Below are 72,089 nucleotides of genomic sequence, written 5' to 3'. Positions count from 1 at the left end.
TTTCCAAATACAAATTATGAGAAATATTTTTAAGTCCTGCTTTGCTGCAATCAGCTAAGCACTGCTAAGCACAGCTAAGCCTTCCCAAACTCTGCTTAAACAAGGATGTTTTAGCACTGCTTAGCTGGTTTGTGCATTGCTAATTGGTGCGAAGCACTGCTAAACATTTGACAGTCTAAGCATTGCTCAGCTCAGCTAAGCTGGTTTGTACGGTGCCCAGCGATGCACCGCATTTTTTAAAATGGCCCAATGGTGTGTAAGAGCAGGAAAACAGGGTTACATAAGTGCAACAGGTGAGAATATAGCATAACCTGTTAGATTTTGAACCATGCAGTTACTGTGGCAGTAGTTGGAGAGAGGGTGCGTGTTTCCGGGTGGAGCGGTGCGGCATTCTGGAGTCCATGGTCACGGTTGGACTCCTAGTGAAATACCATGGCATCTGGCTGCTGCAGGGCCAGTACCAGGGATTGGAATGCAAGTCAGAGGCCTGAGACCAGCTGGCACGCGATCTCACCAGTGCAGCTGGTATCCCCCATACAGGTAAACAGGTCCATCACCATTACCATGATCGGAAGTGGTGGAAGGGGGGACTTCTGGAAACTTGGGTCCAGGATGCTTGGGATGGGAATGTCCCACAAGTTTGTAAGTACTGTTAGCATTGTTTTACCAATACCTAATCTGAATGTGTGATAGATAGTTATGCATAATGGTGTGTTTCTCTCCCTACTGCTGCAGACAGAGGAGAGGGCTCACAACCTAGAGGTCCATGCAGGGTGTCTAGCCAGGTTGCACCGTGAGTGTGGTGAGTACAGATTAATTTGCAATCTATAGTCAAATACACAAAATAGAGTAATTCAGTCATTGCCAACAGGTAAATACTGTAGAGATTTGTGTAATGCAATGAATGTGGTCATAGGCTGTACTTCAATAATGGTTTACTGCAAAGTGTAGTCTAATAAAGATTAAAGCATTAAACCTGATAATGTTCCTGAAATAAAGTTTCTACTGCAATAGTTGTGGAATTACAGATGTATTGCAACACCTGCATTATTATCCTAAATGTTGTTTAATAAAGACTCGAAAATATGACAATAACTGTATGAAGGTACCCCTAATAAAGCTGTGTTGTGCAATATGTGTGTAAGTAGGGCTGTTGTTCATGAAATGAAGTATGGCATCTGCTCTGAAATAAAAACACAAAGAATACCACTAAGTGACTCAAGATTAGCTAAGAAAGAGTGCTATGCTAAACTGTAGATTTAGAGCTGTACTACAAGATATATGCATTATGAAAGTTTGCTAAACCAACATCAGAAGCAATATCAGGGGCACCCAAGATATATTGTGTATATCAGGATTGTCTTATGTTAACTATTACAGTTTAGGTATATGCATTCCTGCTCTGAGGTACAGTGCTGCAAGCAAGTATGAAACTGTAATAGCTGTAGACTGCAAATATGCTATCTGCAACTGTATATGAGTCAAGTAACCAATCCAATAGTCCGATATGGTTTGTACATGTCACAGATATTTCCACCCACTAAGAGTTTATTGTGTACACCTGCACTCTATGTATTAATGTACAGTTTACCTAGTATCTCTGTCAAGAATGAATCTCATGCCTGTGTGTTCAACTGTCACTGCAGTCTTGTATAAAACTGTACTGCTATTACCAGGTCATATTTTGCTTCCAGGTGAGCTCTAGACAAATACCAGGCAGTCAATAGTCAGCAGTGGCTCAGTAGCTCAGTTTGTTAAATGCTGTGTCTGATGTACATTTTGTCACACACAGACCAGGGTTCAAATCCAGTGACAAGTAATAATAAATATTACTGAATCAGTTGTGTATTGTTAACAAATGTTCTCCCCACAGGAATTACAAATAAATGGGTGCAGTAGCCCTTATTAAGGGTTAATAATTTGTGTGTTCAGAAGCAACAGACTGTTAACAGCATTGATCAGGAATGTGATAAGATGTCAGACAATAAAAGCAACAAGTACAATACTAATAAAACATAATACAATAAATAAAATGTGTAATCTTGGTATGACTGTATGCCTGGTGTGTCTGTATATGTTTGCTGATGGTCTAACCCCATGCCTGCCAAGGATGGTATAATAGTTGTTTACTCTCTGTAATGTACACAATACATGTCTCTCAAGTGTCATGCTGTCACGGACTGCAATCACTGTCACCTCATCCCTCTATCACAGATCTGTCACCTACATGATTATGTCAATAGCACAGTCACACTACATCAGTCTACAGTACACCTTGGTAGTCATATAGGTCCACCTGACATGTAATAGTCCTCTGTAATTGTGTACCTGTAGGTGTTACAGCTTGGCCTGTACTGTCCCATGGAGATAGCTTGAGATGTATGTATGTGCTACAGCAGCCATAGGACACTGTTATACATAAAGGAAGGGCAGACCTGTGGAGTATTTAACAGCACTGTTGCAAACTATATAGCCTATATTGGTACTAATGGACTGCATTTCTCTCTCCTCCCACCCCTTATCTTCATAATAATTTATTATTGTTATGCATCGATTATGGTTTACTATTAACAAATGTTGTTCTCAAAACATTATATTGGCCTTGTGTTTTATTATTGTTATGTAATACAATGGTTGCATACTAACATAACTTGTTAAATTACCTATGTTGTTAGCCTTATGCTGTAACTGTTACTAGCATGCTGTTACTATACTGACTGGGTTATTTGCAATGTTCTGGCATGCTGTTATAACTAACTAAATGTTATGTTCATTACTAACCTATACACATTGAAATACCTCAACACCACAGCTCAGCTGGGTAGGCCGGTTCATGGTGATCTGCCTACCCTATGTCAGCTGGCTGTGGCACTGGGTCCCAGCACGTCTGGGCCCAAGTTGATGGTGCCCCCTCCATTGACCCTGCTATGGGTGGAATCAGCTCAGGGGATGGAGCCTGTCCCCACCTAGGAGCTGGGGTGGAGGCAGGGTTGTCACCCAGGATCATCTACCAGTGATGGTGCACAGGATAGTGGATCGTGGTTATGAGAATCACCTGTGCCAGATTGAGGTCAAACTGGCCTACATGGAGGGCAAGGTGGCCACGGCACCCAGCCTCTAGTATGGCCACCTTTGGGGCAGTGATGTAGCAGTGTTGATTGCCAATGGGATTGGGAGCTCAGTCAAACTGCTTTCATCTGGGGGGACATGGATCTCTGATTCCTCAACACCCTCCCAGTGCAAGGTGTTTACTCCCCTCATGTGTCACACACCACCATTGTATACTGTCTTGTCTGTCTGCAAATGCAACCTCACCTGTCCAACTTACCTCCCCACATGTGTATATATCCCTTCCCCAACATTCCACTCTCCTTAAAAAAGGCACTTGTCCCACAAAAATAATATCACCCCATACATAACTTTCTATTTCGCACCCACATCCACTGGACGCAATTAATTATTACATGACTTAATGAACACAGTTATGTTGCCCTCACTCCTCTCTCTGGAGTGTGAGGCTCCAAATTCCATATTCTGTACAACCTGCACACCTGTTGCTGTACAAGAAATGGAGAGGTATGGTCCTTTCCTACACCTATCCTTCACATCCTTATCTGCCTTTCAGTATGTTTTTCCCCCTGCTTGCCCCCATTTCACCACTTTCCTATCACCCATTTTTTCTTTTCTTTTTTTATAATTAGCGCGGGTTTAAGTGGAGCTAAGTGGTGTGGCATGCCATGCAAACCTGCACAAACCCACTTAAAACTGCTTAAAAGTGCCTTAATCATGTTATGTATTTATAACAGTGTTAGGTACATCTGCAATATAATCACCCTTGCCACATCAGTGCATTAGCCCACTAGGCCACTAAGCACTGAAATAAAACAGGTGTTTCCACCAACATATCCTGATTGATGCTGACACACTGCAATTACGTATAATGGGGAAACTGGCAGTGTACACAGGACTGTGATGCAGACACTGCACCAGTACACAGTCAAATAAATAATAATGGATGTACATGAAGCCTGGGATAGCAGGTATAGCTGTCAACTGTATAGACTATTGCAGAATGTCCACAGCTGTACCTTTTAGTTTTGGCTTGGTTTTCTCAAAAATGTATGTGTCTACTAAACTACAGGCAAGTCATTAAAGACTGAGGTTAGAAGATCATGACAGACATTTCAGTGTCACACATCATACCTATCAGAAAATGCATGCTAATGCAATTCCGGTGTCACAGACTGTATGCATGGCCATATATCTTGCAAATATGCCTGCTGCAGCAGTGACTCAGTAGCTCTGTCTGTTAAATGTCGTGCATGCAGTACAGTTTGCCACCCACAGTCCTGGGTTTGAATCCAGTGAGTTGCAGTTCAGCTACATTCTTGTGAATACAGCAGATAATGACTGAGTAATGCAGTTTTCACCAAAACAAGTTGCTACTACTGAATTAACTACTATCTATGTTAGTAAGTCAAAGGCCTGTAGGTAGGGACACACTGCACATATTCGTACAGCCTACCTATATCTCGCCTACTACTCTCTGACTGGTACTGTAACATAACAAATGTACCTTAACCACACACCTTGACTGGACTGTTATGGGTACCCTCACCCTGGCTCTGCCATAACAACAGAGCTGACACTGCTCCTTCAGTGACACATAAAGCCTAAAGTCCTCTAAAGTGTTCACACTCCCCACTTTGACTCCTAAGCAAAATGTAGCAGCTGCAGCCTGCAACATATGCAGCTGTATATTAAACTACCTGTTACAGACCTACCATACCTCACAACCCCCTAGAACAAGGGATCTACACAACACCCATGCATAAATGGGTGGGGGGCAAAGGTCATGCAACAGGGACATGTGTCACAGTCTGCCCCTACAAACATTCAGTGTTGATAGACCAGCAGCTACTGCAGCAGTATGCATATTCTGATGGGCATGATGTCTGACACTCACATGTCTCTTAACCCTTACTGACCTCAACCCACAATGTTTGACAATGAACTGCTAGATAATCACAAAGTCATTTGATAATGGCCAAACATAATATGCAAAACTGTGGACATACCTCATAAATCTCAACAGTGGACAGTATTTGTACCTACCCTTTGTGATGCTGTAGTTTCCACACCTCACTAATGTCCGTCTCACAGAGTAATAAAGGTGCCAAGGCATACATGAAGGCTTTAAATATTACACTGTTGTGCCATGTCATTGGCTAATGAAGATGCTAACCAGCTGTTCTGGATTCAATTAGCAAGTCTGAGCCATGGATTGTTGCACAGGCAATCACCTGTTATTGAACATTACCTACGAAACACAAGCAGCTGCCTATGGAAAACAGGTCTGTAACTTGCTTTACCAAGACATACTGTGATTTTGGAAGCATTTTTCTTGAGGATTTGTACACAAAAGGATTACATCAGTCTACCGGGTATTTAATACAAGTCCCCATATAATGGGATGCAGATGGGAGGATGCAGTTATGGGGAATAGGAATTACAACAGTAGGCCTGTAGTACATCTCTGGGAATGACATGTTGGTGATAGTCTGCTGTGCAACAACTACAGGCATGCCTCTCATCTTTGCCTGCTATGACTTAAATCACAGCTCTGGCCCTCTCACTCCCTCCTACAATGGTCGGCACCTGTATGAATGCTACTGGATTATGTGTTAGACATAGTGACAGTAGGTAAGGATGCACACAGCTGTCATATCACATGATGTACTGTCATTCAGCTCCTCTCAGTTTGTGAATGTCACACAGGAATAGTTCAGACATTGTAAAGGTGTCCCTGACTGTCTCTGATGTACTGTGGCTAGGTTCCCATACAGAAGGAATTCAGGTCATAGCCATTATTAGTGGGGGGGGGAACAAGCCATTAGTGACAGGGTGTACATATTTGTCATATAAAGTAAGGGTATGAATACAGTAACATATATTACTGTAGCATAACTGTTTTCTGAGAGTTGTGGTGTATGACAGCCTGGTTGTCTACATTCTGAGAACAACCATTGATTATTGTCCAGCTGTGTGCCACACATCCACATGTTTCTGCCAAAGAGAACACATATGTCTGGCACATGTACACATTCCACAAACACCTGTGTACTGGAGAAGTAAGACACCTACGGGAAAGATACTCTACAGCACATTTGCATTGCTGTCTGTCATAATGGCACATGGATATTTCTGGACTGCCCCCATATACTTTTAAGAATGCACATCTATTGGTTTGACAGTGGCTGTATGACATGGTACTGGGACATTGCCCATAGGGGACACACCACAGTAGATGGCATTGACAGGTGTGGAGACATATAGCATACTCTATCACTGCACACAGGGACATAACTGGTATTGCTACTATGTTGCTGATAGCCACATAGATACTGTATTGATAGATGATGGGGTATGACATGGGAGGTAGCAGTGGATAGTGCAGGCCAATGTGGATGTGCAGGGTCTGTACATAGTGGATAGCAATGTATTTGGTCCTGTGATGTGTTCCCCTCTTCTTGTCTTTCAGAAAAGATGTATAGATGGAGGCATCCACCTTTTTCAGACACTGAAAATAATGTTATCCTGGATGGCCTCAGAATGCATCACAACATTCTGCTGTCCAGGAGTCACCGTCATCATATACAACGTGCAGCACTGTGGGCTGCCCTTATCACAGAAGTCAACCAAGTAGGGCTATAGGACAGAAGCTATGAGCAGGTCCAACACCTGGCAACAGATATGGTAAATGCTACACGGCAAAGGACCACTACTGTGGCCAGGGACCATGCTGCCACTGGTGGAGGACCTGCAACAGAAAAAACACTGTTGACCACAGAGGAATTCCTGGCAAACCTTGGATCAACCACCAGCTCCCAAACATCCATCACACCATACATCGTGGAGGTGGTTGCCACAGCATCCACAGCACAGAAGTGTCCAGGTAAATCTCCAGTGTTCATCACTGTAATACTGTATCAGTCATTGTGGCAGACTCTGCATACCAGTTCATGGATGTCAGGTCTATCTGCATGGGGGGTATTTTAATGTACATTTGTGCACACATACTCAGAATGTCAGCAATGTAGGCAGTATCACAATACCTACTGTACATGTTGATATATGCACATATTACCCTGTGACAATGTCACGTTTGGAATTGCTGACAATACCTCTCCCTCACATTTCCATAGGTATGTCAGGTGTGACTAGAGTCCAACGTCCTGTACCCAGTGAGTGTGATACTGTTTTTTTATGGATCATATATACCCTAAGAACGTTAAGAGGTGCCATTTTGCTGTAGATACAACTGATATATTTAGCCAGAGTACAATACTTGTATGCTCAGTTTTTGAGGGGTTAACTGAAGTGCACTGAATCAGTAATCACAGCTTTGTATTTGCAGGAGCAGTAACACATTTGCACTTATTTTTGTGAAGGTCTATGGAGTCTGCTATACAGAGGTAATACTATGCTCAAGACGGGTGCACTGTGTTTTAGGTGTAGGTCTATCAGATACACTGACATATCGCTTATCTCACTGGTGTATAGTACTGGCATCATTAACTGGATGCAGCTGCATTGCATGTTATAAAGGGCCTAATTTGTCTGTGTATGTTGTAGTCATCGTGTGTGTTGTGCATGGGATCAGAAATAAGGTGTGGTATGTGTAATGTAGCTGTGGCATCTCACCTGTGTGTGTGTGTGTGTGTGTGTGTGTGTGTGTGTGTGTGTGTGTGTGTGTGTGTGTGTGTGTGTGTGTGTGTGAGTGTGTGTGTGTGTGTGTGTGTGTGTGTGTGTGTGTGTGTGTGTGTGTGTGTGTGTGTGTGTGTGTGTGTGTGGTTCACCATACATAATAGTGCAGGTAGTAATGTACTTATTTTGTGTTCCTCCTCACAGGTGACCATGGGGGATGGAGTTTGTCCCCTTCACAACCTGATGTCAGTGTTTCATTGGACTCTGATGATGATGGTGGCCGTAGTGAGGCACAGGTGGGGTTGCTGGGGGCTGAATCTGTCCCATGGGTTGACATTCTACTTTCTCCCCCATTGTCCCCACACACAGTCAGTATGCCCACACATACCAAGTCCCGTGTGGCCACAGATATTTGACAATCAGAGCATGGTGGCATCAAACAGCAGAATGTGGCATCAATGGCATCAGTGAGTGTAGACACTAGTCATAGCCAGAGAGCTGGCAAGGTCCCACACAGGCAGACTGACAGGGGTGCTGGAAGTAGGACTACTGCCCATCCACCACCTGTCACAGGTGTCACATCACTGGTCACTCAATGCATGTTTCAGTCTGTCATGGAGGCAAAGGCATGTCCTGAATGCAATACCAGTCAGATGCTCAGGATCATGGGTGCATCACTGTCTGACAGGATCATAGGAAGTTACTAGGCTATTGGCCCTGAGGCCCTTATAAGCCTAGCCAAGAGTTCAGCCCATGTTTAAACAAGTCAGCATCCAAGGCCCCTGTCCAGCAGGGACACAGGTGGAATCCCAGGGGTGTATTTTCTGTTTCCCATCCGGTTATCCAGGTTGTGCTTAAAAAGAGATAATGAGGTACTCTGCTTGACATGGAGAGGGGGTCTATTCAACAGATAGGGGAGTCTCTGGGACACAAATCTATCCCAACAAGTCCTATTGATGTCACAGACCAGGTTGAGGTCGCACATGCGGGTTACTCAAGTGGAGCTTCACTTGCGGATATGTGGCAATCCCATCAAGGTGAGGTCTGAGATTGCTTTGTATGCCAGACAGAGATCACCTCTAAGGAGCCTGTATGAAACTGAGTAGCAGGACAGGGCTTTTGGCCTATCTGTGCAGGGTAAATGTTTGAGGCCCTGGATTCTTCTGGTGAGGAACCTCTGTGGTCTCGACAGCAGATGCATGTGTTTTGCGAGGTACATGCCGAATGGGGCATTGCACTCAATAATTGGCCTTATAAGGGAAGAATACAGGGATGTTATGACCTCCTTGTCCCTGGATGAGATACCCTTACTTATAAGGTGCACCATATAGAAAGCTTTCCATACAACGGAAGCAACATGGTGGTCAAAAGTCAGGTTGCTATTAACCTGGGTACCCAAATCCCTCATGACTGATTGTGTGCTTAGGACATTGTTATTAATGTGATAATGTGTGTGGACATCACTCTCCCAAAAGGGGATGATGATGCATTTTTTGCATTTAGCTTAAGGCCATGTTTCTGGCACCAGTCATTTGCTTGGGTGAGACTCTCTTGGAGGATATCCACATCACTTGGGTAATTGATGACCATGCCTAGCAGTCATCTGCAAACTTGGTCAGCCATAGCCCACTGGTTTTGGCCTGCACCTTAGAAAAGTATATCGCAAATAACAGAAGCCCCAAGACCAATCCCTGGGGTACGCTGCTCGTTACGGGTCTACTTCCGTGACTACATCCATGACTTTCTCCACCACATTGGTGATGCCATGCATCGTTTCACTGATTTAGTCATCAGACAGTGGGGTGAGACATTTTCAGTGCTTGACACCGCACATTGTATGCACTTGATGATGTGGTGGGAGTAGGGAGTCAGACATACTGACGTAGGTTAGCAACAACATATGCTGAGAGTTCATGTGGCTGTGCACACTCATGCTCCCATACTAGCAGTACCTCCAGCACTACAGAAGGGAGGGTGCTGTCCACACCATGAGGTGGCAGGCCATGGGCATGTGGTTCTGGGTGGTCCTGTGGGACACGGGCCCAGCAGACACCAGTCACCATCAGCAACTAGTACCGCATCTGACCCTGGGTATGGTAGTGCCAGTGCCACTCCTGACAGAGCCAGTTCCCATGTTCATGGCCAGAGACAGTGAACTGTCCATTCTGCTGCTTATGGTCCACATCTGTCCAACATACCCATTTGTAGGGCTAACACATAGCTTTACTGTGTATGCACACACACTCAAACATCACTGTCACATGCAAGTCACCAACAGACATACAAGACTGCTCCATGGCTCAGCTGACCAGCACCCCTTCCTGAAACACACACATGATGTCAACTGTTTGGCACAGCCTAGGCCTCTGTCACCCCCACACCACACCCTTTACATGGAATAATACCTCTGCCACATCCCCACCATCCATATCATCAATCCAGGGACACACAAATATGTGTCTGATGCACAGGGTTACTACATTACATTACATGACATGTTGTAGTGCAGTAGTGTTATGCTATGACAGGTGCTGTATGCTGGTGTGTGTCATGAGTACACATCAAAGTGTTTGTACCTTTGTTGCATGATGTTAGATTGGCCACAGTGTTTCAGACTGATAGGTGTCTTTTAGAACTGTTTATATTTCTGTTCTAGGGGTCTGAGTGGCTACGCTGTGGAGACTTGGCGGTAATAGAGTGGCTTAGGATAGCATGGCAGGACAGCACAAATATGACATCAGCAAGGTACGGCTGGATATGTGCATGGCTACCTCAATGCGTATGTGTAGAATAGCGTGTCAAAGACAATGGGGGCAGACAGCATAATCCTGCATGCATATCCAATGACAAGGCATGCTACCCTTGATACGTGTCACCTGGGTATTCTGTACCTTCAAATGTATGTGGTGACGGATAGCATTTGTGCCTAGGTAGATGTGGGCTATTTAGGGCCAGCAGCTACTCACAGGGCCTTAAAATGTATAACCATTGTACAGAGATAGGCAAGAGAGGCACACTGCTGCAATAGGGTTTATTTACACACACACAGTTGCTGTTATTGAGAGTTATTGGAGATTATCTGTTTTGAGAATATCTGGCAGTACTATTAAGGTGAATGATACTAGAACACCTTGTAAAGGAGGCCAATGGGGAGGTTGACAGGTAAGCACAGGGCCTTAAAATGTATAAGCATTCCACACAGGTAGGTACACTACTGCAAGGGAATGTATTTACACACACAGAGTTGACCTTATTGAGAGTAGAACCTCTACCTATTAGTAGTATATATTATAGCACTAAGTACTTATCACATGTGCCACAGAGTTTATCTGTCCTTGAGAGTGTCTGCCAGTGCTGTTAAGATGGATGACATTAGCAGGCCTTGTAAATGAAGCCAATGAGACAGTTAACTGGTATGCACAGGGCCTTAAAATGTACAACCATTGTGTACAGATAGGAGAGAAAGGCACACTGCTGCAAGGGGATGTATTTACACACACAGAGAGTTGCCCTTATTGACAGTAGAATGCCTACCTATCTAGTAGTATACACTAGAGCACTAAGTATTTATTGTATGTGCCATGGAGCTTATCTGTTTTGAGGGTGTCTGACAGTGCTATTAAGGTGGATGAAATCAGCAGCTGTTGACAGGGAGGCCAATGCTGTGGAGGACACTAGTCACAGGGCCATAAAATGCTTGACCATTGCACAGACATTGGCCTGATGGGCATCTCTGCACTGCTAAATGGGAAATATCTACACACACACACACACACACACACACACACACACACACACACACACACACGCACACACACACGCACACACACACACAAAGTGGCTGATGTGAGATTAGAACCCATAACTGCCTACTACTACACATTACAGCTCATAGTACTAATTGCACGTGCCACTGGTCATATCTGGTGAACCTGCAGCTGCAGCCACAGTACAAAGTGGTCTTGTGTTACATAGCCTGTTTGGCCTGCAGAATGAATCTTCTTTATGCTGATATTGTCTCTAGTGTTGTAGCAGTGGGGTACCTGTTAATACCCCTACTATGTGTGTACAGGTACCAGTATCACCATTTCTGGCCAGTTGCAGTTTGCTAGGTGGACAATTGCCTTGTGACAATATGGCCTATCCAAGTCCTGCATTGCAGCCATTGCACAGAACACCACCTGCTCACCATTGTCTGTCTACAGTGTGATATTCCACAGGCACAGGGTTCTGTCGTTGGGTGGATTATGTCATTATGCAGCTGTGGTGCTTTACCATCAGACAGCAGTTGTGTGTGTAGGTGCAGTTAACCACAGCATTCTGCATGTAGGTGTGGACATTCATGCATCCCCACACACATATACACATTTATATATATATATATATATATATATATATATATATATATATATATAGATATATAGATATATATATATATATATATATATATATGTACATATAGTATATATATATATATATATATATATATATATATATATAGATATGTATATACACACACACACACACACACACACACACATATATATATATATATATATATATATATATATATATATATATATATATATATATATATATATATATATCATAGGTTCATAGGTAAGTACTAGGCTATCTGCCCAAGGGCATTTATAAGCCTAGCCAAAATGTGTTGGCTTTCGCCACCCCTTAGATTAGTTATTGTGCCTCTGTCTAGCAGAGCCATTGCAGTGATCCCCAGGGTAAATTTTCTTTTTCCCATCCACCCGTCAAGGTTTCTCTTGAAGAGTGTTAGTGAGGGGCTCTGCCTGATGTATATTGGAATCCTGTTCCAAAGCATTGGGAGTCTCTGGGATAAGACTCTATCCCTCCAGTATGCCCTATTTTTTCGTTGTGGTGAGGTTTATATCTCTAGAGCTTGTGGCTCTCAGAGATTAGGTGGAGCATGTCTATCAATTCTGGGTTGGACATGGCCTTGTATGTCAGGCAGAGATCACCTCTGAGTAAGTGGTATGCAACCGAGTACAGCTGGAGTTTCTTGAGTCGGGCTGCATAGGGCATCTGTTTGAGGCCAGTAATCCTCTTGGTGAGGTACTTTTGTGGTCTTTCCAGCTGCTGCAGGTGTCTTGTAAGGTACATCCCAAATGGGGCGCATTGTATTCTATGATGGGTCTAATGAGTGATGAGTAGAGAGGCACAATAACCTCTTTTGTTCTAGATGCGAACCCTTTTGTGATTAGGTGGGCCACATAGAAGGATTTTCTTTTTTTTTTCCATAATAAATTTTTATTGATATATATTTTCAAAATACAATAAAATCACACACATAATTCACTACTATTACTATCAAAACTATATACAATATCTACATGAAATGCTTCCATATAAAATCTTCATTATTCCAAAAAAGAAGACACCAGGGAAGAAAAACAATGCCAAAATATTTGTAGAAGTACTTTGCGTCCATACATATGATACATATTTTCAAAACATTTTTCCTCCACATATACATCCAAACTTTAATATATTCCTAATAACAGTATTATGCTAATATAATGTTAAAAACCTTTTCCCATATTTTCGGGTTATTAATATTTTTGTTACTTTGCATCAGGAGTAATTTATGTGCTAATATATGCTTTATAGCCACAAGCTTGAAATTATCCCATGATGTCTTATCTGGTTCTAACCAATTTGTAGCTATATATAACTTCATCAGTAAAAAAATATTCATACATATTATAGTTTGTGACCTAGAGAGCTCTCTTGGAGGAACATGTAGAATCATAAATTCCCATGATAACGTTGAACTTTGATAACCCATCTTTTGTAGTTGTGTTCTAAGAGAGTTCCAAAGTTTATATATACACTTGCAGCTCCAGAACATATGAAGAAGATCCGACGTTTGATTTGTGCAATATGGACAAGTTGGAGAATTCCTAGGATTAAATTTATGTAACCTAAGACAAGTATAATAAGCATAATTCCAAATCATCAACTGCGTATACATCAACTTTTGAAAAGAGACCGATTTTATTGTTAAATCAATTGCTTTTAATGCCTGATTATCTGCTACTGTCATTTTGTTTACCCAATACCCTGACAACAGAATTTTATCCTGGAATTTTAAATCTTTAATTAATTTAGTTGTTGTTGTTATAAATTTGACCTCCTGTTGGAGAGCCTGCCACAATTCAGAGCATTTATCCACAATTCCAACTACCGGTTTAAAGTTTTCAAAATGACTCAGAGCAAGTTCTCTGATTTGTCTCATGACAACCATATAACTCTTAGGAAGACTCAATTCCTGCCTAACTTGCGAAGCCGATAAATTAAATTTATTAAAAACATCAGTCAAATTAACTATTAATGGAAATTTACTAAGATCAATCAACTGATTATTTAGTTTAAAATTGGGATTCCTATGGAAAGGCTGAAAAAACATCATATATTGCAACAAGTCTACTGATTGGAATAAATTTTGCAAAGATGACACATATGTTTTTAAGTGGTCCAGAATCCCATACTTTATCAAACTAGTTTTATCCAAAAAGGGTAAAGCTTTAGGATTTATGTTCCGATCTAGAATATGCTTGTAATTCAAGACCACCCAAGTTGGTTTCCACTTTGTACTAATTACCTCGTAATTAGCAATTCTTAAACACCTGTTGGCGTTCGCAATTAAATAGTATACTTCAAAATTCGGTAACTCAAGTCCTCCTCTACTCTTCGGGGTCATTAATTTCTCATACGATATTCTAGTTTTCTTTGGCTCCCAAATAAATTTAGCTAGATCTTTATGAATTTGTTTAAAAACTGTCTTTGTAATTGATACTTGAGCAGACCTAAAGATATATAACATTCGTGGTAATATATTCATTTTCACTATTGATACTTTTGCCAGTACCGGTAGTCTTAAATTCCTCCATCTGCCACAATCAGCTACTATTGGTTCCCATACTCGTTTAATATTATTACTATAAAAGTCCTTATTATCCGTAGAGAAACTAATACCCAAGTATTTGATATTTTCTTTACATGATATCTTCCCCAACAGGGACATTAATGAAAAAGGTTTAGGGGTTCTTAAAGGGAAAATAGTAGTTTTCTCCAAATTAATTTTGTAATTAGAGACTTCTGAAAATTCATTTATAACATTTAATATATTTTCACTATCAGAAATTGGGGTTGTACAATAAATAATAAGATCATCAGCAAATGCCGACATTGCTAATTTATTCCTATAAAGTATTGGCGCATTATGATACAAATTTTGCTTAATATATAAAAATAGAGGTTCTAAATAAAGGTTAAACAATAAGGGGGACAAAGGGCAACCCTGCCGTGTACCATTTTTAATCTGTATTCTTTTAGAATAACTCCTATTAATATATAACGTAGTACACGGATTACTATATAATATTTGTAGTATCTGAATAAATTCCTGTGGCATATTGAAATAAGGCAACACATCAAACAAAAAGTTTATATCCACTCTATCAAATGCTTTCTGAGCATCTATTATAAGGGCATAAATATTAGAGTTGTTTTGTTTAGCATACATCATCATATTATGTAGTGTAAGTGTGTTATCACTAGTTTGACTAGTTGCCATAAATCCAGCCTGTTCCTTAGAAATTAAATGGATCATAATCTTTTTTAATCTACATGCTATAATGGTAGTGAGAATTTTCATATCCACATTTATTAATGCTATTGGCCTGTAATTATCCGGGCTTTGGGGGTCTGAATTAGCTTTATGTATAAAGATTGTTTTTGACACATTAAGGTGAGGGTCACTAATTTTATTTCTGATTATGTAGTTAAATACATGAGACAATATTTTACCAAAACTATCAGCAAACTCTTTATAAAATTCAACTGTCAAACCATCAGGACCTGGTGACTTATGTACTTTCATATGTTGAATTACATATACTATTTCCTCTGAAGATATAGGTTTAATCAGATCACCTTGCAGACTCTCTTCTAATTTTGGAAAATTAATTTTTGCAAGAATCTTTTATTCTGTTTATGTATAGACCTATCAATTTGACCCTCATAAACCTTGGTATAGATTTTTTCGAAAATATCAATAATATCCTCAGTTTTAGAATACACTGTGTCATTGCATTGTATTTCCGAAATATGTACTGTTGTTTTCGATTGATTTATAATCCTTGCCAATGCTTTTGACGGTATTTGAACATTATTGGCATATTTCACTAAACACCTATGCTCCTGAAGTGTTACTCTACTATTATGCAGCAAGAAGAGATCCCTTTGACATTTCAACATTTCCTTCTCTGTTTGAGCATTAAAATTCTGAATCAGTTCTTTCTCGAGTAGCTTCACTTTTGTTTCTAATGTTTGAATATCATTGTTTTGCCTTTTCTTATAATATGAGGCTTTTTGCAAAAGAAATCCTCTAATATGAGATTTAGCTGCTGCCCATTCAATATCAGGAGTATGTTCCTGAAGCTTCATCCTATCTGTTAAACCTTTCAGATATTTTACAATTCCATCTATTATATCCTTTTTATTTAACAGATTTGGATTAAGTGACCAATTATATCCTCTATGCATTCTTGTATCTTTTAAATCTTTAGAAAACCTTAACTAAATTTTTGAGTGATCCGATAGATATCGAGTATGTATAACCACTACTGGTTCCAAATTAATTAATGCTTTGGCTAGCAAGAAAAAATATATCCTAGACCACATTTTGTGGCATGGTGAATAGAAGGTATACTTAATTGCATTATTAATATTATGTGCATAACAAAAGGGGTCATATAATTGAAAATCTTCCTTGAAGTCATTTAATGCTATCCCGGCCTGCTTATTAAATGCTCTTTGTGGACAAGACCTATCCAGCTTTGGATTTTGATAGGTATTCCAATCCCCACCCACAATAAAATAATAACCATCATACTGTGTTAAGATTGGATATAATGATGTTATGAAACTTTGTTGGTCATTACATGGTGCATATATATTCAAAAGTAAAAGAGGTTTATCAAACGCATTATCCGATAAAATAACATAACACCATCGCCCATTTTGATCCACTTTAGAGTCTAAAATCTTGTCTTTATATTGAGTTTTAATAATTATAGCTACTCCAGCACTGTTTGTCTTACCTTCTGATGCCACTACCTCTCTAATCCGGTTCTTTTTCCTAATATCATCCCACTGATCATTTAACAAGTGTGTTTCTTGTAAAAATGCAAACAGTGCTTTGTCCTGTAGCAATATGTGTAGTAACAGCTTCCTCTTCTTCAAGTTCTGGAGCCCTTTAACATTCCATGAGTCTAATTCCCACATTGACAGGTCTAATTATCCAATAATAGTATAAAAGGGAAATTATCCAATGGATATGTATTAACTGCATACTAAACATAATCTGGAAGCATTTCCTACATCCCGTCCCCAGCCAGTGCCTACCCACTTTACCCCTGGACCAGGACTTATATACGTCTGGTATGTAAAAAAACATGAACAAGGTTAGAAACACAAACATATTTAAAAGCTTCATGTAATAAGACTTAAAACATTTCCTAAACTTACAACCTATATATTCTAACTTAGCTACTACAAAGTCTAAACTAAACATTCTCTAATAAACACTGCTAATGCTCTACAGCTTATGTTCCAGCTATTAATTAAGCAAATCTCTATTGTAAGGTATTATTACCATTTAAAGAAAAAAATTTAATATATTAACTAGCTACTTATACCTACCCCAAATACCTCTTTTGGTACAATCATTATTAATATACCACTTTTATTGAGAGAGAGAAAGAAAAAAGAAAACAAAAAAAAAAAAACAGACAGAAAAAAATAAATGCATCCCACATTATAATTCTGTACCATACACAGTGCCTGCAACTACCAATTATCAAAGTTTTGCAATTGCATGCTTTAGTTCCAAACTATACTGACATTAGTTGTCTGATTAACACCACCCAATAGCCACTATTTACCTATTTATATTCATATATATAGTGCTATACCTTGCACCCACTGCAGATATTGTAAAAATATAATTTGGTTCAACACTATAAGCATAAGGAAAAAAAAACAGGAAAAAACAGATGTTATTATATGCTTCACGTACATATTCTAATGTTATTTACTTGTTAAAAAAACATTAACACATCTGGAGCATTTCTCCCCGGGCCTCCGCTGAAAACAGGCTCTGTGGAACCTAGTCGGACATTCCCGGTTAACAAATGTTAAATAATAAAAAATAAAAATTATGTCAGTTCTTTTCAGCTTCTCAAACCAGGAAACCATCAGTAATACTAGCAATGGGGGACCGCTTTTGCAGCCGGACCACAGGAAGTGTTACATCGAAATCCACACTCTCAGCTGCATTCAAGAGATTTCCTGTTTACCACTCGACGAAAAAAGTTTGTAGAGGTCATAAAAGTTCGGAAAACGGCCAGCAGACCCTCGGATTATCGCAAACAAACAGTTTTATTGCTTTTACAGAGGACTAAATGACTTAAGCAGGGAACAAAGGATTACCTAAGCCTCGAAGTATAGTAGATACTGGATCTGACCTCAGGAGCATGCCAGTCTCAACGGAAGTTTCTTTCAGCCCTCTGATGCAGGTAAAACTTTAAAAACCTTCAGAAACACTCTCTTTGCCTCGTTTTTAGTAGAAACAGAATATTTAATCCCATCCACCATAAATGTAAGCACATTAGGATATTTCATCTTTAATTTAATTTGCTTGTCAATCAGAAATTTACAGTATGCAGATAAAGACTGCCTAGCTTGCCTTACTTGCAGTGGTAAATCCTGAGCCAGAGATATTTTACTATTTTTCCACATAACAAAGCCACCATTCTTTTTGCAGTAAAGTATTTTGCTAACATCTTGAAAGTTCAATATCTTAGCATATACAGGTCTAGGCATATTAGAAGCTTGTACCTCTCTCAGTGCTCTGTGTGCCCTTTCGATAACAATTTGTTTCACTCCATCAGCATCATTTAACAAAACTTCAAGTATTTGTGTTATAGTTGGTATTAGTTCTGCATACTGAATGTTTTCAGGGATCCCTCTAATAATAATATTATTTCTTCTAGACCTCGCTTCTAAATCAATAAGTTTGCTTTGCATGGCTTGTAACTCCACATCATGTACCTTTGTTTTCTTCTCCAGTAAGTCTATTTTGTCCTCGGTTTCTGAAATTCTAGCCTCTGTTTTGTCCATTCTCTGCAGCAACTGATTACATAAAACTCCAAAAGTTTGTATTTGAGTAGTCAGGTCCTTTAAAGCTTCTTGAATAGGCAATAAAGCATGTTTGATATTGTCCATGTTCAGTGGCTGATCAGTTTTAGATCTAGTCTCTGGTTTCTGTTGTTCCTGCTGTCTAGTAATTCTTTGTTTTTTCGCACTCCCATCCTTTACTGGTGACTGTAATTCCAACAGCTTTGTTTTGGTAGTAGTTGTTTCCATGCTTTTTCCTTCCTGTGACATTTTCCTTTCCCCAAGCTGACAGGTAAAATGAAGAATGCAAACAGTCCTTTGTTTATTTCTCTCTTCAGAGCTAGCTAATCACTTGGAATCCTGATAGATAAAGACTTTTTTTCCACTTTTTTTCCTGGTTATAGATTAATTAAGTGTAGATGCATCTTTTTTGACTTTAATTTAATGTTCAAACCTCTTGGTATCGACTCAGGTTACAGATTTTTCTCAGGTTTATTGAGGAGCTGCAGGTCAGCAGTGTTTACAGAATGGCAGCCATCTTTGAATCAATCCACATAGAATGATTTTCTAATCACCTTGGCAATATGATTATCAAAGGAGAGATTATTATCCACTTAGGTCCCCAGATCCCTTATTACATTTTCTGTATTTAGGGGACTACCACCTATGTGGTAGTTCATGGGTACTTTTTAGCATTTAGCTTGAGGCCATGATTTTGACACCAGGTACTCATCTCAGTGAGACCCATCTGGAGAGTGTCTGTATCAGCCGGAAAATCAGTTATGACCCATAGTTTGCAGTCGTCTGCGGACTTGGTCGGCCATAGTCCTGCTATGTTTGCCTGTACCTCTGAGATGTATATACCAAACAGGAGGGGGTCCTAGGACTGAGCCCTGGGGGATGCCACTTGTAACCAGTTTAGAGTCAGAAGTAGAGTCTGCAACTCTCACCATGTGGGTTCTATCCATGAGTCAGTTGACAACCTATCTCGTGACGTAGGGGTTTATGTTCAAGCTGGTGAGCTTGTCTATAATACTAGAATGGGGAATGGTGTCAAAAGCCTTTGCGAGGTCTAGGTTGGCTGTGTGGACCTCCTTTCCCTCGTCTAATGCCTTGGTAACCATCTCAAAGAAGTCCACCAGGTTTAGGAGGCATGATCTGCCCTTAACAAAGCCAAACTGGGTAGGATCCAAGGTTTGGAGGTTCCCAATGTCTCTGCTAATGAGTTCCATGATGATGCGTTCCATAGCCTTGCAGACCAGGCTAGTCAGGCTTATGGGGTGATAGTTCCCTGGGTCCATTGTGGCTCCACCTTTGTGGAGTGGGATAACTGTTGCTGTGCACCACTCTGTGGGTACGTAGCCTGTAGAGAGGCTGAGTTTGAACAGTGTGTTTAGGTGGGGGGGTTAGTTCATTTTGGAGCTCTTGTAAGACACAGCCCGGGACACCATCTAGTCCCATTGAAGCTGTGTTTTTGGCTTTGGATAGGAATGTTTTAACCTGTGTGTCGGTGACTGACAGGGCCCTACATTCTTCTGGTATGGTTATGGGCACTTTAGGGGATGAGAGGGGGTGAAGTTTGCACTAAACCTGTCTGCCAGAATGTTGGCAATATCAGTCAGTTCAGTGTATTTTGTGCCATTCTGCACTAACTCAGAGCAGATCTGAGAGTTTCCACTTAGGTTCTTGACATAGCTAAAGAACGCTTTGTGGTTATCTTTGGAGTCATTGTAAATTTTTCTTTCGAAACAAGCCTTGGATGATTTAATGAGGGATTGTAGTTTTTTACTGATACTGATCAGGGATGTCTTTCCTTCTTGTGATTTTACTCTTTTCTGTACTAGTTTCCTCCTTCTGTTGTATAGCTTGTTTATGGCAGGGGTCCACCAGACTGGTTTCCTTTTCTTGGAGGAGTGAGTCTTGGTTTTACTTGGGGAAGCACGATCCATGCATTCCTACAGATGCTCATAGAGTGCCTTTGTAAAGGTTTCAGCAGCTTGGACAGCATTGTCCTTTAGCATGAGGGCTGTGAACCTTTCCACCTTGGTCTTAAGTAATGTGAAGTTTGCTTTGAAATGTTTTTCACGGTGGTTGGGTTGGTTAGGAGCAGCCTAAACACACATGATGATGTTCCTAGTTTGTGCATGTGCCTCATTATGGCATTCTTTGGTAAGTGTGTGTGCATTTCTGATGGGTGTCATCATCCACAGTTCCAGTGCTTAGCCAGCATCCCCCAGTAGATGGCATGGGATGTCCCCCCAGCAAACATTTGGTGCAGCTGTGATGCATGCCAGATATGGGAGTCATGATAACTGCTAGGACTGCCAACACAAATATTCATGATAATGCCCTGGGCATTGCACATGACCTGGCAGTTGATGGAGTGATTCCCCTTGTGGTTGACTTAGACTCTACCCTCCTCACCGGGCGGTGTTTAGATGTGTACATGAGTGCAGTCTATAGCACCCAGTACCTCAGGATAGTGTGCTACATGGTCGAAGAGATGCATACTGCTGGCCCTCTCCTCAGGGGTGTGGGGTAAATAAATATGCACACTGGCAGCCAGGAACTGGTGGAGTACACTGGATGCAGATGCCTGTGAGACCCCCTTCATGTCCCCAGTTGGTCTTTCAAGAAGTACCTGTAGCTAGTATTCTAAGGGCTACACATACGTTTGTTTCCACTCGGATGGGTTCCCCTCTGTAGGCTCTGGGTCTGAGTTGACGGTCGCAAAGCTTGGTAAGTTCTTGTAGTATGTCCCTGTCCACCCTGTAGCACTCCACAATCTCTAGCTCATGTAGCTTCTGGAACATTACCATGGGCCTGAACACTCTTCTCTTTCTCAGTCTAGGCCTATTGTCAGCAGCAGCACTGACCTCAGCCTCTAACACATACAGATGTATCAGAGCATCAGCAATCCCTAGAATTCTGTCAGTTAAAATTCCCAAGTCTGTACTTCAATGGTGCAGAGTATGGGGAAAATCAAATTGTAGGGTGTATGCATACTTTATAGTGGTGTGCTGCAGATGCAGCCTGTGTGATTGGCTAACTCTGATGCATTCCATCTGCCAGGCACATCACTGAGGGGTTTGAATGGCCAAATGGAAGTGGAACAGGGCTTATCAGTACTTTATACATGATTGGCTTTCCCAGGCCATTTCCTTTTTTGTTTTTTTTTGTTTATTTTTAAAAACGCCTTCCCTGCTAAGCACTGAGGTGAGGTGCACAAACCCGAGGCCCTGGTATAAACATTGCTCAGCAGTCTGGACACACCCCCATGCATGGCCATGGTCAACATAGCTCAAACCAGCTAAAGCATGCACACTGCAGATAAACAAAGCTTAGCAGCACTGGACACACCCCCTGCTTAGCTGAGTGGCACTCCTCACAAATGGGCACCACTGAGCTCCAATCCGCTTAAACATATTGTGGCACACCACCTTCTGATGTCAGCTAGTTCTTCTGTGAACACCAACATGGTTCTGGGGTTACATGGATTTTATCTGCGGGCACAGTGGCCCATTTTTGCTATTCAGTCACCCCAGCTCATTTGCACACAGATCTGTACATGCAACCTGGATACTTCACTATTCCAGGGCCTACCTCCTTAGCAACCACTGAAATCTACCATTGTAAATACTGCCTGCAGGGTGCTATAATGCATTATTCTTGCATGTATCTTATTTTTTGTTTTTAAACTTTTTAATATATTTTTTTTTCATGACAGCATGTTTGCATGTTGCTGCGCATCATGCAAATGTAATATGGGTATTAAAAAAGCATTATTTTCTATACTTTTGCATAATTTTTTGGACACACAGGATATAGCTTTGCACATATATGTGCCTACTATGCAATCTCTGACTTTCTAAATGGGCTTTTACAGCCCCTGTTCAATTTTTACTTTCTTGTACATGGAAAATTTCCATGTACACTTCAGACACCAACAGCAGGTCTGCAGGACTGCCTATCTGCTTGCTGGATCACTGCAGCACCCTCATTTGCATGCAGTTCACCTGCTTATGGTGACTTGCATGCCATGGACACTTCTGTGCCCGCACACTCGTGCACACCCCACTGCTCTGTTTACTGGATCGCACGGCTGCTTACTTCCATTTAAGCTCCGTGCCACTCTGCCTACATGGAAAATCACTTTGTGTAGGCTTTATCGAATTCTCCCCAAAGATTTCTTTGAATCTTTGAATCAGTGTACACACTATTTTCTTCTTTACCTCTACAATGATTACAGATATTTGGATTTAATTTAAAACTTTTATTTCACATTTTATGGTATAAACACTGATAGACATTTGTTAAACAAAACAATACAGTCTAACAATGAAAACAGACTTGGCATTAACAGTAAACTTCTCTGCCCTTGAAGCTAACATTTATTGAAACGGCATTGAAACCCACATTCAAAGAAAATGTATCTGACCAGTGGCGGATTACATTTACCTTTAGGCTGTTTTCAAAGTACAGGCCCCTTGCGTACATTTTTAGGTCTGTGCATGCATACATGCATGTGTTCTGATTGTATTAAACTAAATTCCTTGTAGAACACAGCACCACTTGTTAGAGTGTGTATTAAATTAGTAGTTTTGAACATTTTGCCAGTAAGCAATGAAAAAATGTATGAACCAATAATGACAAAACTGCCCATTTCAGAACATTTTAACCATAAAAGGCCACTCAGACTTGTGTCATTGCAATCCACTAATGTCAGTCAAAAAAAGCACAGTCTCTGCAGAAGTAAAAGTCACCTGAATAATTCCACATTAAAATATCTGTAACTAATGAAGAGGTTGGTGCCTGCAAACAACTTTATATTTTAGTGCTTCGTCTACAAATTGTGTCTGCTGCTCTTGAAGAGTCAAGTGTCTATGCTACATAAAAAAAAAAAAAACAATTGCTAAGCTAGTAATATTGTAGTAGGGAATGAATGGCAAACCAATAACATGTTCATAACTACTAGACATCTCATCCAAAGGGGACAAACTCAGGACTGATGCACCTCCACCCCCCCCCCCTTAAATACAGGACAGTATTAGGAATCCATGGAGTAGAACCCACAGCTTTCTGCATCAAAATCAAGTATTCCACCTGTTGTGTTCCTAACACTACTTTTGTGTTCAATAGCACAGTGATGACCACTTGCTAAACAAAACACTTGCATATTGAAAGCAGCGTGAGCAGCAGTAAGCTTCTCTTCCCTTGAAGCTGACAATTCCTTGAAAATGCACTGAAGGTGACAGACAATTCCTTGAAAATGCACTGGAAAACTCACAATTCCTTGAGAATACACTGAGGTAGTTGGTGTAATCATACCTCTCAACTGTCCAGATTTCTGCAGAATGTGCAGATTTTTGCTTCATATTTTTGGTCTGCTCCTCTTCAAATTTGTGAGGTTTTTTTTTTCTAGCAAACTACAGAGGATTGAAGCCACTAAATAATGACATACATTTCAGTTTCAGACTTCATATCCTTCAAGAAATGCAAGCTAACACAAAACCTTTTATTCTAACAACATTCTACGTTTATAAGAGCAATATTTAAAATCTGCCCCAGCTTTTGGGTGTATGTCCCCCCATTATTTAAGGCTTTGTCCAGATTTTGTTGAGGAAGTTGAGAGGTGTGGTTGGTGTAGAGGATTTAGTTTTTTGTCTCCTATAACCAAGGCACAGGGTTTGAGTCTGGTTAAGTTAACTAATGTAGCATTCTTAACCACGCACTACAGAATGTTATGTCCCATTGTAAGCAGTCTGCTCCTGTAATGTGCCAGCACCTTACTAAAATATCTGCTGCGGGACATTTAGGCTCACATTCTGAGTGCAAAATCACAAATAGTAGATGTACATCTGGTGACACAGGGGTGAAGGGGCATTCTTAAGCAAGAACACCCTTAAAGATGTGTAGCTCTTTTGTTGTTTTACTTTTTAATTATAAAGTAAATGTTGTGGTAGACTCCCTAGCCAGTGGGGCAGCCCTCCCAGACAGTGGGCCCTAGGAGTGTGGTGGATCTGGATCTGACTAAAAGGATAAAAGGCCTAAAGAACATGTCCTATATGGTCCCACTCAAAGCCCTGTTACTCCACTCGGTATCCTACAGGCTCATAAGAGGTGAGGTGAACTGTATAAAAGGCATCCTCTGACTAATTATTCATGGATTTACTGTACATCAGCAAATCAAATGGCCTCAGAAATACTTGATCTAAGATCTAAACCTCTTCCGCAACATCAACAGAATGGTTTGGAGGGACAGGTATATCTCACAGAAGATGCCACTGCTGTAGAACAGACTCATCTATATTATAACATTGACAGCTTAGTTTGTCGAATCTTAAAACATCGACACCTAGGCATTGAAAGCTAACAATAGCGAATGGCCACATCATCTAATTCTTTCCTCGGGAAAGAATTCGGTTGGCCATCCATAAACAAAATACACAAACACACACTAACATAGTGGGGGGCTTCACCCCCCCACACTCCCCCTAACTAAATATACCAACTCCAAGATCTCTCTGTATTGATAATCACAAAAAAAGACACTAAACGAACTCAGGCAGCAAACTGATACAATAGGAAAACGTCTCTTTCAAGTGAAGTGCTAGAATTAAGCTGAAGCTGAAGCACTAATGGAAAAGTTTTTAACGCTTTATTTTACATCTGTTTTCATCCACACTTCTTCAGAATGACAAATGAGAATACAAAAAGACCCAGGATACCCTGCTTTTATACAAGTACTAATTAAAATACCTTAATAGATTAATTAATCTCTTATTCAATTATAACAGCTTGAAAATGCACTTTAAAATAAATCCAAAAATTCAGTGTCAAAACTATGTAGCAAACAATGCTTGTATTCTTCTTAAAATTACCATAGTGAATATGTATCAGCACAATCAACATATTCTAACCTAAAATATTATAAAACATGAATAATAAATAAAAAAATGGTAGATAATGAATAAGTTATTGATGATTTTGATGTCACAATATCAAAGTTTGGCTGCTCTCAATTTTAGAATGGGTGCTATGGAAACCATGTCGTTAAGACCTGGGGGTTTAGTTGATTCTATCACTATTTGCCAGAACAGTTCTCGATATTCAACCCGGGTCTCCCACATGCCACCCCTAAGATCAACTTGTACAACTTCCAACACAAAAAATCTGTATTTAGCTCTAGTACAAAGGCAAGAGTGTTTGTAAAGTGCATTGCTTTCCCTTGCTGTTCTAATGTCATACAAATGCTCATAAATATGTTGTTTGAGCTTCCTTTCACTCTTGCCTATGTAGAATGAGTCACATGTCATACATACTGCCAAATAAATTATTCCATTGATATTACAATTAGCAAAGGAGTTAAGTACCAATCTCCTGTCCCTTGCCTTAAGATAATAACTCTCTCCAACTAAAGGATTTGCACAGTATTTGCATGCACCACATCCAAACAGACCCATCTTGTTGGTAGATGTAATAGCCTTAACATCAGTGTCACCACGTTCGAAATAATTTTTTATGGTTTTCCCTTTTCTATACACAAGTTTTGGTTTGTCAAAAAAAATATTATGCAAGTCAGAGAATTTCAAAAAGTTTTCCCATTCCTTTTCAACAATTTTCCTGATGGATGTTGTTTGTCCATCAAAGGTAATAACCATACTGTTAGTGTATTTGTCACCATCTTGTAGTCTACTTGGTGGGTTCCCTAGTGTCCCACAGGCAGGTGCAAGGGGGTGCACTTGCACCCCCCTGGAATCGGCTAGATAATTACAAAAAAAGGTTTTTTTTTTGTTTTTTTTTTACGTACGTTCTCCTTTAAGAAGAAAGAAGTCTGAATAGTCCAGTCGCAGGCGTGCTGACATCATCGCTGTCAGTTAGAGGTTTGTGAGCGGGAACTCACACAGGCGGGACCTGAAACAAACAGAAGATGGGACACTTAGCAAGCAGGAGCGGGACCGGAAGATGGGACACTTGGCAGCGGGACCTGAAACGAACGGAAGGAAGATGGGACACTTTCAGGTAGAGAGGTGTGTGTGTATGGGACACTTTCAGGTAAAGAGGTGTGTGTGTATGGGACACTTTCAGGTAGAGAGGTGTGTATGGGACACTTTCAGGTAGAGAGGTGTGTGTGTGTATGGGACACTTTCAGGTAGAGAGGTGTGTGTATGGGACACTTTCAGGTAGAGAGGTGTGTGTATGGGACACTTTCACGTAGAGAGGTGTGTGTATGGGACACTTTCAAGTAGAGAGGTGTGTGTATGGGACACTTTCATGTAGAGAGGTGTGTGTATGGGACACTTTCACGTAGAGAGGTGTGTGTATGGGACACTTTCAAGTAGAGAGGTGTGTGTATGGGACACTTTCATGTAGAGAGGTGTGTGTGTGTGTGTGTGTGTGTGTGTGTGTGTGTGTGTGTGTGTGTGTGTGTGTGTGTGTGTGTGTGTGTGTGTGTGTGTGTGTGTGTGTAAAATGCCCCAGGTGTACATGGTGGTAGGTAGTGAATAAGGCTTGAACCCTGTACCTTGGGCCCAAGTGGCAAGAGCCTAAATTCCCTACCCACCACCATTTGTAAAAATGTTGCAGGATTTTCCCTCATACGTTTTCTGTTCCTCATAAAATCTGTGGTTTCTGCATTTGTGTCCTTGTTGCGTGACAGCTACATGTTCTCTGGTTTTATTCTTGGCTGTCTGGAGTGTTTCTCCCTGGGCCTCTGCTAAAACTTAGCTTTTTTTTTTTTCAAAGTCAGACTTTCCTGGTTAACAAAAGTTAAAAAAAATGGACACACTTGTCAGACTTCATATTCTTCAGAAAGTGCATGGTAACAAAAGCTTTTATTCTAGTAATTTTCTAAGTGTACAAGATGGATATTTGAAATGTATCCCTGTGTTTGGGACTGTATCCCCCCCCCTCCATTATTGGCTTCGTCCAGGTTTTGTGCTAGGGTTGAGAGTTATGGTAAGAACTGAATTCACTGAATATGTTTGGGGGCTGTATTCACCCAGTATTGGCTTTGTTTAGGTAGTGTTTGGGACTGTATTCCCCCCATTATTGGCTTCATCCAGGTTTTGTGCTAGGGTTGAGAGTTATGGTAAGAACTGAATTCACTGAATATGTTTGAGGGCTGTATTCACCCAGTATTGGCTTTGTTCAGGTATTTATTGGCTTCATCCAGGTGTTTTGCTAATGTTGAGAGCTATGGTAAGAACTGATTTCACTGAATATGTTTAGGGGCTATATTCTCCCATTACTGGCTTTGTCCGGATGTTATTTGCTAAGAGGTTGAGAGCTATGGTGAGAACTGAATTCACTGAATGTTTGGTGGTTGTAGTAGTCACCCATTATTGGCTTTGTTCAGGTCTTTTGTGCTAAGAGGTTGACAGCTGTGCTATGGTGAGAACTGAATTCACTAAATGGTAGCTATTTAAGTTTCAGTCTTCCTCTTTCACAAAACAGTTGATTTGGCGTAGTGGTATGTTGCTCTGACTGTTTTGCACGGGGTCCCCTGGGTTCAAGACATGGCAGTGAAATGTATGGTGGAAACGCAGCATTTTATTCTAGCAACTTTCAAACATTATACAAGCAATGTTTAAAATGTGTCCCTGGTTTTTGGCCTTTTGCCCCCCCCCCAATAAATTTTGGCTTTTTCCAGATTTCTTATGCTGAAAAGTTCAGAGATACAGCTGAGTGTCGAGTAGATTTTACAAGGAGCTGAGAGCTGCAGGGGAGCAAAAGTTTAGTGCTGCTTGTGTTTAGTCTGCTTGCATTGTTAATAGCACAACAGATAGTGTACTTGCTTTAGATGCTGAAGGCTGTGGGTTCTACTCCCACAGTAGGTAAATGCATTGCGGATGCTGTATTGTGTTGTAAAGGGGGTGGATGCTGCAGTCTTTTTGGCAAAGATACCTAGTAACTATGAACCTGTTAACAGTTTGCTATCCATTCCCTATTGCGGTATTACTAGCTTTTCATTTTTTTATTGCATGCAACAAAAGCAATTCATTCTTCAAGGGTAACAGGCACTTTATTTGTAGATTAAACAATGACATATAAAGTGTTTGCTAGCAGCAACCTCTTTATTAGTTACAGATTTTTTCAATGTGGATTTTACTACTTCAGAGATTGTGTATATTTTTTACTGATACTGGTGGACTTGAGTAGACTTTTTATGATGGAAATGTTCTGAATTGGGCAGTTTTGTCATTGGTGGATGCTTTTTGTTTCATTGTTTACTGGAAAAATGTTCAAAACAATAAATTTAAAATGCCCTCTAACAACTGTACTGTATTGTATAAGGAATATAATGTAATACAGTCAGGAAGGTGTATCAAAGAGCACATGTATGTTATGTTCGAGGGGCCTATGATTTTGTAGACAGCCCAGAGTTAATATTTGCCATTGGCAAAATGTATTTTCTCTGAAAGTGGGTTTCAGTGCTGTTTCAATGCATGTGAATTTCAAGAGCAGAGAAGTTTTAATGTTGGTCTATTTTCATTGTGAGACTGCATTGCTTTAACAGATATGTATTAGGGTTTGTGCTGTAAAATGCAAAATAAAACTTTCAAATGAAATCCTAAATCATCGCAGAAGTAAAGCAGTATGCACATTAGTGTTTATGATAAATGGGGCAAAATAACCAAGGAATGGGACATTGGAATGGCTGCAGGGGGGAGGCTCCATTTGACCATGATTTTGTGAGGGGGGTAGCAAGCTCAGACAGCCCCGGTTGAACTATACCTCTCAGTTGTCCATATCTTTGCAGAATGAATAGATATTTGCTGCTTATTTTTGGTTTGTTCCTCAAATTTGTGATTTTCTAGCAAATCATTTAGGAATGAAGCCATTAAATGACAGACATTGAGTTTCAGATGTCATAACCTTCAGAAAAATGCATGCTAATGCAATACTGTCTTTACGTTTATACAAGAGCAATTTTTAGTAGTGTTTGTATGTTCCCCAATATATTTGGCCTTGTTCAGATTTCCTGCATTAAGAGGTTGAGAGGTACGTGCAAATCACTTTGTAGATTAGGAATATCCAAACATCTCAATTGTCCCCAATTCTGGCTCAAAATGTTGCTCTCCAGTAATAATCCCTCCTCCAAAATGGCAATTTTGGAAGAAAATGTGGAGGGTTTACAATTATATATAACTGTAATGATCACTTATAGATTACCTTTATTTCAGAAATGCATGTGGATGCTCTTATTTTGTTAGCTGCTTCAAGTTAACTGTTAATATTAAAAGGTGTCCCTTTTTTGACAGGTATTTTTGCATCACATTTTGGTCCGTTTTTCATAAAATTGTGGTTTTCTGGCAAATTAGTGGTAAGTCATTAAAGACTGAAGTTAGAAAATAATGGCAGACATTTGAGTTTCAGATTTCATACCCTTCAGAAAATTTGTACTAATGCAAGATCTACCTGTTCTATTTAAGTTATAAGAGCAATATTTAAAAATTGGCCTTATTTTTGGGCTTGTGTCACACTTCTAGTTCTATGTATGGCTTTGTCCAGATTTCTTGCTCTGAAGTTGAGAGGTATGAGTGTCAGATCCATCACTGTCAGCCAGAGACATTTCAAATTGTGACATACTTATTGCACCCCACTCCCCATTGTAGTGGCTCTGGATGTGTCCATGGAAGGCAAGGAGCAGTTATGCAGTGTAAGTGTGCAGAGTATTCCCCCATCCAAAGTAGATCACAAATACGACAGTGGCTTTTCATCTGTCCTTGATTTTGCAAAATGTTCTGGTTTTCTATCAGATTTTTGTACTGTTGATTTATGCTTCTTATTCTGGAACTGTATGCTGTCACAGTGCCCTGTTGCTCTGTTTAAGTAGCCATGGTTTAATGAACATCAGGTAAGCTTGTCGGAGATTGTAAGATGCAAGTAAGCTTTAGTAAGCTTGTCGGATATTGTAAGATGCAAGTAAGCTTTAGTAAGTATATTGTTAAAGAATTACCAGCATTGAAAGCCTTTTAGTTGTTGCCATGCAGAGAATATTTACATGACTAGATAATGTATAAGCCTTGGGTATTGAAATGCATATGACAGTTTTATTTATTTTATTTGCAGTTGGTTTGCCAGGATACTCCATTGGGCCAAATGAACCCGTTTTCAATGGAGTCCTGGGGAGAAAAGCTCCAAAACTAAGTAGGTTATTAATAGATATACAAATGATACAATTACACAGAAGTTAATCATACAAGAAATAACAATTTGCAAATAATACAACTAGAGCGAGTACAATCTAGTGATGAAATTAATAGGTAATACAGACTAAAGGGAAATTTAGCACAAAAGCACTGAGAAATAACATATTTGGAAGCATTTCATGACAATATTGAGGAATAATAACATATTAGGAAGCAATGCACAAAAGTACTGAGAAGCAATAACGTATTAGGGAAGCAATACTTGGGAAGTGTGGCCTAGTATATTCTTTCTGATTATTGTAGGAATAATAATATGTATGAGTTAGGGTGGGTAATTAGGAAAGTTGCAGGAGGAAACAGAGGAAGAAAGAAGATGGAGTTTGCAAGTGTTAGTTATGTGGGGTGGGAGCAAGAGCATTCCCACTGGGATACTAGATATGAGTGAAGAGATCTTTTAAATATAAAATGGTTGGGGGTGGTGCGAATGGAAGGTGGTAGGGAGTTCCAAAGGCATGCAAGGCCATAAGACAGCAGACTTATGCCTGGGGACTAGTTGGTTTATATACTTCTAATAGATTTTGATTGTTGGACCTTAATACTCTAGCAGGAAGGTGCATTTTAAAGGCTGATGAAAGGGAGGGACAAAGGGAGGGGTTGAAAATGAGCTTATGTGCAAGATTTAGTTGAGTATATGTGAGATAACTGGGTAGCTCTAGCCATTTTAGTTTTTGGAGAGAGGAACAGTGGTGGGTGGAGGACTTGTGGTTGGTAGCGAACTTGGCAATTTTGTTGTAGCAAGAGGAAAGATGTGTTGGAGGTCTGTAGATTAGTTAGGAGTGGAGCTCCATGGAGAAGGGAGGGGATAAGAAATGAGGTAGAGGGTGATTTTGGTAGCAGGTGTAAGGTAATGATTTTGTCGGTAAAGCATACCTAGTTTTTGATGGGTTTTCTTGATATTTAACTGTAGGTGGGAGTTGAATTTGAGCTGGTTATCAATTTGGACCCCAAGTAACTTGGTCTCGGACACCAGTTCCAGGGGTAGATTATTTTGTCTAGAGATGTGGAATGTGTTTATATTGAAAGAAGTTGCCTTAGAGGGGTGAATAACATTAATTTGGTTTTAGAGGCATTGAGTGCTAGGTGATTCCTTTTCATCCATTGCTCAGTTGTTGTAAAAGCATCTTGAGTCAGTTTTAGGAGTGAGGGGATAGAGGTGGCAGCGCAGATAATAGCAGAATCATCGGCATATTGGATGATGTCTGAGAATGGGATAGAGTTGCGGAAATCATTTATAAATATATTGACGAGAAGGGGACTCAGTATAGAGCCCTGGGGTACCCCAGTAGGAGTATTTAGAAATGAGGAGGTGTCCTTTTTCCATTTGACTGCTTGAGATCTGTTAGATAAGTAGCTGGAGAACCAGTTCAAGGAGGAGGGAGATAGGTTAAGTTTAGAAAGTTTAGTTAGTAGCAGGCTGTGAGAGAGTGTCAAAGGCCTTAGAGAGGTCGAGTAGTAGGTTAGAAACAATTTGGCCAGAGTCGCGGGCTTTATTTACAGTTTCAAGGAAGGAGAGGAGGGCGGTCATAGTGCTATGATGTGGTCTGAATCCATGTGTGGGAGTTAGTAGGTGATTATCTAAGAGATGTGGAAGGAGTTGTAGTTGGATACACTTTTCTAGGAGTTTAGAGATGGGGGACAGAATAGCGATGGGGCGGAAATTAGTAACATTGTTGTTGTTGCCACCTTTTATGTAGAGGTATGATAAAGGCCCTTTTCCAGACTTGGGGTACTATACATTCTTGGATAGAGCAGTTGATTAAAATGCTAATAGGGTGCGATTGCTTCAGCAGCTTTGCTAAGAAAGTAAGAAGAGATGTTATCAGGAGCATTGGTGCATGGCTTCAGTTTCATAAGGAATTTCTTTATAGTAGAAGTGGGTATAGGTTTAAATGAGAAAAAAGGAGTGTGAAGAGGGAGAATTAGGGGCAGATGAAGCTGATGAAGTAGTAGGAGTAGGAGGAGTGGAGGGATGGGAGTTAGTAGATGGGAATGAGGAAGTAGTAGCAGAGTAGGGTAGAGAGATGGTTGGGGATGGTAAGGGAGTTTTGGAGAATGTAGTGGTGTTAGAGAAGGATGACGTTAATTTGGAAATGGATTCAATGAAAAGAGTTAAATTGGGAAGCCAAGTCTTGGTCAGGAGCGTTTGGGTCTGGGGTAGGGGTATCTGGTTTGCTGGGGTTAAGTAGAGTAGAGATACCTTTCCAAAATTTCTGAGGGTTTGATTTTATTATTTTGAAGTGTGGAAAAGTAGTTTTGTCGGTCGAAGATTATGAGCTTTTTTACCTTATTTCGAAGTATTTTATATTCATTGTAATAAAAGGACAGGATTACAGTATTTTCAGAAGCTCATTACATTTTATTGCAGACCAGTGTCTTATAGCAGTGTCTGTGTGTTAGTACACTTGTAGTTGGGTCAGGGTGGCTTTAATGGTATATGGTAAATAAGCATTGCTACCTTACTTAAAAGCCAAGCCCTGCAACAACTAGCTCCACACTGAAGTCAAAACACAATAGCTCTGGTGGGTAAATGTACTCTGTAGTAATCAAAAAAGGCAAATGTTTAAAATAACTACAGCTTATGTGCAAACACAATAGGTCGTGATGAAACAATGCTCTGCTAAAAATGCTTTAATGCTCCACATTGCTGAGCTGCAGATCAGTTATCACTGGCTACCAGGATTTCACCCACTTCAGCTCAAGCACGGTGCCATTCAGTGCAACCTTCCCAGAACTAATTTGTCTGACCAGAATTATTTGGTGTGTGTATAAGAGGGAGGTAGCATACCCCTCAGCTGTCCAGATTTTTGCCCCATATTCCTCCTAAAAAGGATTGAAGTTGTTAAATGAGACATTTCAGTTTTAGATGTCATGTCATTTAGAAAAATGCATACTAACACAAATCCTGTTACTCTTGCAATTTTCTAAGTTTCTGAGAGCCATATTTATAATCTGTCCCTATTTATTTTAGGCTTTGTCCAGATTTCTTGCACTAAGGTTGAGGCCTTGAGGGGTGTGGTATGTTTGTGAGAAAGTGAAATGCCCAAGTTAGAGTTAACAGGTGGAATTTTCAAGTGCATTTTCAAGGAACTGTGAGTTTTAAGGAAGCTAAGTTCACTGCTGCTCATGCCAAGTCTATTTACAATGTGCAACTGTTTTGTTTAGCAAATGGTATCTCTATTGTGGTATAAAGTTTTAAAGCTATGTTAGTAGCACCACAAGTAGAATACTTGCATCTTAATGTAAAGGCTTGAGGTTCTATTCCTACAGCATATACATTTGTATGCTGCAGTCCTCAGGATGCCCTCCTTTGGATGAGATGCCTAATAACTATGAACCTGTTTTTCAGCTTGTCATCCATTTTCTATTGCAATATACCAGCTTACCATTTTTTTTAATTTGACATAGGCAATTTATTCTTTGACGGCAACAGGCACTGAATTTGTAGATGAAACACTGAAATATACAGTTGTTTTCTAGCAACAACATCTTCATTAGTTTCAGATGTCTTTAATGTGGAATTATTCAGATTACTTTTACTTCAGCAGAGTCACTCAAACAAGTGCTGCTGTATAATACAAGGGATATAATTCAATTATATATTATAATTAATACAATCAGGTAAATCAAATAACTTTTGCATGGCCCTAATGGTGTGCAAGGAGCCTATTGCTTGAAAACAGTTCAAAGGTAAATAACCTGCCACTGGCCAGATGCATTTTCTTTGAATGTGGGTTTCAATGCTGTTTCATTGAATGTGAGTTTCAAAAGCAGAGAAGCTTTAATGCCAAGTCTGTTTTCATTGTAAGACCTTTGTTTAGGTTTAGTAAATGTCTCAGTGTTTGGGCTATAATGTTTGAAATAAAAGTTGTAAATGCCTATTGCTTGAAAACAGTTCAAAGGTAAATAACCTGCCACTGGCCAGATGCATTTTCTTTGAATGTGGGTTTCAATGCTGTTTCATTGAATGTGAGTTTCAAAAGTAGAGAAGCTTTAATGCCAAGTCTGTTTTCATTGTAAGACTATTGCTTTGTTTAGGTTTAGTAAATGTCTCAGTGTTAATGTTTGAAATAAAAGTTGTAAATTAAATCCAACTGCCTGTAATCATTGTAGAACTAAAGCATAAAACAGTATGCACACAGATTTGAACAGTGTCTACAGTAAATGGGGAGAAATAGCCAAGTAATGGGACACTGGAATGGCTGTGTGGGCGGGGCTTGGGTGGGTGGACTTGGGCGGGGCTGTGTTGGCAGGGGGTGGGGTGAGCTATGTGGGTGGGGCTCTGGGTTTGCACCCCCCTGCAAAAAATCCTGCGGGCTCCCTTGCCTCCCGTCCCTAAAATAGGGGCGAATCTAGAATTTCTACACAAGCAAACTTCATCATAAACTTCATCTAAGACCTTGTTAGGGTAACCCCTCTTTTGAAACTGTTGTCTTAACCACTTACATTCCTTGTAAAAATCTTCATCTTCAGAAAACATTCTACTAGTTCTAACTAACTGCCCTTTTAATACTGCTCTTTTTTGAAAAAAGGGGTGTGAGCTAGTAAAACGGAGGTAAGAATTTGAGAAAGTCTCCTTTCTGTATATCTTAGATACAAAAATGGTTGTCTTTTTTGGTAATGGTAATGTCTAAATAATTCAGAGTATTCCTGTCAAACTTAAAAGTAAATTTCAAGAAGGACGTTGTTTCATTTAAACATTTAACCATATCAACAAAATAACCTACATCACCTTTCCACAAAAAGCAGAGATCATCTAGAAATCTGCCATAAAGTAACCATTTTTCTTTATAGATGGAATTCAACAAAAAGTTATTCTCCCAGTATGCCATAATAACGTTCGCATAAGTGGGTGCACAAGGGGCACCCATAGCTATGCCCCTAACCTGTTTGTAGTATTCTCCTGCAAAATAAATGGTTATTTTTTAATACAATTTACATAAGGACTAGCACTGTCCTAAATTCATTGTTGGTAAGCCCATTAAAACCAACAAGCATTTCTTCAAACCATTCCAAGCCGATCTCGTGGGGAATACTTGTGAAAAGATCCACCACATCCATTGTTCCAAAAGAAAGATCAGCGGAACACATGGAATGGTCTAATCTTTTGAGAAGGTCCCATGAATCTTTAAGTATGTTCTGGTTATCAGACACTAATTTCTTGATCTTAATATCCACGTATTTAGCCAAGGGTGCTGTTACCGAACTTTCTGCTGCCACTATAGCTCTTAGAGGAGGATCATTGGCATCTTTGTGAATTTTCGGTATACCAAAAATAACAGGCACCCTAGGTTTGTCAACATGTAAATATCTGTAAGTGTCTATATCAATGAGGCCTTCCATAACCATATCATTTAATAATAGGTAAATCTTTTTATATGATATGTTGATTTCATTGATAGAAATTCTAACATATTTATCTGAGTTATTGAGAATTTCAAACATTTTCCCTTCGTAGGATATTTGATCCATAATTACCACCCCCCCCTCCTTTGTCTGGTTTCATCACCCGAAGAGACTTGTCCCTACTAATATCATCCAGCAACTTCTTTTCTTCCATTGTTAAGTTATAATTTACATAATTATGTGAAAGTTGCTGTCTAAAGTTGTATTCCAGGACGTTCTCAATATTTTTAAGTTGGGGGTGAACTGGAGGGTTAAATGTACTCCTATGTCTAAGGGTGTTGTTAGGGTTATGTATATTTATGTCATGAAACATCAATTCAAGGTTCTTATTCCTAATAAATAGTTTCAAGTCAATTAATAAGTTGACCATATTGGTTTTTTTGTTAGGTATAAAACCAAAACCTTTGGAGAACAAACTAAATATAACTTTGTTAATTGGTAAAGTAGAAAAATTGTAAACAGAAAAATCACCACATATCCATCTAAAACCTGTGTTTTCAATCTGGTTGGTCAGTTCCATTTTACTGGATTCCTCATTTGAGGTCTCCTTTTGTTCCCCTGGTAGTTTTTTGAATATGAGTCTACATTGTTTTTAGACCTAAGCCTTTCAGATCTTCTTAAAGGAGGGAATTCCCTGTCAAAATTCTCCTCACTTAGGAATACCTCATCCTTATCCTGAATATCTGTTTGACAATTAGCAAAATTCCTACCTCTGGCTTTCAGTTTGGGATAATGAATATTGGTCTTATATTCATGAAGGTCCCTTTCAATTTTATTAAATTTCCTATTTTGAACCTCAATACATTTATCTTCCACATTTTTCAAAACATTAAAGTATTTAGATTTTTCATCTTCTATAGTATAAACTAAGTCAAAAGTAATGCTGTGATTCAGTTGTTCTATCCTGACAACAGTCTTTCTATTTCAGTATCATTGTTTTTAATTAAAGCCCTCATCACATCCATACCACATTTATCAAAAGCCGTAATCAAATCTGTATGAAAATCACTGCCATCAATTACATTGTTGGGGTACTTGCATACCCTGAGGCCTTTTGGTACAATATTAAGTGACAAACAGTGCTTAAGATAAGAATTATCCATTTCCAACATCTTTAATTTATGTAAGAAAAAGTCAAAATCTTCAAGCATAGTTCTAAATGTCCCATTATTAGCAACAGTGTTAACTTTCATCTGAAAGTCAAATTTGGCTTTAAAAATGTCTGAAAAAAGTTTCTGAGTACCTCTTGTTTTGTTCTGGTTAGTCTCTGCTTGGTTTAAAACAGGCACACGAGGACTAGCAGTGTCCCTATTAAATCCACCATCATCGTTATTACTGCAAAACAGTCTTGGCATCCTGCTAAAACTGTTATCACCATCCTCGTTGGTTTCTGTAGTCCGTTGACGGGTTCCGTGGGTCCCATCTCCTCTCCCTTTACTTTGTAGTCCGTGTTCTACTTCCTGGTTATCTCGGGGAGGTAGCGACGATAACAGCGTGGTCATCGATTGGCTCAAAGGCGTCAGCAGACCTACCAGCTGTGTCAGCTGCCCCACCAACTTGCGTAGTTCACCCACTTCAGAACTACGCTGAGAATTATCAGTATTAGAGCTGCCCAAAGGTTCCATCCAAACGACAACAGATAAACAAGTACAGGAAAGTGTCCAAATCAACTGATAATCACAAAAAAAGACACTAAACAAACTCAGGCAGCAAACTGATACCACAGGAAAATGTCTCTTTCAAGTGAAGTGCTAAAATTAAGCTGAAGCTGAAGCACTAATGGAAAAGTTTTTAACGCTTTATTTTACATCCGTTTTCGTCCACACTTCTTCAGAATGACAAATGAGAATACAAAAAGACCCAGGATACCCTGCTTTTTATACAAGTACTAATTAAAATATGTTAATAGATTAATTAATCTCTTATTCAATTAAAACAGCTTGAAAATGCACTTTAAAATAAATCCAAAAATTCAGTGTCAAAACTATGTAGCAAACAATGCTTGTATTCTTCTTAAAATTACCATAGTGAATATGTATCAGCACAATCAACATATTCTAACCTAAAATATTATAAAACATGAATAATAAATAAAAAATGGTAGATAATGAATAAGTTATTGATGATTTTGATGTCACAATATCAAAGTTTGGCTGCTCTCAATTTTAGAATGGGTGCTATGGAAACCATGTCGTTAAGACCTGGGGGTTTAGTTGATTCTAGCACTATTTGCCAGAACAGTTCTCGATATTCAACCCTGGTCTCCCACATGCCACCCCTAAGATCAACTTGTACAACTTCCAACACAAAAAATCTGTATTTAGCTCTAGTACAAAGGCAAGAGTGTTTGTAAAGTGCATTACTTTCCCTTGCTGTTCTAATGTCATACAAATGCTCATAAATATGTTGTTTGAGCTTCCTTTCACTCTTGCCTATGTAGAATGAGTCACATGTCATACATACTGCCAAATAAATTATTCCATTGGTATTACAATTAGCAAAGGAGTTAAGTACCAATCTCCTGTCCCTTGCCTTAAGATAATAACTCTCTCCAACTAAAGGATTTGCACAGTATTTGCATGCACCACATCCAAACAGACCCATCTTGTTGGTAGATGTAATAGCCTTAACATCAGTGTCACCACGTTCTAAATAATTTTTTATGGTTTTCCCTTTTCTATACACAAGTTTTGGTTTGTCAAAAAAAATATTATGCAAGTCAGAGAATTTCAAAAAGTTTTCCCATTCCTTTTCAACAATTTTCCTGATGGATGTTGTTTGTCCATCAAAGGTAATAACCATACTGTTAGTGTATTTGTCACCATCTTGTAGTCTACTTGGTGGGTTCCCTAGTGTACCTCCCGTCCCTAAAATAGGAGCGAATCTAGAATTTCTACACAAGCAAACTTCATCATAAACTTCATCTAAGAGCTTGTTAGGGTAACCTCTCTTTTGAAACTGTTGTCTTAACCACTTACATTCCTTGTAAAAATCTTCATCTTCAGAAAACATTCTACTAGTTCTAACTAACTGCCCTTTTAATACTGCTCTTTTTTGAAAAAAGGGGTGTGAGCTAGTAAAATGGAGGTAAGAATTTGAGAAAGTCTCCTTTCTGTATATCTTAGATACAAAAATGGTTGTCTTTTTTGGTAATGGTAATGTATAAATAATTCAGAGTATTCCTGTCAAACTTAAAAGTAAATTTCAAGAAGGACGTTGTTTCATTTAAACATTTAACCATATCAACAAAAGAACCTACATCACCTTTCCACAAAAAGCAGAGATCATCTAGAAATCTGCCATAAAGTAACCATTTTTCTTTATAGATGGAATTCAACAAAAAGTTATTCTCCCAGTATGCCATAATAACGTTAGCATAAGTGGGTGCACAAGGCACCCATAGCTACGCCCTAACCTGTTTGTAGTATTCTCCTGCAAAATAAATGAAGTTATTTTTTAATACAATTTCCATAAGGACTAGCACTGTCCTAAATTCATTGTTGGTAAGCCCATTAAAACCAACAAGCATTTCTTCAAACCATTCCAAGCCGATCTCGTGGGGAATACTTGTGAAAAGATCCACCACATCCATTGTTCCAAAAGAAAGATCAGCGGAACACATGGAATGGTCTAATCTTTTGAGAAGGTCCCATGAATCTTTAAGTATGTTCTGGTTACCAGACACTAATTTCTTCATCTTAATATCCACGTATTTAGCCAAGGGTGCTGTTACCGAACTTTCTGCTGCCACTATAGCTCTTAGAGGAGGATCATTGGCATCTTTGTGAATTTTCGGTATACCAAAAATAACAGGCACCCTAGGTTTGTCAACGTGTAAATATCTGTAAGTGTCTAGATCAATGAGGCCTTCCATAACCATATCATTTAATAATAGGTAAATCTTTTTATATGATATGTTGATTTCATTGATAGAAATTCTAACATATTTATCTGAGTTATTGAGAATTTCAAACATTTTCCCTTCGTAGGATATTTGATCCATAATTACCACCCCCCCTCCTTTGTCTGGTTTCATCACCCGAAGAGACTTGTCCCTACTAATATCATCCAGCAACTTCTTTTCTTCCATTGTTAAGTTATAATTTACATAATTATGTGAAAGTTGCTGTCTAAAGTTGTATTCCAGGACGTTCTCAAGATTTTTAAGTTGGGGGTGAACTGGGGGGTTAAATGTACTCCTACGTCTAAGGGTGTTGTTAGGGTTATGTATATTTATGTCATGAAACATCAATTCAAGGTTCTTATTCCTAATAAATAGTTTCAAGTCAATTAATAAGTTGACCATATTGGTTTTTTTGTTAGGTACAAAACCAAAACCTTTGGAGAACAAACTAAATATAACTTTGTTAATTGGTAAAGTAGAAAAATTGTAAATAGAAAAATCACCACATATCCATCTAAAACCTGTGTTTTCAATCTGGTTGGTCAGTTCCATTTTACTGGATTCCTCATTTGAGGTCTCCTTTTGTTCCCCTGGTAGTTTTTTGAATATGAGTCTACATTGTTTTTAGACCTAAGCCTTTCAGATCTTCTTAACGGAGGGAATTCCCTGTCAAAATTCTCCTCACTTAGGAATACCTCATCCTTATCCTGAATATCTGTTTGATAATTAGCAAAATTCTTACCTCTGGCTTTCGGTTTGGGATAATGAATATTGGTCTTATATTCATGAAGGTCCCTTTCAATTTTATTAAATTTCCTATTTTGAACCTCAATACATTTATCTTCCACATTTTTCAAAATATTAAAGTATTTAGATTTTTCATCTTCTATAGTATAAACTAAGTCAGAAGTAATGCTGTGATTCAGTTGTTCTATCCTGACTAACAGTCTTTCTATTTCAGTATCATTGTTTTTAATTATAGCCCTTCCATCTATAAAGAAAAATGGTTACTTCATGGCAGATTTCTAGATGATCTCTGCTTTTTGTGGAAAGGTGATATAGGTTCTTTTGTTGATATGGTTAAATGTTTAAATAAAACAACGTCCTTCTTGAAATTTACTTTTAAGTTTGACAGGAATACTCTGAATTATTTAGACATTGCCATTACCAAAAAAGACAACCATTTTTGTATCTAAGATATACAGAAAGGAGACTTTCTCAAATTCTTACCTCCATTTTACTAGCTCACACCCCTTTTTTCAAAAAAGAGCAGTATTAAAAGGGCAGTTAGTTAGAACTAGTAGAATGTTTTCTGAATATGAAGATTTTTACAAGGAATTTAAGTGGTTAAGACAACAGTTTCAAACGAGAGGTTACCCTAACAAGCTCTTAGATGAAGTTTATGATGAAGTTTGCTTGTGTAGAAATTCTAGATTCACCCCTATTTTAGGGACGGGAGGTACACTAGGGAACCCAGCAAGTAGACTACAAGATGGTGACAAATACACTAACAGTATGGTTATTACCTTTGATGGACAAACAACATCCATCAGGAAAATTGTTGAAAAGGAATGGGAAAACTTTTTGAAATTCTCTGACTTGCATAATATTTTTTTTGACAAACCAAAACTTGTGTATAGAAAAGGGAAAACCATAAAAAATTATTTAGAACGTGGTGACACTGATGTTAAGGCTATTACATCTACCAACAAGATGGGTCTGTTTGGATGTGGTGCATGCAAATACTGTGCAAATCCTTTAGTTGGAGAGAGTTATTATCTTAAGGCAAGGGACAGGAGATTGGTACTTAACTCCTTTGCTAATTGTAATATCAATGGAATCATTTATTTGGCAGTATGTATGACATGTGACTCATTCTACATAGGCAAGAGTGAAAGGAAGCTCAAACAAGGTATTTATGAGCATTTGTATGACATTAGAACAGCAAGGGAAAGTAATGCACTTTACAAACACTCTTGCCTTTGTACTAGAGCTAAATACAGATTTTTTGTGTTGGAAGTTGTACAAGTTGATCCTAGGGGTGGCATGTGGGAGACCAGGGTTGAATATCGAGAACTGTTCTGGCAAATAGTGCTAAAATCAACTAAACCCCCAGGTCTTATCGACATGGTTTCCATAGCACCCATTCTAAAATTGAGAGCAGCCAAACTTTGATATTGTGACATCAAAATCATCAATAACTTATTCATTATCTACCATTTTTTATTTATTATTCATGTTTTATAATATTTTAGGTTAGAATATGTTGATTGTGCTGATACATATTAACTATGGTAATTTTAAGAAGAATACAAGCATTGTTTGCTACATAGTTTTGACACTGAATTTTTGGATTTATTTTAAAGTGCATTTTCAAGCTGTTTTAATTGAATAAGAGATTAATTAATCTATTAAGATATTTTAATTAGCACTTGTATAAAAAGCAGGGTATCCTGGGTCTTTTTGTATTCTCATTTGTCATTCTGAAGAAGTGTGGATGAAAACGGATGTAAAATAAAGCATTAAAAACTTTTCCATTAGTGCTTCAGCTTCAGCTTAATTCTAGCACTTCACTTGAAAGAGACGTTTTCCTGTGGTATCAGTTTGCTGCCTGAGTTCGTTTAGTGTCTTTTTTGTGATTATCAGTTGATTTGGACACTTTCCTGTACTTGTTTATCTCTCTGTATTGGGGAAAGGGCAAATCCCCAATAATGGCCACGTGAATTCTTTCCCAAGTAAAGAATTTGATGATGTGACCGTTCGCTATTGTAAGCGTTCGACACTTAGGTGTCGATGATTAAGCATTTGACAACCTAAGCTGTTGACAATTTAATAGGAACCCAAACAGACTGCCCCTACACATAAAACAGAATTCGTACCTGTCCATATTCAAGCACAACTTAGATTTATGGATGGCAGCCAAAAAATTATCAGGACTGCCCCTGTACTACTAATGGACAAAGACAGCTCCTGAATGCTTTATCCCATGCATGGGTCGCCTCAAATTACCTACGGTATGATCTCAGTTATTCTCATTAGGGCTAATATATTATTATCAACCCTGGGAAGGCTAAAGTCAATCTATAACCAAATGGGATAGGTTATTTTGAGCACAAAAAGTGAACTTGGCTAGGCTTAAATGGCCTGCAAGGGCAGATAGCCTAGTATGCACCTATGAACCTATAAAATTCAAATATCTCAATGGTTACAGAATGACTATATCAGAAACAAGCAATTTATGGTGATAGAATATTCAGAGTACAATGATCATATACTGTGTAGTGTTTGAGAATGCGTGTGCATGTGGGGGCATGTGACTGTGCCTGTGTTTGCATTTGTGGTATTTATGATAGGGACACCCTGAAAAGCTTGTTCTAACCAAAACTTGCAATAAATTAATGGAGGAAAGTTACCTTGTCCTACTTACCTATTTATATCGCCTTGGCTCCAAAAATTCTACATTTTTGATAGAGTACAGTTCAGAAGAACATATCCTCACAAGCATATAACGTTTTTTTGTTCTGAACAAGAGCTCTGACATAGGGTAAACCTTGTTTCACTTGGGTGATCAAAGCTGCACAGCACCTGACATTTTAAATGTTGGGGAATGCTGAAATATGGAAGACATATTTGGGCATTTAAAAAAGTTCGCTATTTAGAAGCAAAGGCAATATGTTTATGCCAGAGGCAGAAATACACTTTACTGCAGTGGCTGAGAGAAGAAGGCATTAATAAACTGGAGCATCTGGAAGTTTCTTATGTGTCTATCTTATTTGAGTAACGGTAGCTAGTACTTTAACTTTATATTTAAAGAAAAAGGTGATGCTGTAGTAAAGGAAATGTAGTTCTCATTCTGAATGCATTGTGATCAATTCTCTATTGAGCTGCTTGTGTGAACCAAGCGAATACTCTGGCACAAGGTGCAAATCTGGCCACATGGCTGGTAATGCCAGGCAGTTTGGCACACATTCTGTAACTTATTGCCAGTTTTTTCCATAACAATACAAATTTCCTTAAAACGTTGGAGCAGACTAACCATAACTTAACTTCTTTGCAAATGTGTCATGTTATTGAACAACAAAGCATGCTAGAAATGGCTAAAACCCAGCAGGAGCATATTGGATTTACTGCTATTTATAATCAGTCCACAGACTTGCAAAACAAATTAAAAAGTTGAACAGAAAGAGGTCCATGATCCCCAAGTAAACCATGTTTCTGTAGGGTGGAGAAATCACAACAGGTAAAAAGATAGGTTAGAGGCAAAAGTATGAGGTCTGATTATATTATCATATCTACTTCTGAAGAATGAAAGACAAAGATGGTCAGAAGAAGTTACTTCATCATGGAGTTTTGGAAGATGAATGATGACTCCCTTATCAAGAATTTTACAGATGTAGGAATGTGGCAAGAACAACAAATTATACAGGTAGGAAAGACTGGGGACAAGAGGGACAGGGAGGATCAAAATGTGTGTATATTTAGCTAAATGTATTTTGCCCCATTGATGCTTCTCTGACTGTAACATACCACTCTATGGTGGTTTCACTTATGTTACAACAAAGACAGTATATTCCATAAATAATTCATCTTAGTGATTGTTTGTTAGCACAATAAAATCCATAATTCCTTCTTACATTTGTATCAGCTAAACTGGTAGCTTTTGTATAACACTAATGCTTTGTAATAAAACCATACATCCATATTACTCTGCCACCATTGTAATATAACCGTGTCCCAGTAAAATAGGATTTTAAGTGACATTTAAGTCACTGGTATGATGGCAGAGTCATATAACATTTCACAACCTCACAATCATCAACATTTTGAAGACCAAAACAGCAACTCTCTGAAACTGTGTAAATGGGCATCTGATCTGCTTCATTCCCTAAGACTTATGTTTTATTTGAAAATAATATATTTAGAAACAGGAATGTGGGAGTAAAATCTTTAAATGGGGATGCAGGGACACCATAAACCCTTGTACTTTTAATGTATTTATTTGATTTTTGCTTGTTTGTTTATCCTTTGTTGACAGGGTGAGTCCCACTAGGCTAGTTGCCTCTTTTCAGGGGATACCCAAACTGGTATTTATACTACTGGATGTAATACAGCAAGGGCATGTGCATGTCCCATTCTTAGTGCATTGGTGGCTGGGAAGATGGTACATGATGAGGAGAAGAATGGAGAAGGCATGGAGGCGGACGCCACTGCTGGGGAGAGCATTAGCAAGTTAGCAAGATTGTGGAGGATTCAGTTGTTTTTCAGTAAAATTTGTTTTCTGAAACTGGAAATGAGGAATCAGCAAGTGAATCTTGTGTTATTACAACTCTCCAGTCAAGAGGGTTGTGGGATGATGTATTGAAGAAGATATTGTTCAGAGTAAGCTGGAGAATGAAGGAAAGGTGCCTTGAAGAGAAATTGTGGGAAAAAAGTCAATTTTGAAGAGTGATACTGGAATGGAAAAGCAAACATGCTGAAAAGGTGAAAGAAAGCACAAGGGCGGTAAAAGAAAAGGAAAAGTTATAAGATAATATAAAGTGGAAGGAACTATGTGGTGGGGATTCAACATAAAGAAGAAAAAGAATTGGACAAGTATGAAGTTTGGGACATCTTAATGGTTCCTTTGGGTGTAAACGCTCAAGAGGTAATATGATTTTGTTCTTATTAACAAAAAGACATTGCGTGACATTTTATTTGAGAATATTTATCCAATGGAAAATTTTCTTGGGGAATATGAAAAGAAGAAGAATTGTAATCCTTGGAATTTATCTGTAATAAAAACATTTAACAGTGAAAGAAGAAAAGAAGATTAATGTGCAATTTCAAACAGAAGTAGAAAGAGAGACCTTCAAAGAGCGTTTAAAACACTTATGTAAAGAAGTGCTGAAAATGGTAAAGTTTTATGGTAAAAAAGGTTTATAGACTAGTGGATAGGATTGTAATATTATAGTAAAGATAGAAAAAAAATGTTTGTGCAAAAGAAGGACATTTGATAAATAACGGTGATAAAATAAATTGTTATTCTTGTGGGAAACTGGGTCATGATGCAAGAAAATGTTATAAATGTAACAACATTGGGAGTTTATAGATGGATTGTAAAACTGGAACTGGTAATAACAAAAATAAAGAAAAAAGGAAAGAAAATGAAAAATAAGAGGAAGCATTGGAAGTGGAAGATAAATTAGATAAAAAAGCCAAAGAAAGAAATAAAAATGAGGAAATAGAGGGAGGTTCTGAAATAAGTGATGTGGAAAATTTAAAGGGATAAGTATAAAAGAAAAAAGGGAAATGAGTGAAAAATGCATTAAAATTATAATTTCTATAAAGTTAAGGAAAAGGGAAGCAACAATGTTAGAGTGCTTACTGTAAATGTGAATAGTATTAAGGATAAAGTGAGAATGACAGGAGTTTTGGAATAGTGCAATAAATGTGATATGGATGTAATTATATTAGAAGATATGAGAATTTTAATGAATGAAGAAAGATTGCAAACCAGAAAATTCGGGGGGGGGGGGCTGATTTGGAATTTGGGAAATAACCAGTGTTCCTTTATAGCTATATGTTGCAAAAATTAATTGAACATTTTTTCCCCAGGCCTCCACTGAAAATAAGCTCTATCCTAGTCAGAATTTCCTGGTCAACAAATGTTAAATGAAGAAATAATAAATAAATAAAAATAATTTTAGCAAGAATATGAAGATTAACTATTGTGAATTTAAGATGAAAAGAAAAAGTATATAGAATTATAGCATTACATGTTTATACTACTTGTAAATTGGGAAAGTTTATTTCACCAGATTCTAGACTATGTAGTGATAAATATGAATGTTATAGTGACAAGCAATTTTAATCGTGATTTAAGAAGTATGTGTAAAAATAAAGGAAATGTAAGAAAATGTCAGAAGTTGTGAGATGTTGCAAATTAATTATTTTGGGATAAAATGTAATGGACTTACAGAAGGGGTAATTACAGAACTGAAATAGATTGCTTTTCTTATTTTCAGAAGGACTAGTCACAGGAGACGAAGAGAAAATTGAAATAGGATTCGCCTAGCAATATAGATAGAAAAAAAAGGAAAACAAGGAATATATAAAAATAGGCCAAGGAATAAAAAGGCTAAATGAGAAAATATGGACTGAAGAAGGAAAGAGATTAAGGATGCAGCTATGGAGGGATCATATTACTATGAAAGTTGTTGTTTGTCTTTTCGGCTTTTCCCGGTTAGGGGTTGCCACAGTGGAACTCTGGTCCGCTAATGATTGGCAGTAGATTTTTTATGGTGCAGAGTTGCCAGCCTGACACCCAACCTTCAGCGAAGGCACGCCCATTCATGCATGTCTTTCGGAGGCCACTCGACCACGGGGATGACATGCAGACTCCACACAGAAGGCACTCCAGCCATGAATCGAACAGAAGAACCTCTTCTTGTGAGTTAACAATGCTACTGCTGTACCACCACGGCTTATCATATTACTATGAGAGCATTTTTTCAAAAACAGGGATTAATGGTGGATGATTTTTAAGGTAAAATATAAAAGATGTTTCTTACAGTGGCAGTACAATGTAAGAAGAAAAAGTTTAGGAGAGTAAATAAAGATGCACTAGGAGACCTGGAAAATACTAACATATGATATTTTGATAATGGAAGAGAAGTATATAGAAGAAATCAATAAAAGTTTAAGGAGTTATTACTCAAGCAAAGAAATTTCTTGCAAGGCGAAAGAGAAGCATTAGCATATCTAAGTAGATTACTAAAGGAAGATAGTAGTGTAATAAGAGTAAATAACAAATGCAAAAAGAGGAATAGAAAAATCCCAGGAATAAATTATGAATATTATAGTGGAACACGTACAAGAAACGTGTAAAGAAAAAAAAAGAAATTGAAAATAATATGGGAAGGAAAAAAGGGTTTCAGAGCAGGAAAGTAAAGAATCTGAAAAGGAGATTTCTTTATATGGTTAGAAAAATAATTAGGACAACTGAATATAGATTCAGCTGCAGGACCAAATGGAATATGATATGAAATGTATAAAAAGTTAAGAGAATATAAAAAAGAATATTTGGTACTTACGTATTATCACAACCAGATTTCTACACAACTCACTTGGCTCATTTTGTACACATTAAAGAACTCTCACATCTGTGACAAACTCCGGGTATCCCTCAAGTAAAACTTGTTGGATACCTGTAAAAGATTGGCAGAAAAAAGAAAGATAAAAAAAAATGAATTCTTTAACATTGATCTCATTGTGCAGCTTTTCTAAATGGGTCTTTAATGAGAAAGGGTTACTGCACAGTTGCACATTCATGGTAAACAAATGTAAAAAATACATAAAATGTTATTTTTCACCTTGTGCAGTGTAATGCTGCTGTTCTGCTAATCCAAAAGATGCTATGAAATTATTTGAATAGTGATGTTCTGTACCTGTTAAGACAACTGTCAAGGTAGCTGCCATGAATGAAAGGAAGTGTTGGAACAGCATTACTTTTGATTCAGCAGTCATGGAAGCAAAGCAGCAGTCACAAAAGAGAAAAAAAAGAGAAAAGCAGGATGGAGTTGGGGGGGGGGTGAGTGTAACTTCTTAGACAAAGTACGTCAGCAAAACTTGTATTTTGCCTAGTCCACACAACACAGAAATGAAAGTACAAAATACTTCAGAACAATGAACATGGGTAACAGTTCCACACCGAAAAGCTGAGACACACGTTTAATAATGAGCAGTTATAACAGGTTCAATGAATAAAGCCAACAGAACAAAAACAATAAAGTTTAAGCGCTTTTCATCCGGATATTATCCAGACTTCTTCAGAAGGTTTGTTGAACCTGTTATAACTGCTCATTATTAAAAGTGCGTCTCAGCTTTTCAGTGTGGAACTGTTACCTGTGTTCGCTGTATTTTACCTACTCACAATTTAGTACAGTTCTGAATGTTGCTTGAAAATTCCTGACAAACATTACAAATACGATCCAACTGGGGCAGTCGTCTGACTCTCTATCCCACTTGGGTCACTTTCAAAGGCAAAATTAAATTCCAGTTCTGTCAAGTACTCCAGGCAGCCATGAAATAAAACCTCATTGGACAACAGTTGGACAGCGAAACAAAAGCATGAAACTTTGACAGGTTCACTGCTGGTTGCGATAATACGCAAGTACTGAATATTTTTAAAGGTTTGAAATGAATGGCTAAATGATGGTTTCATGTATAAGGAATTGTATAGTGGAATACTTAAATTTAAAAATCAATTAAAAAAACTAGAGCACTGAATAATAATGAATATAAGGTCTTTATGAAAATGATACAGAAGATATTTGAGATTAAGATGGAAAGTGCTATGAAGAACAGAATATATAGTATGGAGGGGAATGGATTTCAGGAAGTATTAATGACATAGAGATTGTGGATTACATAAATAGAACAGAAGAAGGTAAACTTAGGATATGGGGATCTTGATAAGGCATTTGATACAACAGAACATGGCATTTTCTGGGTGAATATGAAAGAATACAATGTAAGTGAGAAAATTAAAAAGTATACGTATGCCCACATATAGCAATAATAAAGTAAAAATTCTAATAAATGGTTGGTTAAGTAAAGAAATACATATGAGTTGGGGTATATGACAGGGATGTCCAAAGAGTTATATTTTTTGCTTTAGGTATGAATGTGATTGTAAGAGAAATAAATTATAAACTGAAGGAGGCTGAGTGCATAACACCTGAAGGATTAAAAATTCCAGTTTTGTTCACTTATGTGGATGATATTATAGCAATTACAAAGAATAAGACTTGAATAAAAAAGAAATAGCTTGTCTAAATAAGTGTTTAGAAGCAATAGGTTTAACTTTAAACAAACATAAAAGTAAAGGATTAAGTAATGTGATTAAGAAAGGGGGATTTATTTGACAATTAAAGAAATCTCTGTGTTAGGTATAAAATTTGGGAATAAAAACATTAGCAGAATTCAATGGGAAAAAAGTATAGATGAATTGAAAGTTGTTCTATCTGGAAAACATATAGGGCAGGATTCCATAAACTCTACATGGCTCAGTGAAACCCTCGCACATGACAGCAAGCTGATATGTATTCAATAAACAGCTCTGTATGATGTGTAGAGCCATGCAAACATGGTGAACATCTTGGCACACTAATTACAGCATTAGCAGCTGAATTGTATGCTACTCAATCAATCCAAGACAGGGTCTGAAAGAAATGAAGCAATGAAAGGATGGCAATTAATCATTGCAATGGAAATAACACAGGGAAAATGAATACACAATCACCTATATGCCTTGTAAAAATAACTCTAACTTGTCTGAGCAGTCCACCCACACCCATGTCTACTGAACAACTCTCTTCCATAACTATATGACTTATCAATAAGTACACATAGAAAAAACGTGTCACAAACAGTAGCAGCCAAATTGTATTTTAGTCTACAAGCCAATATAATGGTGACATATGTAAGCTTACCTGGACTCTGCTCCTGGGTCACACTTGGGCTCCCAGCCACATCAGAACTAACATGAAGCACATGATGCACAGGCTCCCTTGAGCTTTTGTATCTCTGACAGTGGACAAAAACTCATAACTCATTTGGTGTCAGTTGTGGCTTAGTAGCAGGGCCAACCCCCATAGCCAGCTGTTCTTAGGCAACTGCAGCTGACCTACTCTATGCCAATTAAATTATATCAGTGACCCAATGCTGCACATAATCATAATTCTAGCAGTGACCACCAACTGCATTTACATTGGCAACCAGCTGTTTGCAAATCTCCTTTCTGGCAACCATATCTTCTGGCCTCTGTCAAGCAAGAAGGTGCCATACCACCTCATAGCTTGGATAATTACCTAATTCCCAGCATCAGCATCACTAAATTTTTTTCTGTGTGGATTTGTAGGCTTGGGTGCAATAATTCCATGTGACATAAAACACATTAATATAATGTAAGTAATGGATTTGCTCACTAAAATAATAACTCTGTGTACCCATAGTAAACATAAAGCCCCTGAAACATGCTCCTTATTTGGTACAACAGAATGTTAAGTGGCTGTCCCACCTCCCCCCGCCACACAAACAAAGGTTTGTAGAGAAACACATTTCTCATTTAGGACAACAAAATGGTATGTGTGCTCCCCACCACATACACACACACACACACACACACACACACACACACACACACACACACACACACACACAACACACACACACACACACACGCACACACACATATATACATACAAAGGTTTGTACAAACCAAGGAATAACAAATGAACAATGTATATATGTTTTCAACAAATTATCAGACTGTCTACATATTTTAAACAGAAAAGCACTTGAAACACACTTCCTATTTAGGACAACAGAATGGTAGGTTACACCCCCACACAATCCATAAAAAATGTAAGGCTCTGTAGAAGCACCCATTCTGTCAACATGCATATAGTGAATACTGAAAAGCTATGTCATTGATTACTGGATGACGGTTATCATTGTTAAACAGTAAATAAGTCAAATTATGAATGCCAGTCAGTTTTCACTATGCCCACTACTCCTGTACAGGTTGCACTGGACCATCTAAGAAGCATAACACCGATGTCAGCAACTTGTACATTACATTCCTCTCCAATCCCATATGAAATTGCAAGAGCAAAAGATAAAAATATAGTTGTTCTGAAAGTTTAACCTGTCTACTTCACAAATGTAAAAGCCTGCCAAACTGCTTATGCCAACACTCAAGTATAAGACGTACATACAGATCAGTCTTCATTTCGATCCTGGCTATATAAATACATTTCTGAAAGTTTACATAATTCAAAATGCCCTTGAATAATAGAAACATTCCATTGCAAAATAAGTGCTTCACTACAGAGAAATCACCTTCAAAGAAATACCAATCTTCTGTTTTGTCCAAATACATAACTCTTTTCACCAAGTTCCTTAGCTACATGTTTACCTTTTTATAGTGTAGCTTCAGCCCTCTGAACACTGAAAAGATGCAAATAAGATGTGGACTCATTAGAACTGATGAATATCAAAATGTTGCCTTCATGTCACAGATGCAAACATAGTGTAGCCTGCAATACCAGGAGGATGGCTCTCATCTCTATGAATTGACATGCTTGTTGTCCTCTTTGAAGGACCATGTGCCTTGGAGCAGCTTTCCTAAGAAGTGCGTCCTCCACCCAATCTGAGAATTGAACATGGTCACTGTGGCCTTGGGTTGAGGAAGAACAAAGGGACAACTTTCTTGTATTTGACTGAAATGCATCCACCATAGAAGGCAATTTATACAAGCTTGTGTTATTTTTACTTGACTGGATAATGGTTGTTGGAGAAAGGACCATTGAGTTGCAAAAGTCCATTGGAGGATCCTCATATGGTACCTTTCCAGCGGTACAAGAGTGAGTGCTGCTGACATGGATCCCAATGCTGGGAAGATCAGATGATTTGGAAGAGAAGGACTTTGAATGATCTTTTTGACCTGGAATGGAATTGTTTGAACCCTGAGCAGAGGGACATAAGCTGTTTGAGTGACCATAATGAACAGAGCACTGATGAATTCCAATATCTGAGTTGGTCAAGTTGAGATTTGTTGTAATTGACAGAAATCTCCAGATGAGAGCATAACTGGAGTAAGCAGTCCAGAGCTTAAATCAGATGATGGCTGGTTGGAGTGGTTATGAGCCATTTGTCCAAATATGGAAACCCCTGGAACCCATGCAGTCTCAAGTGAGCTGCAACTACTGCCATACACTTGAAAAACACCTTGGGGACTGTGGTGAGACCAAAGGGCAGACCAGAGCTCTGAATTGGTAATGACTGTCTCCCAGCAAGAAGTGTATATATCTCCTGGATCATCTGTTTATTTTTATATGATAGTGTGCATACTGAAAATCTATCAAGCACATCCAGTCAACCTTGAGCAGAAAAGAAAGAATGGACTGAACCTTGACATCTGAAAGTTTGTATACTGAACTGATTGAAGACCAGCCTTGGATTTCAGCTAACTGAATCAGTCTTCTGTTTTCTTTGGCACTAAAAAGAATCTTGAATAAATTCCAGACTATTGCTGGTCTGGGGGATCTCTTGGATGACACTTTTTTCTAGCAGCATTTGATACTAGTAGAAGTGGAATGGAAAATGGTATTACATAACCTCTCGATATTATGATCCACACCCATGAACCTTTTGTTATTTCTATCCTGGCTATCTGGTGCAGGGATAGAAAACTCTTGATTGGCCCCAGAGATGGACTGTTGGGCTGCCTTTCAGTAGCACTGATAAGATCTGTCAGAGAAATTATCTCTAGATCCCTGGTTATGTGGACCACATCTACTACAGGGATGGCATCTTCTATTAGAGTGTCCCTCTCTGCCGCTGGAGGAACTATCACCATATGGATCTTGGAAGGGGCCCTGGGATGTTTTGAACCACATTTTTTACCCACCTTGTTGGTTCCTAGAAAATATCCATTGGGGGGGGGGGGGTTGAAAAGCACATGTCCACAGCAGATAGTGTTTTTCCTTTCTGTTCACACCTACAGAGTGTGTCTTTAATTTGGGCCATATAAACAACTTCCATCAAAAGGAGCATTGATGAAGGAAGATTTAAAGGGTTCCACAAAGTCATACAAGTGCATCTAGGAATGTCTTCTGATGGAAATGCCTGAACCTGCTACCCACGAGGTACCTGCAGCTGCATGTGTGATAAGCCTTAAGGATGAATTTGAAATGGACTGAAAGGAAGCCAACTGTCAGGATATAGTGTACCTTGGAGGGTGTGGTCTCAGACAGAGAAATTTAGAAAGTTCTTTAATCAAATCCCTCTGACGTCTCGTAAAATATGACATGTAATTCAGTGACCTAAGGACAAAGGTTTTTGAAGCATAGACATGCTTCCCAAATCTGTCCAGCACCCTAGACTCCCTGTTGGGGGATGGAGAGAGGATCTTTGTTATGACAGTTCCTTCTTGGTGGTCACTGTCATGACCATAGGAAAAATTGGTATTCCCTTACTCCAAAATATTCTATCCTTAGGTTGTGCCAGGATCTGATCTGGTCTCTTAAGGTTAGGCTCTATCATGTCAGGCTTCTTCTATGCCCATTGAGAGACCAAATCATTTAGCGCATTGACAACTGGAGTCACCCAGGAGGTAGATGGGCTAGCACCAAAAGCCTTCAGGAACACAGACTCCTCTTGGGAAGGGTTATGGAGGACCAACCCCCACCCCTTTGTTTCAGGAGCTCTAAGGTGTCTCCAAATGAGACATCATCGTGTGATGATCTGGGGACCTTTCCCCTTCATCAAAGTCAATGTGACAGACTCTTGTAGAGACTCTATGTGCCTTCTTTTGCACGTCCTTTTCCTAGGAACTTCTTCGGTGGGATGCTCCAGAGAAATGTCAGAGGAGATTGCTATACCCTGCTGGGTCATCTGCAGACTGGTTTGGGCTGGCTGTCCCAGTAAAACAGACAATTGAGGCTCTGAATGCAAAATCGAATGGAGCTGGGTAGTTGGAGCTAAAGAGGGAAGAGAAGTCCGAACTCTGGAAATAGAGAAAGCTCTTTCCACTACCTTGAAGACAGAAGCCTCAGAGAAAAGGACATCAATAGATCCAATAAGGCATGCTTATGGACCGTCAGCTCAATTTGCCCAGATGGCAAAATACTCAAGGAAGGAATCAGAGCCGAGTTGTAAAGCACCAAAGCTTCAAGGGGCAGAGTGGCGTTGGAGATGAGTTCAACATCCTGGAGCTGGCACTGACACTACAGCTCGAGAGTCATCTGGCTCCAAAGTACTCTGAGTCAGACCACTCAGACATAACATCAGAGTCGAAGATGCCAACATCTTCAGATCTGAGGCAGATGACTCCAAGACTTTTGGATCTGACAACTCTGAAACTGAAGGTCAGATAGGAGAAGGAGCTAAGAGAGGATGGGTAGTACTGACAAGGATCTCTCGACCCAGTGGGGTCAGAGCCAGGAGAACTCCCATTTGTATCTGCATCCTGAGGAACTTCCTCATCATCCTGTCCACTTTAGCATCTGTAAGGCTCTTGGAAGATTGAATGGATGAGGCTGTGGATGAAGATCTTGAATGGTGTTGGGGTGATTCTAAAAAAAAATGTTGGGAGATGACAAGTGATTGGATCTGACAATATCGGAGCTGAGAGGATCCATGAAAATTTCTCTGCTCTGGATTTTGAATCCAAAGCTGTTGGATCTGATGTTTTTTGCTTGCTTCAATGGAGGTTCTGAAGATGAAGCCAAAGCAGTATAAGTTGTTGGCTCCAGAGATATTTTCTGAGACTGTCTAGAGTGAAAATTTCCTCTTTTGTCCATTCTTTTGGGGATTTGAGCCCCAGAAGCTGTAGAATCAGTTTTATAGGGCAGCAAGCCCCTAAGAATCAGTTTATTTTCCTATCAATTTAAAGAACAGATATTAAACCCTTTGCAGATGTCACAATTTGTGTCGAGGTGAGTAGGCCCTAAACAATATATGCATAAATCTATTAGTAAAGTAATGTAAGTCTATCCATTTCCTGTAAACTGTCAGATATTAGTCCTGCATCACACTTGATAATGGATAAGCCAGGACCTTGTAATGTCACACACATGCAGCCTTAATTAAGTATAGCACCACTCACTCTTTAAACAGTATATCTGTCATGACCATGATTGGCAAATACTTCTTCTGTGGCAATGAGGAATAATCACCTGTGTGGAAATATATGGATTATCTTTTTTACAGTGTTTGAATCCCACATTGTACAAATTACTTTTAACAGTGAGTAAGACCCCACAAAAGCATTATCTTTTTTACATAGGTTTGAATTCTACATTGTACAAATTACTTTTAACAGTGAGTAAGTCCCCACAAAATATATGTCAAGTCATCCCATTCATCTCTCCAAAGGCATGGCTGAAAAGCCAAATCATTTAGCATTCAGTGTGGACCACTGGACAAAGTGTGACCAGGTACTACAACACACATGCCATAAATCAATGCCAAGTCTCAGATCAACATTAGTGTTTCATAAACTCTCTTCCTCTTTGTGTGGAAATGTCTGTCTTCACTTACCATCAGGCAAACTCAGTTGGCATGGTTGTGTGTGTTTGCAAACTATTCATAAAACGTGATATCACAAACTGGAGGGAAAGCACTTCTACTGTTGTTGGAGGACCTTTGAAGACATGGCAGGAGATGGGAAGGATGGTGTCAAATTGAGGGCACAGAAGTGGGGTGTGGAGGAGTCAAAAATATTTGCTACAGTCCTTGTGAGACACTATAGCCATGGACTGCTGCAGAGAGACTATACCAGGTCTCAGTGTAAGACTTAGGCTTGGAACAACCTAGCCAAGGCTTCCTCCAGTGTGATTGGCAGACCACATACTGGGAAGCAGTGCAGGCACCACTACACTGGCCTGAAATGGCACAAGCAGGTACAACTAGACCAGTGTCTGGATGAGTTTAGAACTGCTGACATCCCACAGTTGTGCAAGCATACAGATAAAGCACCTCAAAATGATATGGAAAGGAGTAGATAGGCAAGACTGGTATGTATAATGCGCTCATGCCTCTTTTTCTCCCCTTCTTTTTACAGCTTCACAGGAAATCTCAGCAAACAGGGGGCACATGCTGAGATATGGGAGAGAGTCAGAGAGACAAGAGGTATGTATGTATCCAACACAAGTGAGCATGATTGTATTAAATATATTGGGATTCTATAGACCAGTAATAACTTAAGCATGTAGATCTTAACTGTAGCAGCAAGCATGCATGCATGCCTTCTTCTGTAGATGTTGGTAAATGTATTAGGCAAGTGTAATACTGCATTCAGATTGGGGGGGGGGGGTTCACATTCACATTCAACAAGCATCATTTTTAAATTTTAATTGCAGCAATATTTGCTTTAATGCCATGTTATTAAGTTAATTTGTAGTGCCTTTAAAAGCAGACATAGAATATCTGCCTATTCCAGGAATTACCTGTAACAATTCACAATCATTTTTGGGACTGGAAAAGCTGTATAGGTGATATAATAATAAAAGTATGTTTATTCTAATAAAGGATGAATGTGACATATAATGGTTCTAATCATCTGTTTTCTTTTTTGTCTCACCCCAACCCTTGTCGCTCTCTCTCTTTTTTTTAATGGAAACACACCATTCTGATGTCATACCTTTTGGCCAACAAACTAAATGCTTTTCAGTGCAGGGAGGTAGACCAACCACTGCGGCTCAGCCTGAGAACCTCCACCAGCTGCCTCACCAACCTGGCAGTACTGTCTCCATAGACCCTACAATTCCTAGCCCATCCACATCAGGTAGCATTGCCCTGGCTGCTGGTGCATTGGTACACTCTGGGAGTATTGGTGGAGATGATGATTACATCACCCACCAGGAGCTGCCAGAGATGGTGAGTGATGTCACAGAAACTGGCCTTGGTGCCTGCATCAGACACCCGGAGATGTTAATCATTAAAATAGAAAAGAGACTTTCCCATCAAGCAGTCTCACAGGGAAATGAAGGGCACAGTGATGACAGCTCTGAGGGTGAGGATTATATTCTAACTGTTCTCATGCTTGTCGGGCATGTGCCTCTGATGTTCCCTGCCTATCCCAAATTATGGTGTCTCCCAACTTTTTGTGTCCATCACAATCCTTGTGTCTGTCTCGTTTGCACCTTCTTCCTCACCTACACTGCCTAACTGACCATCACATTCCTATGTCCCTTCTCCAACATTCCTCTCTTGTTGAAATCCAAAAAAAATGGGCAAATGTCCTACAAAAAAATTGTCCCATATATAGGTCTCCACTTCTTGACACACTTGATTTGGTCTAATTGGCTATACAACATTACCCACCCATGTCACCCATCATGGTGACAGTCCAAATTCATCAAATTGCTCTACATGTTCACATTATGGTGTTAAAGAAGTAGATATCTATGGGTCTTTCCTAATTCCCTCCTGCAGATTCCTTTATTGCTTCCCCTTTGTTCTTCCCTCTGATTGCACCCTCATTTCACCACTTTCCTATCAACCCCATTTTCACACCTTTAATCGGGTCAAAAAATAGAATCACACACTACACACATGGCCATAAATGGCCCATAAAAAGGCTTCAGTTTTTGTACTCTGCATTTGTACAGAGCTTCCCATTGCACCCCAATGCCAAGTGATGGTGAATGGCTACTCATGTCCTTTGGTGAAACCTGGAGAGTTTTTGCTATCAGCTGCACTAGTCCAGTTAGCTCCATGCAATACTGATTAAACTTGCTGTGCATAGGAATACAGAGGTAAAACAGAGTAAATCAATTGTTTTGAAACAGTTACTTTGACAGCTGTTTAGACTGCTGAATGCTATAAAATTCAACTTCCTACAGGGAGTCTTGAAATCACTTGAATAAAGAATTTATTTTGCCTATAGCATCAAGGGTTTGATTCTAGATGCATCTCAAATCATTTCTAAGTGTGATATAATATGCCTATATGTTTAATCACTCATATCTTAACATTTGCAATAGTTATGACTACTGATGGACCAAGGGAGCCCGCAGGATTTTTTGCAGGGGGGTGCAAACCCAAGCCCCGCCCATGCAGCCACACCCCCTCTGCTGCCCCGCCCACACAGCCCCACCCCCGCCCACACAGCCATTCCAGTGTCCCATTACTATTTCTCCCTATTTGTCATAGACACTGTTTAAATCTCTGTGTGCATACTGTTTTATGCTTTACTTCTACAATAATTACAGATATTTGGATTTCATTTACAACTTTTATTTCAAATTTTATAGCACAAACACTGATAGACATTTACTAAACCTAAACAAAGCAATAGTCTTACAATGAAAAGAGACTTAGCATTACAACTTCTCTACCTTTGAAACTGAAACCCGTATTCAAAGAAAATGCATCTGGCCAGTGGCAGGGTAAGTTTACCTTTGGGCTGTTTTCAAATCATAGGCTCCTTGCACACATTTTTAGAACCAATCAAAAGTTATTTGATTCACCTTCCTGACTGTATTAATTATACTATATAATAATTGAATTATATCCCTTGTATAATACAGCACCACTTGCTAGAGTGTGTTTTAAATTTATAGTTCTGAACATTTTTCCTTTAAGCAATGAAACAAATCATATGAACCAATAATGACAACCTGCCCAATTCAGAACATTTCAACCATAAAGGGCCACTCAAACTTCTGTCCACCGATATCAATCAATATGCAGAATCTCTGCAGAAGTAAGTCATCTGAATAAATTCCACATTAAAGAGATCTGAAACTAATGCAACGGTTGTTGCTAGAAAACTTTATATTTCAGTGCCTACTGATCTTAAAGAATAAATTGCCTATGCTACATTAAAAAATGGTAAGTTGGTATACTGCAATAGGGAATGGGTGGCAAGTTGAAAAACTGGTTCATAGTTACTAGGCATTTCCTCCAAAGGAGGACATTCTCAGGACTGCAGCACACCATCCCCTTAAAATACAAATCTATATGCTGTGGGAGTAGAACCTATAGCCCTCTACAGCAAGATGCAAGCATGCTACCTACTGTGCTACTAACACTGCTTTCAAATCTTATACCACAACAGTGATACCATTTGCTTATTAAAACAGTTGCACATTTTAAGCAGGCTTAGCATGAGCAGCAGTAATTTTTTTTCCCTTGAAGCTCACAAGTCCAAAAAATACACTTGAAAATAAATTCCACCTGCTAACTCTAACTAGGGCATTTCATACTCTCACACACACAACCCTCATCGGCTTAGTGCAAGAAATCTGGACAAAGCCTAAAATAAACAGGGAGAGATTATAAATATTGCCCTCATGAACTTAGAAAGTTGCTAAAAATAACAGAATTTGTTAGTATGCATTTTTCTAAAGGATATGAGGTCTAAAACTCAAACATCTGTTATTATTTAGCAACTTCAATCCATTTAGGAGGAATATGGAGCAAAAATCTGGACATTCTGCAAAAACCTGGACAGCCGAGGGGTATGCTACCTCACTTTTATATACACACACACACACACACACACACACACACACACACACACACACACACACACCATACCTCTCAATCTCTTAGCACAAGAAATCTGGACAAAGCCTGTTATAGTGTTGGGGACCAGGGCCCAAAACTAGGGACCCATTTAGAAAGTTGCTATAATAACATGATTTGTGTTAGAATGCATTTTCTAAAGGATGAAGTCTGAAGCTCAAATACTTGTCATTATTTAATAACTTTAATCCTTAGCTCATCCCAGTGATTTATCAAGAAAAAAAATATTTTATGAGGAACAGACCAAAAATATAAAGCAAAAATCTAGACATTCTGTGAAAATCTTTACAGTTCTGAGATATGACACAAACATACATTCCCATACCTCCTTAGAAAGTGGATAGAACACGTTTTGTATTAGTATGTATTTTCTGAGGATATGAAGCCTAAAACTCAAATGTCTGCCAACATTTTCTGACTTCAATCCTCAGTGATTTGCAAGAAAAAACACAATTTTATGAGAAACAAACCGAAAATATGAGGCAAAAATCTGGATAATTGTGAGGTATGACCCCTCCTTACTTACTTATACACACACAGACCTAGCTACCTCCCTCTTACACACACACACACACACACACACACCTTTCCCTACCTATTTCTTACACACACACACCCATACCTTTCACTACCTATTTCTTACAAACACACACACACACACACACACACACACACACACACACTTTTAGTTTTTGGATGGAGTTTTCTTTTAAAAATGTCATTTCAAATGTCCAATTATTTGTGATGTTGCAAGAAACCATAGACTCCTGAGAAAACTCTAGCAGGCATCAGGAAATATGTTAAGTGCAGAGAAGGCTACATAAACAGATAATCAAAAGCTGCTATGATGTCATACTGAATAAAACATATACACTTAAGTTATGACTAAAGCTGAGGAAACAAAATTACACACAAATGCAAGTCCCAAACACAGCAAACCCAAGAAACCAAGATTACATTACAAAATTGCATCTAAGGGCAAAACAGCAGAAGATGATAATATGCCAACAAGCTATCACTCTCTCGGGTTTTTCCCCCAGTGTTCCCCTCCATCACTAGATAAAATCAATATGAACAACACTTACTCAATGTCACATGCCATGCCAAAATAGACTTCTAACAAGACTGATGTAGTTTGCATTTAGAACAATGACAACAAATAGTTCAGGAAGAAGAGCTCTCCAAACTTGTATAAAGAGACTCTTTAACACACAGCACAGCTGTTAACAACTAGGTTTTGTTTACCAACCTTTGAGCCCATGTCCCTTTCAGATGGAACAGGGATACAATTTACTGTTTCCTTATTCTACTAGCAGCGTCTGTGGTCTCTTCCTCACTGTTACCTTATGCATCGTTTGATTTATTTCCTCCCAAACAGTGACAGACAACAGACACAACCAGCTGTACTGCTGTTACAGTCTACTCTTGACACTCCTGTTACAAGGCGGCGGGAAGTCATCTGCAACAGAAGTCTAATTGAGTCAAAAATAACTGGCGTGTGACGAAGCTACATCCTGTTTTAAGGATTTAACTTGTCACTGAGAAATGTTCTTGTCCTGAATTCTTGTACTGACTCGCTAGTAGTAGGAGGCTATACTATAGCCCTTGAGTAAAGATTTTCCGATTACTTATTTTTTCCAGCTTACAACAGAGGAAACTGAGCATATAATAGCACTAGAGAAGCCCATGACAGAACATTAACCATGTCCCAGTCACACACACTTAGTTACTAAGGATTGCAAGAGTGCGTAGTCAAAATACAGTTTCACTAAAGTGCAGCGCAAATTCGCAATTAAAAACTTGATCTAAAAACGAAGCAAAGAAGCACAACTAAAATTTTCTTTTCATTAATTTTTTTGTAACTCAGACTGAACTTTTGCAATTATAACAGTTTCTGGTAAATACAAATAAATCACCCTGACCCAGATACAAATGCCTGCATAAATATAGTATTTTCTCATCAGGATGAGTTGTTCCAAGTGCGCGCGCCACTTTCACGTTTTGGCACCAAGCTTTGATTTAGTGTAAAAAAAAAAAAAATACCAGGAGCTTTTTTCTTGATGTGCATTGATCAGTAACATACCTTAAGTGCTGCACAGGACACACAGTCGAATCCAATGATCTGACTTCAATGAGCTAAAGTAAAGAGTTCTTGGACTGTCTCTGACCTTTTGCACTGTCTTAATATGGGTAACTCTATCCAGCTGTCAACGGTCGTAAAGGGAGATGCAGTTTGAGGAGGAATTGATGCACTCGGAGTCGTCAGCATGTGACTGTAACCTCCAATAGCATCTCAGGCTTCAGCGAACGATGCAGGTTTAAAGGAAAAAAAGAAAAAAGTAAGTTGAAATCGAAAAATGTAAGGTTTTGTCAGTACATTTTTCGATTTCATCACATCGTCACACAGCTAGATTAAGAAAATCCAGGGGGGTGCAAGTGCACCCCCTTGCACCTGCCTGCGGGCGCCCTTGTGATGGACATATATTAAATAATGACCAAAAAAAAAAAAAAAAGATTATTTGAAGGGACATCCATTCTTACAACTGTCACATATTTATCCAGCCTTGTTCTGCTTGTCATAAGCCTGCTGTCCCTTTCCTAACTCTTTTTTCCCCTGTGTAAGTCACTTTATGCTACACAGTGTGGCAACTTAATAATGAGAATAGACTAAAGACATGTCCATGAATGTTCCATTACAACAAGCATTGTTATGTGTATGTCCATCTTTCCTTGTGTGTGTGTCTATTAGCCTGATGGATGTACAAGTCATCTCTGGGTTTCTCATACTGACACATCTCTGCTGATGGATAATACAAACGTGACCTTGATTCAATAGGTAATCAGTGCTCTTGTACTGTGCAAGGTTTCAAAATCTACTGCACGATTTCCTTTCTCTCATGTTATGGGGGTGCTGGATGAAATGTTCATGTAATGTGATGTGGGAACTGTCCTTACTCTGAAGAATCATACCGCACACACTTTTCAGGACATCTGGCCATATGCAAATAGTTAGCATATCTACTGAGTCATAATAATCATTTCAAAAGTTGTACTACCACTTGTCATTTCCAGAAATCTGCATACGCAATTAACTTATGATTTGCAGTGAGGTCTGCAAAATAGTGCTAATTGTATAACTATACTAATTTAGGCATTACTGTTATAATTTGGGGAAGACACATTTAGTGCAGTCATTGATAGTTATGTTTTCAGTCCTGATCACATTTAATTAGCTAATACTATACCAACACCAATTGTAAAAAAAGAGAATAATCTAGATATGAACCCTGGCTCACCTGTGCTCTCATCAGGATCACACTGCTCTGTGCCACAGAGGAAGCTAGGTAGCAAGTGTATTTTCCATACTCAGTACTGTCCAGAGTACTGACTGAGGTACCACACCACTGAGCCTGTTTGTATGAAAGAAGGCAAACCAAAGTAAATCTTACAGTTGTTTTCCTTAAGCAGAAGACTATGTTGGCTTGGAGCTTAACATTACCCAAACAGGGAAAGCAACGATAACAGTTATTTATATAATAAAACTTTGACCCCTCCCTCCAACATTTCAAAGACAGACTGCAGCATAACCATGATAGTATCAGGCAGCAATTTCTCCAGTAACATATCTTACAAACTACTTCATAAGTCCAAGTTGAATTCATGAAATGCGACTCACACACATGTTAACACTTTGCCATCATCTGCGCAAATCAGTTTCTCAGCAATGCACTATGTGAAGAGATATTTTGCATGCCTTACTCTGGTTACTGGGCTGTTATCTTCCATTACATGGAAAGGTATTCATAAACACAGGAGAAAGGCAGTGACATGTGTGCTGGACTAAACATATACTTTCTGATACTAATGTGTGCAATGTGTTAGCAAATGATATATTGATATTGTGGCCATTGTCAGGCAGACTACAGAAATGCAGAGCATAACTGCATTGTTACATTTGGTATAGGTTTATACTGACACTGAACATCAGTCATCCATGATCATATTACATTGATATTGTCAATAAACTCTATTAATGTGTACATCACTTTATCTGAATATGAGACACATACCTCCACCCTTGAAGTACTGGTGTTTCCAAAGTGTGTGTGTGTGTGTGTGTGTGTGTGTGTGTGTGTGTGTGTGTGTGTGTGCGCGTGAGTGCGTGTGTGTGTGTGTGTGTGTGTGTGTGTGTGTGTGTGTGTGTGTGTGTGTGTGTGTGTGTGTGCCTGTGTGCATGTGTCCATGTGTGTATGTGTGTGAGTGTGTTATCTAAACAACATCCTGAGAAACAGGTACATGTATGGCTGAGTTCTGCAAAATGTATTCATGAAAGCTTTTTTCACCTAGGTTACCAGGATGTATTTAAATTTATTTTTGCAAATTGCAATCATGCAATCATATACCAATTCCTGCCTTTGGACACAAGTCTCATAATAATATATGTAACCTGTAACACAATGATGATATCATCCACTACAAATACACCGTGACACTGATAAAATCAGATGTCTGTGATGATGCAAGTAGTAAGTGCTGTGTTCTCCATCTTGTGTAACTAGTTAGGTAGGGGAATGACTCACACAATAATCAGCTTGTGTTTGTCTTTCTATGTCTGAGTGTGTGTGCATAGTCAGAAGAGTTTGACTACAGATTCTGCTGCCCTCACTCAAGTATCATTCAGAAAATACTTTTACACTGATACATGACTTCACAGCAATTTCATACAGCTCTCCCACCATTCACTGAAGATGTCTTCTTCTATAAAGTGCACTCTGACACTGTTAAACTCAGACTTGTGCTGTGGGAGTAGTGTTAAGTACTGTGTTCTTTATCTTGTGTAACTAGGTAGTTGGGGGTTCAGTCTTATAACACTCAACAAGAGGGTGAAATGCCATTCAACTATCAGTTTGGAGGCAGTTTTACACCGGGATGTGAGTCCACATCTATGTTACACTATTCTCCCACATCTTCTTAGGATACACTGATGATGTCATCCCCTATAAAGTATACTCTAACAGTATTAAACTCAGATGTCTGTGCTGGCATGAGTATTAAGTACTGTGTTCTTTAGCTTATGAAACTAGATAGGTAGAGTTTCTTATCTTACAGCAGTCAATATGGGTGTGTGTTCATTCAGTTATCAGTCTAGAGACAGTTTTACACCAGGATGTGAATCCACATCTGTGTCACACAATCCTCCCAACATCTTCTCAGCATACACTGATGATGTCATCCTCAATAAAGTGCACTCTGAAACTGTTAAAGCCTGACATCTTTAGTGGTGCTAGTCTTACATTGCATGGAATCCAGCTTGCATAGCTACACAGGTGTTGTGCTTGAATCTGACCTTAATCAGCTGGTGTGTGCGTGTGGTTGGTTATATATTAATTTCATTGTATGATGTTATAAATCTCTTTTCATTTGGCTTCCATTAAGAACATTTTACATTGCCCCATGAACTCAAAGTCTCCTGCTCCCTCTAGCCACATAACATCCTTTCATTGGAACACTGAGGATGTCATCTTCTCAAAGATGCATACACACATCATGAAGCAGCGCATCTACATTATGCTGTGCAAGCCATCTGCAGACCACTGGATGTGTGACTGCTAATTCCATCATGGGGTGATGCATGTGTCACATATACTGAGGCAGTCTGTAATAAAATCAAACACATACACACAGATGCACATACACCTTCTATCTTCCATCACATAGATATATCAACTTTGTTTTCACTGGTATAATAATGGTTGGGATTTTATGTGCTCTTGACCATTAGCCTAGTAATGCCTTATAACCAGCTGAACATTGCACATATCAATGTTGTTGTCATCCACATGTGCTATGTTGACTTGCGGACGTACTGTAACCCTACAACAGTGTATTCCAATCTGTGATTTGAGCTACTGTCTAGATGCCTGCTGCTCCTATTTGGTCACATGTTCCTTCCATAACAGCTGTATTAATATGTCTCCTGAGGACTGATGACATGGGATGATGCTATGTATATTGCTGCTTTACTAAGGCATGTGTTATTGTTGTGCAGTATATCAGCATTCTACACAGTTCTCATTCAAGCATCAGAGACAGCTGCAGTATGGCACAGGTGTGCATGTGTATATTTACCATCTAGAAATGTTATCTGACATATAGCAATATTACATCAAACCAATTACAGGGGCACATATGCTTCAATTCATCCATATGATTTAATGCTGTTATATACACGACATATGACATGTTTAGATTCACTTGAAACTTTAGTAAATTCATTGTGTGCACAATGGTGTTGCTATTCACAAGGATTATTCATGTGCTCCACAGAAACATTTTGAAACTGTCAGCATTTGTGTCATTACCTGTTGTGCATGAACAGCATCCACAGCAGTTGTAATGTGTCCGTATATGGTGTTAGGGTCATCACCTATACAGTTCCACTGTTAAACATATACATATGATGTACAACTATCATAATGACATGAAATAAGTTGAGTTGTCCGAATGTGTTAACAGTTCCACTGACTTTAATATACATGTGATTCATATACAATGTTGTATTTGAGCTGATGTCACAAAGCATTTCAAAACTACATTTGAAATCTTATAATACTCAAATATGTGCAGAACTAGTTGTGGATGGCACCACCCATACTCAACAGGAAATAGACAACATGCTAGCTGACAGATTTGGATAAAAGATCAACCCCTTGTCCATACCGGTCATTCCTCAGCCTATTATCTCAAGACAGCAGGTCTTCTTTGGACTCTCTAAGGCCTAAAACATGGCATCACTGGGCCCTGACAACTTCCCAGGTTGCCTTTTAAATGACATCAAACATGACCTAGCAGACCCACTTGGATTCCTATTTAACCACAGCCTCCAGACAGGTTATTTTCCAGCAGAATGGTGGACAGCAACAGTCATCCCTCTACACAAGGGGGGCATCAACATAACCAGGGAATTATAGACACATAAGCCTGAATAACCTCATCAGTAAAGCTATGCATGCAAATAATCATCATGGACCTTATCAACAAAGACATAGGTGATCTCCTAACTGTGGAACCAACCCAGTTTGGATTCATTAAGGATAGATCATGTCTGTTAAATCTGGATGGCTTCTTCAAGAAGGTCATGAAAGCCATGGATGAGAGAATGACTGTGCATCCCACCTAACTTGACCTGGTAAAAGCATTTGAAACATTACCTCAATCAGGTATTATAGAGAAAGTATCTCAACTGGGCATAAACCCCTACATCACCAGATGGGTAGCCAAATGGATCACTAACAGGGTGCGTACTGTCAAAGTAGGCGAATACACTTCTAGCAAGAGGCCAATCACCTGGGGAGTATAACAGGTTTCTGCACCAGGCCCTTTCCTGTTCGGTATTTATTTCTCAGAAGTTGGAGCAAACGCAGACAGTCTTTGTGTGACCAAGTTTGTATCTGACTACAAAATGGGGCCAATCATGGAATCCATGAACAATACCAATATACTGCAGAAAGGATTAACACACACAAATGATTGTTGCCAAAGCCATAGAGAGAAAAATAAATGCCAAAACATTCATAATTATTCCATTTTGTAAAGCAAATATTCCACCTAATTACAATAAAGACAGCAACCCCTAAGAGCAAACCCAGTGGTAAGTGATGTGGTTACTCAGGCCAATACTAATCTGAACTTCGACTACCTAAAGTCCACAGTGGTGAGAAAGTCATTCTATGTGGCCCAACTCATAAGTAAGGGCATGGCATCCAGACCAAAGGGCATTATGATTCCATTGTACTCAGCTCTCATGACACCAGTAATTGAGTACAATGCACCCTTTTGCATGTACATTACCAGACATCTGCAACAGGTGAAGCGAACCCAGAATTTTCTCACCAAGAAGATATAGGTTATAAAAACAAGTCCTACAAGGAAAGACTGAAAGCCATATCACTGTATTCTGCTGGGGGGTTTCTGTGTCTGGCCTACAAGGCATTTTCCAATGAGGCCCTGCTGGAAATTTCACACATTCATACAACAAACTCCATGAGGGTCACTCAGTCTAAGGATCTTAACCTAGCCTCTGACATAAATAAATTATGTTGGAGAGATACATATGTCTCTCAGAGACTACCACTTCTTTAGAACAAGTTTCCCATTCATGTAAGACAAAGTCCTTCCCTAACCCTCTTCAAGAGCAACCTAGATTAATGGATATGCAATTGTAAAGTCAGTCTTGAGGTGGGGCCCATGTACCATATGGACACGGGGGGGGGGGTTGGTATTACATACCATGGCATAAGCTCATACCTCTGTGAACTTCGTTCATCTAGTTATTTAGAATTGTTAAATTTATGTTAAATATTTCTAGGCTTGTATGGGCTCTTGGGCCATTAGCCTAGTACTCTCCCATAAACCTATGAACCTATGAAGTGCAACTGTAGAGTCCGTACAGCTATAGTGTGACTGTACTGCATCATGGACGCACAAGTATATCACATCAGTATTACAACTTGATAGCTTGCTTGAACATATATGTATGTATGTCAGGATTTCATGGCAGGATAACATGTTTACTGGCATTGTCAGGGGCACAGTGATCATGTAGCACATGTCTTGGGGTTTAACATGCTTACAGAGGGTGCTCCATTTATTTTTTGCTATGTGGGAACTGGTTGCTGGCTTAATGGTTAAGGTGCTTACCTTACAGACACAAGGTACAGGGTCTGAATTTCACCTTTGGGAAGCTGTTAGCTCATTAATTACTTATAAATACAACTTTATGTGTGCAATATTACAGTGATGGTTTCCTTAATTGTTGACACTTGACTTTGCACTGCTGTACTTTCTGTGCACATGGGCATAGTTTATGCATTGGATCGTGCTCACAAACTGCTGTGCCATTCATTAGAACAGATCACTTCTTAGTTCACACATCAATTGCAGATGCTTCAGACAATATCCATTGGTCCTACATGTCAGATGCATGTAATATCCAGGTGTGTGTAGGGAATCCACTCATAGTAGTTTGGTGTCTGTATGTGTTGTTATCCATATGGCCATTACCTACATCATCGAGGGATGCTTTAGTCAAGTCTATCGTATTTGGCACGCTGAACTCCCACACATCTGGTAGGCCATACAGAACTATACTTTGAGACATACACACATTAGGATTTGACAGCACAGACTTCCCTTCAAGGTATTCTACTAAATGTTTGTGTGATATCTTTCTTACACTGCTCAGTGGTGACATTGATGGTATGGGTTTGATTCTTAGGGGTGGTGGTTGTGGCTTATGTGTCATGAAAACTTATCAACTGGTCATGACTGGCCCTGTTGTCAAATCCAATTTTAACAATGTCTCTCTTACACCTACCAAAAATTGGTTATTTTGGGGAAGGGGTGGTGAATCCCCCTTACAGAATCATTATAGTTGTAGACGTCTGTCCCTGAAGAACAAGTATAATAAGTTACAGTCACATATTCTGTCGATACAGCAGATTGATTGCTGTAATATAATAAATTGGTCCATACTTGTGCCTGCTTCTGTCTACATTGTCCATTAGTCTATCATTATGTGTCTCTGATTGGTTGAAAGTTATGGTGACATATCAGTCATATTCAAGCAAGCCATTTTGTAGATCTTCAGAGCATGCACATACCCCTAATGTACATACCATCAGTGCTAAATGTCTTGTCCAGTGATATAGTGCGTATGTCACTGATGTTTATATCACAACCATTCACCTCCATTGACATGTAACTTCATGTGACCATCACATATATACTATAATGTGTGTTTATATCATAATATACTTGCTCAGGAGGAGGGAAACAGCAGTACGTACTGTGCTATCTACATATTAGTTTAATGACCTATGCTGGAAGTATATTTACATTAACATATCCTATTTTGGGGACACTGTCATATTTAACATGCCCGCTTCCTCTTTATTCATTCCTATCATTCATGTCTGTGCTCATTTTCATCAACACACTTTCTCTGCCCAGTGAACATGTCCTTGTATTTGCCCTTTCCATTTAAACCAAAGCCCTCCATTGTTTCATTTTTCAAATATTGTTTTAGTGTACATTGCACCGAGTACACCTTTCTTTATTGCGTTAAAACTGTTGGTATTGCATTATTGTTACCCCGGTAGTCATTGTGGCTGTCCAGAGCAATCTTCCCAAACAAGTTTGCTTGTAAACAAACTTGAAAGCATTTTCCTTCTGTGCTTGTGCTGCTCTGCATGGTTTGCTGCTATGAAACTGTGCATGTATGCATGTTAACATTATGAGTAGCATGAATATGTGATTAGCGCTGCTACTCATTACTCTAACATGTAAACTCTGTGAAGGCTTCATGTATGCATGTAAACATGATGAGTAGCATGAATATGTGATTAGCGCTGCTACTCATTACTCTAACACATAAACTCTGTGAAGGCTTCATGTATGCATGTAAACATGATGAGTAGCATGAATATGTGATTAGCGCTGCTACTCATTACTCTAACACATAAACTCTGTGAAGTCTTCGTGTATGCATGTAAACATTATGAGTAGCATGAATATGTGATTAGCACTGCTACTCATTACTCTAACACGTAAACTCTGTGAAGGCTTCATGTATGCATGTAAACATGATGGGTAGCATGAATATGTGATTAGCGCTGCTACTCATTACTCTAACACATAAACTCTGTGAAGTCTTCATGTATGCATGTAAACATTATGAGTAGCATGAATATGTGATTAGCGCTGCTACTCATTACTTTAACTTGTAAACTCTGTGAAGGTTTCATGTATGCATGTTAACATTATGAGTAGCATGAATATGTGTTTAGCGCTGCTACTCATTACTTTAACATGTAAACTCTGTGAAGGCTTCATGTATGCATGCATACATGATGAGTAGCATGAATATGTGATTAGCGCTGCTACTCATTACTCTAACACGTAAACTCTGTGAAGGCTTCATGTATGCATGTAAACATGATGAGTAGCATGAATATGTGATTAGCGTTGCTACTCATTAGCAAATGGACACTGTAGGACTCACCACGAAACAAATTTAGACCATTGAGTCAAAAGTCATGAAACATCTTCCAAGCCAAAACGATTTATTTAAGAATGAAATACAGGATAAGCGCTTTTGCGTACTGCAACGTACGCTTCCTCAGATCTACATTAAAATAAAATCTCTCAGTTTAAATACAACTATAATTAAAACTGATTAATCAATTAAGCAATCGCTCAATCTATCTAAAAACTAGTTTAAAGGGATATACCAATAATAAAACATTACGTAAATACAGAGGCATACTAACCTATGAATATAGCTCATCTATAATACATAGAACACAATCTGCTTGAATATAACACCCCTATTACCTAATTAATGAACTACTATAAACTAATACTAATAAAAATATATATAGAAAAATATATAGTAAATATACAACTTATTAGTAGTGTATGTACACTCATAAAAATATTTTTATCTCGGGACCGCCATTAAACACCTCTTCATCCCTATTAAAATTGCATTTAAACTCAAT

Source organism: Protopterus annectens, chromosome 6.part0, assembly GCF_019279795.1.
Source record: "Protopterus annectens isolate FY-2018-M chromosome 6.part0, PAN1.0, whole genome shotgun sequence".
NCBI lineage: Eukaryota > Metazoa > Chordata > Ceratodontiformes > Protopteridae > Protopterus > Protopterus annectens.
This window is presented reverse-complemented; position numbering follows the sequence as displayed.